The sequence below is a fragment of the Notothenia rossii genome (assembly GCF_949606895.1).
Source record: "Notothenia rossii genome assembly, chromosome: 4".
Classification (NCBI taxonomy): Eukaryota; Metazoa; Chordata; class Actinopteri; order Perciformes; family Nototheniidae; genus Notothenia; species Notothenia rossii.
In genome coordinates, this window is record NC_136902.1 from 5,257,443 (window position 1) to 5,320,177 (window position 62,735).

Here is a 62,735-nt window from a genome sequence, read left to right on the forward strand (position 1 = left end):
TCATTGTTCAGCCATAATATTCTTTGGACAATTACTGAGTTTAGCCTTAACCTGCTTGAAGAATACAGAATTAACAGTTAATGCTTATCATGTAAGTATTTTTAGAGTTCTTGTTTGGAAATTTGAACAAAAATTTGAACGTGATCATATTGCTTTCAAAGATTTAGTGTGATCAATATTTCTGGGACATTGACACAGGAAAAAAGTTCTTGACATTGAACAGAGCTGGAAATGTTCCCAGAAATAAGACCAGGTCATCAAGATTCAGTAATACAGCTCAGTTTAAACCATTTCACACAAAAGGCAAGTCAAACCCAATAATTTGAGAACTTCAATGAAGTGGTTCGGAAACTTTTTTTTAATTTTTATTGGCCACATACAATCTGAAATGCAAAGAGAACCAATAATAAAAACCAAATTCAGATTGAAGAAACCAGTCAGCGAAATGGATCCATTCCTGTTGGGAGAACAAAGTTTAATATAGCCGTTCAGGATAAATGTATATTGCAATACGAAACCCTTACCTTCAGGAATTCATATCTGTGATGGTAAATGGCCCAATGACTGCTTTTTGTACCATTCCATGGTTCTCTGCAAAAATATATATTTTAGTACAAGTCAACCAAACAAGTGTAAAACAGCAGAAGTTGTGTACATACCTGACGCAACACTCCTCTGCCTCCTTGACTTGCATTTCGATTCACAGCAGTCACAAAGATTGCTCTGGGCCAAGTTGTCCAGCAACTCCCAACTGAGTTCATGAAGATTGGATGAAAAGATCATTAAAATGCATCTCAACTCTTTCAAATAAAGTCTCCACCAAGTTTGAATAGTTATGAACGGGATCCATCTGTATCTTCAGTAGACTGGGCTCAAGCTGAATAAGTCATCTCATGTAAAACAAATGAACCTACAAGTCAAAATTCTGATATATTAAAGTACTATTTTTACCCATGCCCTTGGACAAAGTGGCAGGCTTTCTTAGTGCTGTCAAGACCATTGGGATCCCAAGCCAAAAGTTTGCAGTGGATAAAGACCTGTTGAGTAGAGGGGAAATATAGGCGTCATGGCATCAATTAATCTCAGTATCCACAATAAAACCTTGAATCTGAAAAAAATGTAAAGTTCAATTTACCTCTTCTCCCATAGCAAACTTAAAGGTCTGAAGTGATAGGCGGATCTCCGATGACTTTTGCCTTGGTTCGAATTTTGATCGTGACGACACACTTTCCAAAAGACATCTGTTGGGTTAAAGAAAATGTATTAGCATTACTACCAAGGTTTCCACCCAAATCAATGCTCATTGCCGAGAGTACCCTTTATTGGAGATGATGGGGTACATGGTGTTTTCAGGGTACAGCTCTGGTGTGGTAGCTGCTACACATTCCTCAAGAAGCAGCAGCAAGGGCTGATGGGTGTTCTGCACCACACTAGCCATGATGGGGATGATGGAGCCCAGAGGAAAGCGTGTAGATTCAGCAGGGCCTGAGAAGTCGTCTAGGGCAGTAAACAGAGGAAGAGTCATTAAGTTACAAAAGTCAGGGAGAGCTGCCGTTCGTAGAGAGTTTCTCATGTTGTTTACCCACCATTCATAAGGCCAATGTTAAACTGCAGATCTCCTAGACTGTAGGTTTTAAACACCGGGTCATAGATCGTAGCATACCAGTCTTTGGGCCTGCACAAAATAAAGCAGAAGGGTAAAGAAAATGCTGCAAAGTGAAACTTTTGAACTTATTAGTGCAAGCTTGTTTACTCCTACGGACAAATTCTTTATTCTTATTCCGCCGGGTTATTTTGTCCTTCTCCCACATCGCAGAAACTCCGTTCAAATATTACTTCTCATTCATAACTTTCATAATTCCCGAGATACATCCCATTTTTAACGTGGAAGTCAATGGAGAAACTCTTCAGACTTGAAAAATCGTCATGCAACTTCAACTGCAAACTGTTCCTTCACACTTTCACTTAGAAACATCATTCCAACTTTAAAATGTTACACATCTGTTACACAGAGGCCTTCTTCAGATTTTAACATTAGTGTGTATTGCGCAGCTCGTTAAGGCTAGAGTGCTTGAGTCACAGCTAGAGTGGAGGACCGCTTGAAATTCGCCTATATATATATATTTTTAAACCTGCCATAATTCCTATATATATATGGCAGGTTTAAAAATATATATATATTTTTAAACCTGTCATAATTCCCAAACCCTACACTCCTGAGACATAATTTCTCATGAGAAACCTAGAAAAACATCTCCTAGCTCCATTAAAGCCCGTTGTACATTCAGGCTCATGGTTCCTCACAGCAGCAGCCGCACACTTTTAGTTAGTCTTCCAAAAAAGCCACATTATTGACCCAAAACTACAACAAAAAAAGCACACTTCAGATGCCAAGGGTTCTTGAGATGCTTCACACGTTGAAATTTCACCGATACATGTTACGGTTCTTCAACAAAACGTTCACATGCGACACGTTTATCTCTCATTCAGAACAATGGAAAGGATCTCCTCTCACTGATAACTGCACATCACCATGGAAACCTTTGATCTCTGGGCTCAAGGACAGGTGTTTCATAACGTTGTTAGCTCAAACACCTGTGTGATGGAACATGATGATGTCATAACTCCAACTGACATGCTCAGAACGCCACGAATCATCACATGATGGTTAACACTGTGGCCCTGAACAGCTCTACATCAAATCTGATGTTACGTAATGTGGTGTTACTATGGCAACGCATCCCTCGCCTTAAAACACGATGTCGCTGTAACTCCAATGGACACGGTACAATCTTCCCCCAATCTTCACTTGTATATCACCGGTCCATACCTCAACAGCTGTACGCCAAATCTGAGATCTCACCATATGCCGTTTCCATGGAAACGCATCCCTCGCTTTAAAACACGATGTCGTGATACCTAAGCAAATGGTCTGAAACAGCACCATACTTCAGATAATGGTTAATGATCTGGCCCTCAACAGCTCTATGTCAATTATGGGGTTTCATCCTATGCCGTTTCCATGGAAACGCATCCCTCGCCATGAAACACGATGTTACTGTAACACCAATGGAGACAGTCCGATCGTCCCTCAAACTTCGCTTGTATATCATCGGTCCATGCCTTAACAGCTCTACGCAAAATCTGAGATCTCACCATAGGCTGTTTCCATGAAAACGCATCCCTCGCCATAAAACACGATGTTGTCGTAACTGATATGAAAATGGTCAAAACACCACCAGACTTCAGATGACAGTTAATGGTCCAGCCCTCAACATATCTGTGCCATTAGTGAATTTTCCTCAAAGCAGTTGCCATGGGAACGCATCCCTTGCAATAAAACGATATTGCTATAACTCCTATGGAAATGGTCAAAAAGTGCTAAAACTTCACATGTGTGCAAACAGTCCAGCCGTGAAGACATCTACGGGACAGTTGCGATTTCTTCAAATTCCGTTGCCATGGTAACACGATGCTCGCCGTGAAACATGGTTCTCTTCAGTGAAAACACGCCAAACTGCCCAAAATGTAACAGGTTCGATAACGATGAAGCCATCAACATATTATGGGGTTTCAAATACCGTTGCCATGGCGACAGATTATTCGTCATCAAGTTAGTGCAATAGTTTGCAGTTCAAATATTCTGCCGCTATTCCACTTTATTTTCTTCTAACACATTCAAGCCCCCAGTGTTCATGTATCATTTCAATTTAAAAACTTCACTTTCTTCTTACACATTACATTTCAGCATCAGCATAAAGTATTGCCACTAGCAATTTCTTCAGGAATTGCGTTCTCTAGTTATGAACTGTTACGCCTAAGCTAAAAGACTTCCTCCAAAATGCAAAAAACTAGAGTGAACTTAAATGTGTGATGTTCAATTAAAACTATGGGAAAAACTCAATTGACAATGAATTGGGAACACAGTGTACCTTAGGGATTGTTCTCAGTAAATGTACATTTTTTTGTTGAGAATACTTCAATAGATAAAGCTAATTTGGGAATAAAACAGAAACAGGCTGTAGATTCTCTAAATCAGTCTCCCATTCATTGTCTATATAGCAGCTTCAGACTTTATACCTGATGACATCACAAGTTTGGGACGTACTTCCATGCTTGGTGGCTTTGAGAGGGAGAAGCTTATTAACAAATTGAACTTTCCCAGGCCATGAAAATTCCACATTGGAATTGTTAGTTAAGGGTAGTGTCACCCTTTAGCACCTTATGTTGGTATGAACACTAACCTCTCATATGCACAGACAACTGGGTGGGTGAAGGCCAAATTGTAAGAATCTGCAGAAGCAACGTAGGTCAGATCATTGCTGTACACCAGTGCATCCCCGGTGACCTGTTAGAGAGACAAAGATCCCCCTGAGAGAGCTGTAGGAAATATAGCAGACTCACAGCTTGCAGGTTTAAAATATATATACACATACCAGTCTCCTAAAGTTACAGTCAGTGAGATCCACATAGAAGTAGGCCTCTCCTGCTGAGAAGCTTGTTGGGAAACAGTTACCCAGGCGGAGAAGCGACGTGTCGGCCTGGGGTCGGCTTTCTTTCCACATCAGCGTCACAAAATCTGGCCCACAGTCCACTTTCATGTCTGCAACACAAAGAAATTAAGTTCAGACTCAAATATTTGAGTCAAGGTTAATCACATGGCTTTAATTGTTTCCAGTCTTACCTGCATATACTGCCATGGCAGCTGCCAGGCTCAGAAGCAGTGCACCTTGACAAAATGAAACCATCATGACCGAATGCTTGTTACTGACACAGTGCATGTTCTTATACCTTGTTCCTGAGAGGCATTCATCAAGATAACGTATTTCACCTGGTGCCTGTCAACAGTCCCAGCTGCAGCAGATAGCACACTGATTACAGCATGGGGAGCATCCCATCACATTAGTCCTTACACCCAATTCATTTTTATTCAGCTTCATCAGCAGCACAAAATCACCATATGTTCAAGTCAATTTATTATCCTGTGTGACTACCTTACATCATTATTTAAAACACTTTAAGGATGATAGTGAGTGGGTTGTCTTACCGTTTTGATTTAGTTTTGCTGTTATATATATTAACATTAATATATGTATACGTTGGGATTCTTTGTTCAACTTCAAGTCATGCAAGAAAAAGTTTTCTTTGAGAATTAAAAGGCGAGTCATTTCTAAACAAATGATCATTTGGGGGAAGGTAGTATTCCTTTATCAGATGTCCTGACCTATTCAAATGTGTTATTTTTGATATCTTTGACCAAATGGTAACTTAAGGTAAGGGAAAAAGGTACATTTAAGTTGTATTCAGTGAGAAAATATCCACACATCTGAATATTAGCTGTGTTGCTATGATGTCCTCTTTTAACTGCATAAACACGTGCCATGCAGGCCATCCCCATTGATTTTATATTCATGGCCAGAAAGTAAACTATGCTACATTCAACTGCAGGCATGAGTGCCCAGAAAATACATTCAGATCAGAATTGTCTTTTCAAATGAGGCTCAACATAAATAATTGCCATAGTTGTAATACCAGACAGATCACCATAGCTTTTCAATCTGCTGGTGTATGTAATGTCAGAATGTATATCATGTACAGAGCTCAATGTAAAATGGAAAGTGAAAGAAATTCAGGGGCTATACTCCAACTCACATGGCCATTAAAGGTTACATTATAATTGACGGTATCTTTCAATGACAAAACTCACACATAATTAGTAAAGTTCTACTGATGGGACAGATGGACACAGTTGAGGACAGTAGGACCTTCATATGAAGTAAAGATACTCGTTTTATACTCAACAGGAGTTAACAGTTTTATTTATACAGAGATTATAGACTACTTTAATCTGCATATGGATGTCGTCCACCTGGGCCCTCTGTTCAGTCTCCCCATTCTTCGACTGGACTTCCTGTTGAGAAAATGTTTAGCAACGTTAGTCTTATGGCAAGTTTTTAACAAAACTTCAAGACAAATACCATAAATAAATACTCATTAACCTTGGTCAGCAATGGAAACTTCTGATGCATTGTGGGCATTTTGTTGCGATGGATCCATTATGATCAGGGGTCCCAACACAGAAGTGTGCATGAAGCCGTTGGATTCTGAGGTGGAAAAACAAAAACAATAACTTCATAATGAAAAAGACTATATTAAAAAAGCACACAAGTTAGCATGAAAGAGATACCCCATTCGTCTCCTCTCTTGGAGCGAGTGTTGCAGGTCCTAGAACAGCAGTCACACATGGAGCTCTGCATGGGGTCATCCAGGAGTTCCCATCTGAGGAGGCAGCAATCGTTAAGGCTCAAATAAATCAGCATGGCTTTAAAACATTTTGTATACACAGAAGAAAAAAGCCGTTATAAAAAAGGTGTGATGTTTCTATAAAAAACAAAAACTGGTAAAATTATAAATATCAAGTTAATGACCAAAAGATATATTTCCATCTACAGTGCAGAAAAATGTGAACATTTTACAAAAGCTCAGGGCTTTTTTTATTTTATAAATCTCAATAGGTTGGCTAATCATTTGAGTGCCCCTCCTTTTAAAACAAATATATTGTTATTCTCAAATATTTTACAATTATCATTCGTCACAATTGTTGTCTATACTTTGTTAGTTAGCAGGATATCATTTATTATAGATATATAAAAGCACAATACTGATCAAAGTACATGCATTGATCTACTTCATGTTGGATATGTTTTGCTAACATAAGCTAGCATCCTTGGCTAATGGTGCATACTTGTTGCTCATGGCATCAGTTGCATTCATCATATTAAACTGCTGGCCAGAACATTTTCACGTACTTCCAACAAATCAAACTTTTCCCTTACCGCTCATTTTCCTTTACGTAGTGGCAAGCTTTCTTGCTCTCACTTAGAACTTCAGGATCCCATGCGAGCAGTTTGCAGTGAATGTACACCTGAGGAGCACATGAAACATACATGTTTGCTAGGAACCAAATATCCTTTAGAGCACTTTACATTTACCCCCTCACCTCCTCGCCGAGACCAAACTTGAAGGACTGCAGGTAGAGGATGATTGCAGACGAGTGGTACCGAGGGAGAAACCTGGAGTTTCCCTTCACACTGTCCAGGAGACACCTGAAGAAATTCAGATAAGCTATAAGGACTAAACTCCAGAAAACAATGAAAGAAATCAGAGACTGGATCTCACCCCTTATTTCTAATGATGGGGTACACATTGCTGTTAGCCTGCAGCTCAGGCGTAGTGGCTGCCACACATTCCTCCATGAGCAGCAGCAATGGCTGATGGGACTTCTGCTCCACTGTTGCCCATATTGGCATGAAGGAGCCCAGGGGGATGACATTTGTCTCCGCTACCGCTGTCATTTGTTCTGTGAGGGGAAAAGTAAAAACGGCTCAGTGTGCATTTTTTGAGTGTTTTGCCTTTGGGAGCATGAGCCCTCACCATTTAGGAGCAGCATGTGGAACTCCAGCCCTCCTCGGCCTTCGGCAACACCTGACCCCGGGTTCAGGAAAGGAGGAACCCACCCCTTAGGTCTGAAATATATTAACAACATTTATCCCATATATCAGCTTTAAACTTGAATTTAAATAAGAAAGAAGCTCCTACCTTGGATAAACGCACTCGATGGGATACACATAAGCTGCAGGACTCGACCTTGGTTGGGGCCTGAAAGTCAGCTCATTTTTGTAGATGAGATTCTTCCCTTTCACCTGAAGAAAAAAAAAGAAGCTCATTATGACATTGAAAAGGCTGAGAGGTATTTTGGTGAAACATGGCAGTTACATTACCAGTCTTTTAAAATTGCAGTCATCTAGTTTGTAGTTAAACTCAGCTTTCCCCTCTCCCCTGGGCAGAACATGAAACCCAGATGGCATGCAGGTTCCGAGGAAGTGACGAGCTGCATATTGCCGCAGCCTCGAGGGGATCGTCCATGTGATGCTTATGGAGTCTTTTTCACACTGTACTTTGATTTCTGCAAACAAATCATTATTATATATTTCCCTACATCCCCCAACAAAAGCAGATGTTTACATACATGTGCTAAGCATACCTGCATTGGCAACAGTCGTTGCAAAAAGAGTCACGACTATCACACCTAGGTAGAGTTGAGTCCCCATGACTGAATGATCTCTAGATCACACAGGAAGTGGCACCATTTGTAGACTCCCTGCCAAATGAGCTGAACGAGCAACACCTGTGTGAGAGCCGGGCAGCACCTGTCTACTTATACTGGGGTGTCATTTCACATTCAATTTCATTGTAGAGTTTTCATTTGGATCATTTCTAGTAAACTTATTCAAGTACATTTTTATTTATCTGCCTAATTGCTTCTTTTTTTTATTCTACTGAATTTATTTTTCTAATATTACCTGATTATTTTACATACAAAACTATTTATAAAACAATTCAACAATTCAGATGAAACTACTTAAAGGCAATTTTCTAAAATCAGCCAAACCATAACAAGCTTCCAAGTCAATATACCTACAGGTTAGTAAGTCAGAGATGTGAAACTACATTTAACCTTTTGTTTTACATTAATTAATAAATGATTATGGGAAGTGCCCTTTTTCTCACTCGAGCTCCCGCCCCCCAAAATGTCTGTGCACGTCCCTGGCCCCCTCCGTCGGTAAATGGAAGTACTACAAAGAACCCTGTGAATTATGTGCAGTTATTTCACGACTTGTATTACATGGTTTAGTTGAATACTCGATTGTGATTGGTCAATTCAGAACACGTGACACGTTGTTAATCCAGAACAGACAGACGACTGTCATGGACTGAAATGAATAGAGCAGCGTCCTCTGGTGGCCTCTGTATAGATCAGTCAGTCCAAAAAGAAACAAAAAGATAATTACCAACATTAAAGTGTAAGAGACATTTATTTAAAGTTAGCTTTAGCCTTTTTGATTGAGTTGGTGCAGATGCCCAAAGTGCATTAAGTAGAGAAAGATGTACAGACTTTCACATCAGAGACCGAGGCCTGGATCCAACTTGAAAAGGAGTTCTCGAGTTTGGTTCAAATTTACAAAAGTACTTTTCGCTTTAGGTGAGAAAACGACTGCTGTGTCTCAAGTATTTTTTTCCAATACATAAATCTTTGTATCACTTTTAACAGCTCATACAGACTGCATTATAAGCCTATTAAAAGTGATACTAGGCGAAAAAGGACTCTATAAAAAAGGTGCATGAGGAGACTACCTACATTTCCACGTTCGTAAGGTGTCATGTGTTACGTTAAGCTAATTCCATTGGATGTGGTCATATAATGACTCCTACTGTCCTGAGCTTTAGTAAAACCTCCAGTATGTGAGTGTTGAAGATATGCATAGCATACAGTGTTCTTCCAGTTATGCACTTTGGCGGTGGTGGTGTTCGAGGGAATTTGGGGATCTTTGCACAGATGAGAAAATAAACGTTTTTATTTTATGTACAGTATGTTATTAAACAACTGGGATTGGAACTGGCTCAGATTTAGTTTTGATTGTTGGTGTTTTGTCATATTCTGTGTTTTTAAAAAGGCTCTTTTTAGTCGGAGCCGTTCACCGTCATTGTGAGTGACTCCGTGCTGTGTGCCGTCATGGATCACTCTGGAAATGTTCCAACAAATATATAAAACATTTCAGAATCATCCTAAACTTCTTTTCTTTTGCTTTCACCTCATAAATATTGACTCACCTCACGTCATGTTTCAGTATTATCAGAAATGATTTATCCTGAAAACATGCATGAAAATATCCTGCTCCATCTATTAAAAATGTTTTTGATTTATTTTGATTTGGGTTTTAATAAAGAAAAAGAAATTCACAAAGGACACAAAAACAAAATGTTCAAATAGAAAGTTTACTGAACTCAATCAAAACATATATTTATTATTTAATTAAAACCAGATTTGTTTTGTATCAGATCATTATCAAGCAAGTTTTTGTATAACATTCTTAATTCCTTAATATGCAGTATCTCTAAGTAAAAGCTAAATAAATGTTGTCATATTGACAAAAAATGTCTTTAATTGCAATAATTTTAAGCCGCTGCAACCTATCCACTATACAGTTTATACAGAAATCAAATAAGGGGGGGGCAAAGACCAATAAACCTAAATAAAGCTGAACTACGTGAGGAAGAGATGTACCACCTAAAGTCCTAAACCTCGTATAACACATTTTACAGTTGACATTTTAAACAAGGTACACTTCAGCTCTGCAGTCATCATCAGATCATGATCCATGGAGAGATAGATCTCTTCAGGGTGTGCCTCCTCAATTATCAGCCGGTGTAGATACAGAGCCCACGGGTATATTCTGGACTGCATCTTCCTCGAGTGCAACATCACCCTGGACGTCACCACCCTGGACAGAGAAAAGAGAGCAGGAGGTGAAAAAACACACTAGCAGCCTGTCTGGCTCAAATGCTTGGTGCATTGAGCACAGAACATATACATTTACTGTATTCAAATACAAGTGATGATGATTTTTAACATAAAAATGACATTCTATTATCAAAATAGGCTTAAAAATCCTACCATGAACACTAAGATAAAGTGACTTGCTCATGACCAGACGTTTCGCAGTTGCTTATTTAATAGAAAAATGTTCATCATGTGGCCTGTTGCAAGTTATTAAAAACATTTGTTTTCATTCTTCATAATCAATAAACCTGTATATTTTTAACTTTAGAGGTTTTAATCTGATGTATCCCCTAACCCTGACCCGAACACCAGTTTTGAAAAAACACAAATATTACCACACGACTAAGATTGTGCATTCTTGTTGCTCGAACACAGAATAAAGCCAAGTAATGCAATTTTTGGAAAATGCTCATAAAATTACACCTACTTATCTTCCTACAAACAATATGTTGCTGCAGGCCTTGAGGCCGACTGAATGAAAACATCTCTCGTTATTTTTGTATTCTCTACCTTTATTAGCGGTTTTAGTCGGTCAGGGTTGATTGGTTTCGATTGGTCGGGCGGTGCACGGTTGGGCTGTACCTTCCCTGGCGGGTCTTTGTCAATCAGCTGTCTGGCAAAATCGAAACACTTTTCCCAATCGTTCACACAGATTTTTTTCATTCTTTCAGTCAACCTGTCTTTTGCTGATTCCCTCAGAACCTCTTTCAGCAGTTTGCCCTCCTCTATCATCATCAGTTTGTCATACAGAAATTCTTTCCCACAGCATTTCAATCTTACAAGCAATGGCAAGACGAAAGCCCCTAAAACAATTACAAATAGAATACAGCCACCGATTTGCTAAGGAAAAAAAGAAAGAAAGAAAGAAAGAAAGATGGTTATAGCATTACTTCAGATAGAACTGATGCTGATAAAGTAGATCCAGAGTGGAAGCACTCACCCGGGATGTGTTCTTCAGCTCAGCTTTAAGAGCTTTCTCGTTGAGCGTGATATTCATCTTATCTATGCAGGCTAACTTTGCCTGTTGTTCAGAGCCGTCATTCAGACAGCAAACATACCAGTCTCCATCGAGGAACAAAAAAGCAACCCACAGCAAGCCGACTAATAATGCCCTTAAAAAATGATTGACATAAAAACAGCAAGGACCGCAGGAGGGGTATTCACAATGAGAGGAATAGTATCTACAGACGATTTGGAAAGAACTGTCCGCCAACAGTATTAAGAAAAGTATGATAAAGGGTGGCAGAGCAATGTACAGGTCGCAGGTCAGTACTTGTGGTTTGCAGGTGCAGGAAAAATCCCTGTCGAGCAAAATATTGTAGGTAAACATAAATATGATCACAACGTAGGTGCTCATCTTCCCGGTGGCGATTTTTGTCATGAGGCTCTCCATCTCTGATGTGCAGCTGGCATTAGTTGGCAATGATCAAAGTTCTGCATCTGCACATATTATATATATAACATTTCATGTTTTTTTTTCGTGGTATCGTGTCAGGACGAGACTCTGGCATTGCAAATACATTTTTCACAGCGATAGCATCACAACTGTCACGATCCGTCTATGTTTTATTTTGTCCTGTCTAGATCTGTCTTTGTTTACCTGTTTTAGTTTGAAAAGTGTTCACCCCGTCTTGCCTGTTGATTCCTGTCTGTGTGTTCTCTCCTGCCTGATTACCCGATTGTGTTCTTCTTCTTCTATTTAATGGCGAATCGCTTCCACTTGGAGCATATATCGCCACCCACTGTTGATTTATTAAATGTTCATATTAAATCCTTGTCCTCAGACCAGTGCTTTTGAGGAATTTGAAGATCAGCTTGTTTGCTTCATTTCTTGATTTACTTTCGTATATTGACTTGAAATCCATGTCCTTGATGTTGAGTTGTTCCAGTGCAGTTTTCAGAATGAATCTTTGTCTGTTATAATCCGGGCAGTTAAAAAATACATGATGTATTGTCTCTGGTTGTTGGCAACCATCACAATTGCCATTTGGATGTTTTCCAATCAGATGCAATGATGAGTTTAGTCCAGAGTGTCCCAATTTTATCCTGCTGTTGATGCTCTGTTCTCTTCTACTACTCCCCCAAGTGCTTCCTGTTCCTACTTCCCTTTGTATCTGATATAAATGTCTTCCTTTGGTGTTACTGTCCCATAGTTTTTGCCATTGTTGCTTGATAACCACTTTTGTAAAAGATTTGACTTCTGCTCTACTGATGGGTACCATAATATCAATCTGGTTTGCTTTCAAACCACATTTTGCCAGTTGATCCACTACTTCATTCCCTCTAATACCCACATGCGCTGGAACCCACACAAATTGAACAACAATTCCCAGATGAACTAACCTAAACATGATGTGTCAAATTTCATATAAAATATCCTGACGACAACCCGATTGTGTTCACCTGTGTTTTCTCCTCCCTCCTCACCTTTGTCTTGTCTGTGTGATTAGTCTTGTGTGCATTCAGGTTCTGCTTTTTATGTTAGTCTTTGTGAGATTCTGCTGTCACGGCTGGAGGGCAAGGCACACAGGACCCAAATGCAGAATATTTTTTGAAATCCAAAATACTTTTATTGCAGAACTAGGCCAGGCAACAAAGTAAAATAAGGCAAGGCAAAATGTAAAAATCCCTCAGAACAAAATCCTTCCATCAACATCAAGAATCTCACAAAGACTAACATAAAAAGCAGAACCTAAATGCACACAAGACTAATCACACAAACAATACACAGGTGAGGAGGGAGGAGAAAAACACAGGGGAACCAGGTGAACACAATCAGGTAATCAGGCAGGAGAGAACAGAGAGGAAATAATAGGCAGGGGGGGGGGGGGGGGGGAAGGGTGAACACTTCTCAAACTAAAACAGGAAAACAAAGACAGATCTAGACAGGACAAAATAAAAACATAGACAGATCATGACAGCAACCACCATTTCCTCAAATGTCTGTCTACTTGTGTCTTGTTTTACATCGTTGTTTTTATCAGTATCATCAGAAATAAGATTGTAGATTCTTATTTCGAAGGGGGGCCACAAGGGGGTTCAAGTCTAGGCCAATGTATTTTCTCACTGAAATTTGTTCCAGTTCTGTCCTGGGGATATTTCAGTTTGTAGTGTTGGTTCACACTAAGAACAGAATTTGTTCTCGACCGACCAGAACCTGAAAGAAGCCACATTATGACGTCCGTGTTAACACCAGTGCAAACAATGATAACAAATGGGCACATGTTAGCAAATGTATTTTAAGTATAGGGAATATTAGAGAGTACATGTGAGTGTGACTGGTTTATGTCGTGCCATTCTAGCACTTTCCAATCTCGGCACTACTAATGCTGCAACAACTTTATAGTAATGCTGTCAAAATTATCGCGTTAACGGCGGTAATACATTTTTTGAATTAATTGCGTTAAAATATTTAACGCATTTAACGCATGTGCAGAATGGCCCGCCGCCCCATATAGAGAGGCGAAGTCCCTCCCCTTCCGGGAGCCTCCATGGGACCCCGGAAGCTAAAAATTATACATTGAAGTCAATGGAGAGAGAAAAGTTATCTTTTGATCCCGTTTGAATTGTGCCACGAATGACACATGTGATGTTTGTCAATCTTAAACAATCATTTCCATGTAAAAAAAGTCACAGTTTATCGTAAAACTGTTGAAATATAAGACTATGAAAAATACGCAACTAGAAAGACTACAAATCCCAAATGCATTCTGGGTCGCGTAAGTGATGTCATAGGCGATAATGCTCCAAGACTGGTTGCGACTCGCAAAGCAAAGAAGAAGAAGAAGATCTCGCAATTAAAGCAAAAAAGAAGAAGAAGACTGATTTATTCCCTCCAATAAATATAAGAGATTGCTCCAATAAATTCACTTTTTCAAGATGCCTGTGTGCTTTGTACCAGGTTGTAATCACAAGAGATCATACCACTTGCTCGTTCTATCGCTTCCTGTCTGATGAAAGAACCAGGAGTCGTTGGACCAAACATATCAGGTAATATACATGTTTTGCATGGAACATAGTCAAGTTAGCTACCTAGCTAGTAGCGAGCATGTTAGTTAGCATTACATTACTTAGCCTTGTCATTTGTATTAGCCTTAACATGAAGTAAACCAAAATGTTAAACAGTAAGAGTAGTCATGATGGTAAGTATTTTGTGAAACATTTGAAGAGTAGCCTATCGCCCCCTCCACCAGGTGCTAAGGGGGCGGGAGGTAGGCTAATGTCACATTAGCATATTTTCTACTTAATGCTATCTGCACAAATGGTTAACATCGAACATTAAAAGATCAGGCAGTTCAGGGAGAGTCGAAGGAAGGAAGGCAGGCAGCTTTGCATAACATTCTTCTGGACGTGTTTCATTGTGATGATAGTGAGAGTGAGTCAATCTGTTTGTTGGAAAGACAGTAGTTGAGTGATTACTGAGAGAAAATTATTAAAACAGTTAATTATTCAGTGTTGTTACTTTAAAGTGTTGTTACTGACCCAGGGTGTCCGTGGGGTCTTAAAAAGTATTAAAAGTTGATAAATCAATTTAGCGAAAATTAAGGCTATTAAAAAGTAGGGATGTCCCGATCACCTTTTTTTGCTCCCGATCCGATTCCGATCATTTGATTTTGACAATTTGCCGATACCGATTTTTCCCGATCTGATCTTTATGCAATGCATTAAGAGAAAAAAAAAGAAAAAAAGCATTCAAGTTGTCCTTTAACGTTATTTTTTTATTTAAATTGGATATTCTATCCAACATGGATATAGCTTCTTTTTTTCACAGCAGCATTGGATCAGTTGCTATAAGGCTCTCCATCTCTGATGTGCACTACTAATGCTGCAACAACTTTAGAGTCTTCACCATGACCTACACAGTGACATTTTGTAAATGATTGATGTCATTGATATTTCGACTAACAATTATAGGTATACGTTTTTTTTTTTACTTTCTCAAGTAGTGGTACAATTTTGAGGTACTTGTACTTTACTTGAGTTTTTCCATGTTATGCTACTTTTGACTTCTACTCCACTACAATTCAGAGGTAAATGGTGTACTTTTGCTCCACTTTATTTATTGAAGACCTTTAGTTTTTCTTCTGCTGCGTCTACGATACTCAACGTTGCCCGTTTCTTTGTGGTTCTTGAAAGAGCTTGAACAGCACATCTTGGAACTCCAAGCCCAAGTCTGCTTTGAATTCTTAGTCTGGGAGAGACCTTGTTGATGCAGAATAACTACGTGTCTTGTCGCCCTGCTCAGTCGTGCCATAGTGTGTGGGTGACTTGGGAAATGAAACAGTCTTCCACAACCTCACTTTGGTAGCAGAGTCTGTTCCTCACCCAGTTTGACCCTCCTACAAAGCTGTTTCTGTTTCAGTTAATGACTGTTTTTCAACGTGTGAAATTGATGACCATTAGCACTTGCTTGGTATAAATGTTTGATCATACACCTGACTATAATCCTACAAAGTCCCTGATGTCGTGCAAGCATTTGACTCTGGAGCTTTCTCCGGGTCTGAAGTTTTGATCATTAAAAAAAATAAGATTTATCTGAAATGTCAAGTTTTTATCCTGAACTTTGAAAAATGCAATGATGTATTCAAACTAAAAATAAGTATTTGGAAAAAAAGATTCAGGTTGAATATTATTTTGATTCACTTCAGCAATCTTTTGGAATACAAGATTTGAATGAAATATTTTGTTTTCGCTTTCAGATCTGTTTTTCTCGCCTTCAGTCGTCCCTGGCCTCCACGCCCTTTCCCCCAGAGATCAGATTGATAAACCAGTTCTGCCAGGAAAGGCAAAGCAAGTTTATGGTAACACTTTGTATTAAGGTACACAAATTCACCATCAACTAGTTCTTAATTAACATGCATATTAACAGTATATTAGTCATTATAAAACACTTATTAAAGTGTCTGAACCTCTCTTTAGTGGTTTAATAAAACAGACAGTTCAACGTGAGCCTACTTTGTTCATATACTGTTGAGGTTCATTTCAGTAGTTGTGTGCTATAATGTATTTACAAAGCGTGAAGAGAAGGCAACTTCAGAATAGGGAACCTGTTCAGGTCAATTAGAGTCAAACTACTAGCTTATTGGTTATGAACAAGACTTCACTTTAAAATAGGGAACATGTTCTTAGATAGAAATACCTAGTTTTGAGTTATTTAAACACAATTAACACTTATAGTTGTATGTCTTTTTACATAAGAAGAGATCATATTTGTTAAGTGTTATTATGGGAGAATTACTATTCTTGTGATACTACTGCCTTATTAGGCCCATATTGAGCAGAGCATATTAAGACCAAAACTAATCTACAACAACTTCCTTACTTGCAATAAATAAGCACTAATTAGAGGGTTATTGAGCAAAAACTCTCAACTAATGGCTTATTACTTGTAGAATATGGTCATGTAGAATAAGGCATTAATAAGTGTTTAATACTTTCTAATAAAGAGCCAATAAACTGCTAATATGCATGTTAATGCACATTTCATTTCATTTCAAACCTTTATTTAACCAGATTGGTCCCATTGAGAACATAGATCGCTTTTTCAAGGGAGACCTGCAGCAAATAGGTTCCACATGAAACATAAAACAATAAAGGGCATCATACATTATATTTACAGGATACATTTACATAGTTATCGACATTTACAAGTACCCATAGTATCAACGAGCATTTCACTTAGACTTGCATTAAAAACATGCAGAGGAATGAAATTGTTCAGTTTCAATTCTTGCTGTAGATTGTTCCAAGCAAGTGGAGCTGTGCACATAAAAGCTGTCTTACCTAAGACAATCCTTCCTCTTAGCACATCTAACAAGACTGCATCATGCGATCTCAGACAATAGCTGCTTGCAACTCTCTGTGTGATCAGAGAGCAGATATAATACGGGAGTTTACTCAACATGGCTTTATAAATAAACGTGTACCAATGACTGAGCCTCCGTACAGTAAGTGATGGCTAACCTGTCTTGGTATACAGGGTACAGTCATGAGTAAGTGCTTTACAGTTAGGGACAAATCTCAGTGCGCTGTGATAGGCGGCATCTGACTTGTTCAGGCAACGGGCAGGTGCATTCATATAGACCCCCATAGTCAGGCACAGGTCAAAAGGTCACAGAGCCTTTTCCTGGCTTCAAATGAGAAACAGGACTTGTTTCTGAAAAGAAACCTAGCTGATGGTGAATTTGTGTACCTTAATATAAAGAGTTACCAAGTTTGGTAATATAGCACTTTCAACACAAAGCAATTCAAAGTCCTTTACAAAAATGAAACACATTAAAGGTCATCATTATGCAAAATCCACTTCTTCATTTCTCTTCTACATCAACATGTGTCCCCTCTTCTTCATGTCTCTTCTACATCAACATATGTCCCCTCTTCTTCATGTCTCTTCTACATCAACATATGTCCCCTCTTCTTCATGTCTCTTCTACATCAGCATGTGTCCCCTCTTCTTCATGTCTCTTCTACATCAGCATGTGTCCCCTCTTCTTCATGTCTCTTCTACATCAACATGTGTCCCCTCTTCTCCATGTCTCTTCTACATCAACATGTGTCCCCTCTTCTTCATGTCTCTTCTACATCAACATGTGTCCCCTCTTCTTCATGTCTCTTCTACATCAGCATGTGTCCCCTCTTCTTCATGTCTCTTCTACATCAACATGTGTCCCCTCTTCTTCATGTCTCTTCTACATCAACATGTGTCCCCTCTTCTTCATGTCCCTTCTTCATCAACATGTGTCCCCTCTTCTTCATGTCTCTTCTACATCAACATGTGTCCCCTCTTCTTCATGTCTCTTCTACATCAGCATGTGTCCCCTCTTCTTCATGTCTCTTCTACATCAGCATGTGTCCCCTCTTCTTCATGTCTCTTCTACATCAGCATGTGTCCCCTCTTCTTCATGTCTCTTCTACATCAACATGTGTCCCCTCTTCTTCATGTCTCTTCTACATCAACATTGGTTGTCACCTTATCACCTGAATCTCCTCCTAGAGCACCATTGAGTTCTTTGTAACCAAATGTCTCTCAGAGGGGCGTGGGGGGGGGGGCTCCTTATTTTCATCTAAAGTAACAGACAGAGAATCAGCACTTTGGAAACAGGGCTGAAACAGAGGGGATTATGGGTAATGCTGCAATGATTTGTTTGGTGTCTGGAGCCAAAAACTTCAGAGACATGTTTTGTATAATTTATTGATGAAAAACAGTATAATAGGGGACCTTTAAGAGCATTAAGAAATAATGTATTAAATGGCATTTTAAAACATTAATTTAAAAGCAAATATAATAAAACATGAATAAAAGTTACAGTGCAGTTTAAGATATGAATATATCAATTAAAAGCAGCGGCAAAAAGAAAAGTCTTCAGCCTGGATTTAAAAGTAGTAAGAGTTGCAGCAGACCTGCAGGTTTCTGAGAGTTTGTTCCAGATATTTGGAGCATAATAACTAAACTTCTCCATGTTTAGTTCTGACTCTGGGGACAGAAAGCTGACCAGTCCCTGAACACCTGAGAGATCTGGATGGTTCATAATTTAGCCGGAGGTCAGAAATGTATTTTGGGCTCAAACCATTCAGTGTTTTATAAACAGCAGCAGTATTTTGAAATCTGTTCTTTGACACACAGGAAGCCAGTGTAAAGACTTCAGAACAGGAGTGATGTGATCCACTTTCTTAGTGTTAGTGAGGACTCGAGCAGCAGCGTTCTGATTCAGCTGCAGCTTTCTAATATGCTTTTTAGTGAGACCTTTGAAGACACCATTGCAGTAGTCCAGTCTACTGAAGATAAAAGCATGGACACGTTTTTCCAAATCCTGCTGTGACATTAGTCTTTTAATTGATTTGTTCAATGCACTTACTTAGTGTTAGAATTGGAGCATAGTCTCCTGGTGAAATGGTTACGCACATTTGTGTGTCAAGCTACAGTATGGTAGCTTATTTTTTTGTTCTTCATTATCTGAGCCAGTGGTAGCATGTAGATGTTAAAGAGAAGAGGCCCCAAGATGGAGCCTTGAGGAACCCCACATGTCATATTTGTCAACTCAGATGCGTATTTACCTATAGAAACAAAGTGGTTTCTGTCCTTTAAGTAGGATTCAAACCAATTTAGAACTGTTGCTGAAAGTCCCACCCAGTTTTCTAGTCGGTCTAGTAATATGTTGTGGTCAACAGTGTCAAACGCAGCACTGAGATCTGATAATACTAACACTGAAGTTCTGCCACTGTCTGTGTTTAAGTGGATATCATTGAAGACCTTTACAAGAGCAGTCTCAGTGCTGTGGTTTGGACGAAAGCCTGACTGGAACACATCGCAACAGTTATTTAAATGCAAGAAATTACTCAACTGTTGAAAAGCTACATTTTCAATGATTTTACCTAGAAATGGCAGGTTTGATATGGGCCTGTAATTGTTCATTACTGAAGCATCTAGATTATTATTTTTTAAGAGCGGTTTAATGACTGCATTTTTCAGGGCCTGTGGAAAAACACTTGAGTGAAGAGACTTGTTTACTATGTGAAGTAGATCTGAGGCCATGCAATGAAAATGAAAATGAAACATCAAATCCTGTTGGAATAATATCAAGGCAGCAGGAGGAGGATTTCAGAAGTTGAACAATGTTCTCTAGGTTTTTACCATTAATCTGATGGAATTGTGTCATGGTGTTTGAATTTATTTTAGGTGGTTAGAGAGACAACATATTTGCTGTACCTGATGCAGAGGCACTGACTGCTTGTCTGATTCTCTGATTTTCTGTCAGTGAAGAAGGAGTTAAAGTCATTGCACGCCCTGGTGGATAGAAGTTCAGAGGCTACTGACACTGGGGGGTTAGTTAGTCTGTCGACGGTAGCAAACAAGGCACGTGCGTTGTTTTTTGGCAATGATGTCAGAGAAGAAAGACTTTCGTGCACTTTTCAATTCCAAATGATAAAAGCCAAGTCTCTCTTTATAGATTTCAAAATGAATCTGGAGATTTGTTTTTTTTCGCCACCTGCATTTAGCAGGTCATGGCCTTTCTGCATGGAGATATTTTCTTGCCAGACACTTCCTTTACCTTGGTGGGGAGCAATGGCATCTATAACATTTGCCAGCCATACTGGGAGATGTTGTCTCCACTTAAGCTCTGTATTCAGCAACAGATCATGATCCATGGAGAGACAGATCTCTTCAGGGTGTGCCTCTTCAATTATCAGCCCATGTAGATAAAGGGAGCAAGGGTATCTCATCACCATCCTGGACTTTACCCCTAATCCAAGAGAAAAGAGAGCAGGAGGTGAAGAAAACAAACACACTAGCAGACTGTCTGGCACCAACGCCTGTCACATTGAGCACAGAGCATTTACATTCATTTAAATAAATGTTATGATGATTTTTAACATAAAAAGCACATTCTAATATCAAAATAGGTTTAAAAATCCATAAACACTACGATAAAGCAACTTGATCATGACCAGACGTTTTGGAGTTGCTGATTTAATAGAAACATTTTAAGCATGTGACCTGTTGCAAGTTATTAAAACAAATGTTTTTCATTCTTCATAATCAGTAAACCTGCAGATAGGGTTAAATACAAACACCAAATTCTTTTTTCTGTTTGTTCCACCTGCTGGTAGGAACAGAAAACATGTCCAGTTAAAACAGTTACAGTTATAAAACAAATATTCTGCACCTCATTGTTGCTTGAACCGAATTAGATGAAGTAACTTATTTATTAGAAACTGCTCATAAAAAAAAGTTACCAACCTACAAAATGTGTTTTCTGTAGGCCTTGAGACTTTCTTGTATTCTTTACCTGGTTCTCGTTATAACAGCAAAACTGCATTCCTGTTGTTTTTTTTAATATGGAAGTGATGCTGGTAAAGTAGATCAAGAGTGGAAGCACTCACCTGGGAAGAGTTTTTCAGTTCTTCAATGATGACTCTCTGGTTGTCCGTGATATTCGCCTCAGCTTTGCAGGCTAACTGTACCTGTTTCTCAGAGCCGTCATTCTTACAGCAAACATACCAGTCTCCATCGAGGAGCACAAAAGCAACCCACAGCAGACCAACTAAGAAAGCCTTGAGAATGTGAAGGAAATAAAAACACCAAGGAACTTCGTGGCATTTAGTGCATGAGCACCAGTTTCTACAGGCACTTTGAAAATAACTGTTTGTCCACAGTGTGAAGAAAGTCATTATTAAGACTGGCAGAACCATGAACGAGTCGCAGCCTGAGTGTTGTGGTTCGCAATCGCACGCAAAGTCCTTTTCAAGCAGAATATTGTAGGTCAGGGGTGCCCACACTGTTTTGGCTGGTGAGCTACTTTTGAAATGACCAGCTCTACCAACCAAAAATAAAATCCCACATTGCAAGGGGGCTGAATAACATGTTTTATTTATAACATCTCTATTCGGGTTCTTGAACAGAAACAAATACATGAATACATAAAACTAAAAACACATGTCAATCAATCAATGTTTATTTATATAGCCCAATATCACAAATGTTACATTTGTCTCAGTGGACAGAATATCAGTATGACAATACGACACCCTCTGTCCTTAGACCCTCACATCGTACAAGGAAAAACTTCCAGAGAAACCCCACAGTTTAAAGGGAGAAATGGGAGAAACCTCAGGGAGAGCAACAGAGGAGGGATCCCTCTCCCAGGACGGACAGACGTGCAATAGATGCCGTGTGTAAATTGAAAAGATAATAAATGTGCAACATAGGTAGTCCAAATGTTTGGAAATGCATGTGTGTATAATAGGAAGATGAATCCACGAGTATATCCATCCAGGACTTATGATCCAGGACCACAGCCACGACTCAAGATCCAGGACTCGCGATCCATGACACCGGACCGCAGGATCATCCATGACTCCGGACAGAGATAGATAGAGAGAAGGAAGAAGTAAGATGTCCCCCGACAAACTAAGCCTATATCAGCAAAACTAGGGGCTGAATCTAATCAGCCCTAACTATAAGCTTTATCAAAAAGGAAGGTCTTAAGCGCACTCTTAAAAACGGATAGGGTGTCTGCCGCCCGAACACAAACTGGAAGCTGATTCCACAAAAGTGGAGCTTGATAAGAAAAGGCTCTGGCTCCCATTGTACTTTTAGAGACTCTAGGAACAACCAACAACCCTGCATTCTTGGAACGCAATGCCCTAGTAGGACAGTAGGGTATAATGAGTTCTTTAAGGTAAGATGGCGCCTGCCCATTAAGGGCTTTGTAGGCCAGAAGACATTTTTTAAATTCTATGCTGTGTTCTATAGGGAGCCAGTGTAAGGCAGCCAGAACAGGAGTAATGTGGTCCCTTTTCCTAACTCTGGTTAGTACACGAGCTGCAGCATTTTGAATCAGCTGAAGCGACTTGACTGACTTCTTGGTACACCCTGATTATAAGGAGTTACAATAGTCCAGCCTTGAAGTAATAAATGCATGGACTAGTTTCTCTGCATCGTTTTGAGGCAAGATATGCCTAATTTTTGCAATGTTACGTAGATGGAAGTAGGCGGTCCTTGAAATTGATTTTATGTGGGTGTTAAAGGATAAATCCTGATCAAATATAACACCAAGATTCCTTACAGTCTCACTGGAGGCCAAATTAATGCCATCCATAGTTAATATATCTTTAGATAATTTGTTTCGTAGATTCTTCGGGCCAAGTACAATAACTACAGTTTTGGTCGTGTTTAACATCAAAATATTTAAGGTCATCCACGTTTTTAAGTTCTTGAGGCAGTCTTGAATTTTATTTAGATGATTAATTTCATCAGGCTTGATTGATAAATATAGTTGAGTATCATCCGTATAACAATGAAAGTTTACAGAATGATTCCTTATAATATTGCCTAACGGAAGCATATATAGTGTGAACAAAATAGGTCCAAGCACTGAGCCCTGTGGCACTCCATGGCTAACTTTGGTTTGCATGGAAGATTCATCGTTGACACGTACAAACAGAGCGTTCAGATAGATAGGACCTAAACCAGCCTAAAGCAGTTCCCTGTATGCCAACTAAGTGCTCTAGTCTTTGCAATAGGATATCATGGTCGATAGTATCAAATGCAGCACTAAGATCGAGCAAGACAAGAATAGAGACAAGTCCCTTGTCAGAGGCTATTAGAATGTCATTTGTGACTTTAACCAGAGCTGTCTCTGTGCTATGTTGTGTTCTAAAGCCAGACTGAAAATCTTCAAATAAAGCCTAGTTTTAAGTAATCACACAGCTGTTTTGCGACTGCTTTCTCAAGAATTGTTGACGTGTTAACCTCTCTCCCTCTCTCTCTGTTAAGAAACACATAACAAGCAGGCTAAGAAACCACTCTCCAATAAGCAAGTGGAATGGATTTGATAGTGAAGCACTGACACAGCTCTCTACAAAGTGCGGCGAGTGGATAGACCAATTCACGGACTTTCTAGATGGTAGAAGTGGGGGGGTCAAAACTAATCATTTCAAAAAGTGTCATATAATGGCTGCGACGCCCATGATGCAAAAAAGACAGTTCCTCTCCTAGTTCAATAAATATTAGGCTAAATCCTCGTCTCTTTAGTCATGAACCAAAACAGCAACATATTTCAGCTAAGGTGAATAGGAGCGATAGAGTGCATTATGTACCAAGAATCAGTCTGCAATTGACAGAGTTTGACAATTAAATGTTGAACCTTATGGAACAAGTCCATAAAACAACAAAAGGGCCAATTGAGTACAGTGCTGAAAAGCTTTGAATCCATTCTCTTCATTGTTCAGCCATAATATTCTTTGGACAATTACTGAGTTTAGCCTTGACCTGCTTGAAGAATACAGAATTAACAGTTAATGCTTATCATGTAAGTATTTTTAGAATTCTTGTTTGGAAATTTGAACAAAAAGTTGAACGTGATCATATTGCTTTCAAAGATTTAGTGTGATCAATATTTCTCGGACATTGACACAGGAAAAAAGTTCTTGACATTGAACAGAGCTGGAAATGTTCCCAGAAATAAGACCAGGTCATCAAGATTCAGTAATACAGCTCAGTTTAAACCATTTCACACAAAAGGCAAGTCAAACCCAATAACTTGAGAACTTCAACTTTTTTTTTTAATTGGCCAAATACAATCTGAAATGCAAAGAGAACCAAGAATAAAAACCAAATTCAGATTGAAGAAACCAGTCAGCGAAATGGATCCATTCCTGTTGGGAGAACAAAGTTTAATATAGCCGTTCAGGATAAATGTATATTGCAATACGAAACCCTTACCTTCAGGAATTCATATCTATGATGGTAAATGGCCCAATGACTGCTTTTTGTACCATTCCATGGTTCTCTGCAAAAATATATATTTTAGTACAAGTCAACCAAACAAGTGTAATACAGCAGAAGTTGTGTACATACCTGACGCAACACTCCTCTGCCTCCTTGACTTGCATTTCGATTCACAGCAGTCACAAAGATTGCTCTGGGCCAAGTTGTCCAGCAACTCCCAACTGAGTTCATGAAGATTGGATGAAAAGATAATTAAAATGCATCTCAACTCTTTCAAATAAAGTCTCCACAAAGTTTGAATAGTTATGAACGGGATCCATCTGCATCTTCAGTAGACTGGGTTTAAGCTGAATAAGTCATCTCATGTAAAACAAATTAACCTACAAGTCAAATTCTGATATATTAAAGTACTATTTTTACCCATGCCCTTCGACAAAGTGGCAGGCTTTCTTAGTGCTGTCAAGACCATTGGGATCCCAAGCCAAAAGTTTGCAGTGGATAAAGACCTGTTGAGTAGAGGGGAAATATAGGCGTCATGGCATAAATTAATCTCAGTTTCCACAATAAAACCTTGAATCTGAAAAAAATGTAAAGTTCAATGTACCTCTTCTCCCATAGCAAACGTAAAGGTCTGAAGTGATAGGCGGATCTCCGATGACTTTTGCCTTGGTTCGAATTTTGATCGTGACGACACACTTTCCAAAAGACATCTGTTGGGTTAAAGAAAATGTATTAGCATTACTACCAAGGTTTCCACCAAAATACGTTTTTTTTGTTTTAAATCAATGCTCATTGCCGAGAGTACCCTTTATTGGAGATGATAGGGTACATGGTGCTTTCAGGGTACAGCTCTGGTGTGGTAGCTGCTACACATTCCTCAAGAAGCAGCAGCAAGGGCTGATGGGTGTTCTGCACCACACTAGCCATGATGGGGATGATGGAGCCCAGAGGAAAGCGTGTAGATTCAGCAGGGCCTGAGAAGTCGTCTAGGGCAGTAAACAGAGGAAGAGTCATTAAGTTACAAAAGTCAGGGAGAGCTGCCGTTCGTAGAGAGTTTCTCATGTTGTTTACCCACCATTCATCAGGCCAATGTTAAACTGCAGATCTCCTAGACTGTAGGTTTTAAACACCGGGTCATAGATCGTAGCATACCAGTCTTTGGGCCTGCACAAAATAAAGCAGAAGGGTACAGAAAATGCTGCAAAGTGAAACTATTGAACTTTTTAGTGCAAGCTTGTTTACTCCTACGGACAAATTCTTTATTCTTATTCCGCCGGGTTATTTTGTCCATCTTCTTCTCCCACATGGCAGAAACTCCGTTCAAATATTACTTCTCATTCATAACTTTCATAATTCCCGCGATACATCCCAGAATTTCCCATTTTTAACATGGAAGTCAATGGAGAAACTCTTCAGAATTGAAAAATCGTCATGCAACTTCAACTGCAAACTGTTCCTTCACACTTCCACTCCGAAACATCATTCTACCTTTAACACTAGAACCGCCATCGGGTAAATTTTACCTGCAGCTGTTTGATTGTATGCAACTTGTTTTCAATAACATATTAAAGTCTCCCAGTCCGTGACATTTCCTGAAAGTGTGTTATGTAGCACCCTCTGTTGTTAACAATTGTCAATATGAAGTCAGATTGAAAAAAATCGCCCCAAAAAATGCCATTTATACCTATATCCGCCAGCGGGTAATATTTACCTCATTGAAAATGCAGCGTAAACATGAAGTGTTGCTATAGCAACGCCTTTTGTCTACTGCGGTTCCTTATGATAGAGAGATTGAGAGAGAGAGAGAGAGAGAGTTATAGATAGTGTAACATCTTGGAGAATACAAGATTTTGGATGACTGAGCTCACGTTGAGGACGTAATGCATGTGTGCAGGTTACGTGTCAGTTGAATAAAGATGGACACTCGGAATGAGAGAAGTAGTCCGCGTCGTCTGTTTATGTACTGTAGACAATTATATGTCCATTGAACAGAACATTACAGATAGATCGATATATAGTTATAGATAGAGAGATTTGTACCTAAACAAAACACAAGTCTAACACCAAACGTTTAAATCAGCACTCTTAGCGATATTTTATACTTCATGTAATCTGCACAAACTATATCATATGAAAAGCTGAGAGTCCACATATTCTATTGGTATAAGTTTCATCCCTGTGCGATCAAAACTCACTGTTCTGTATGATAAATAAAAGAACATTGGACCTTGAAAATCAATAGTGGGTACATTTTACCCGTTGGCGGTTTTAGGTATTCAGCGACCTCTGGCGGTTCTAGTGTTAAAATGTTACACATCTTTCTGACATTATTCATATTAAACAACTTTTAAATCAGATTTATACTTTTAGAAATATTAAACATTGCTCAGACCTTGGTAAATAGGCCTTCTTCAGATTTTAACATTAGTGTGTATTGCGCAGCTCGTTAATGCTGGAGTGCTTAAGTCACAGCTAGAGTGGAGGACTGCTTGAAATTCGCCTTCATATATATATATATTTTTAAACCTGCCATAATTCCCAAACCCTACACTCCTGAGACATCCTTTCTCATGAGAAACGTAGAAAAACATGTCGTAGCTCCATTAAAGCCCGTTGTACATTCAGGCTCATCTTTCCTCACAGCAGCAGCCGCACACCTTTAGTTAGTCTGCCAAAAATGCCACATTATTGACCCAAAACTACAACAAAAAAAGCACACTTCAGATTCCAAGGGTTCTTGAGATGCTTCACACGTTGAAATTTCACCGATAACTGTTACGGTTCTTCAACAAAACGTGCACATACAAGAGGTTTATCTCTCATTCAGAACAATGGAAAGTCTCTCCTCTCACTGATGACTGCACATCACCATGGAAACCTTTGATCTCTGGGCTCAAGGACAGGTGCTTCATAACGTTGTTAGCTCAAATATAAACACCTGTGTGATGGATCATGATGTCATAACTCCAATTGGCATGCTCAGAACGCCACCAAACACATGATGGTTAACACTGTGGCCCTGAACAGCTCTACATCAAATCTGATTTGCAGTAATCTGGTGTTACTATGGCAACGAATCCCTCACCATAAAACATGATATCTCTGTAACTCCAATGGACACGGTCCAATCGTGCCCCAATCTTCACTTGTATATCACCGGTCAATGGCTCTACGCCAAATCTGAGATTTCAGTATATGCCGTTTCCATGGAAATGCATCCCTCGCCTTAAAACACAATGAGGTTGTGATACCTAAGCAAATCGTCTAAAACAGCACCTGACTTCAGATAATGGTCTGGCCCTCAACAGCTCTATGTAAATTATGGAGTTTCATCATGTGCCGTTTCCATGGAAATGCATCCCTCGCCATAAAACACGATGTTGCTGTAACTCCAATGGTCACGGTCCGATCGTCCCCAAAACTTTGCTTGTACATCACCTGTCCATGCCTAAACAACTCTATGCAAAATCTGAGGTCTCACCAAAGGCTGTTTCCATGGAAACGCACCCCTTGCCATAAAACACGATGTTGTCGTAACTGATATGAAAATGGTCAAAACACCACCAGACTTCAGATGACAGTTAATTGTCCAGCCCTCAATATGTCAATGTGCAATTAGTGAATTTTCCTCAAAAGCTTGCAATAAAACACAGTATTGCTATAACTCCAATGAAAAGTGTCAAAAAGTGCTAAAACTTCACATGTGTGCTAACAGTACTGCCGTGAAGACACCTAAGGGACAGCTTTGAGATTTCTTCAAATTCCGTTGCCATGGCAACACAATGCTTGCCATGAAACATGGTTCTCATAACTTCAGTGAAAATGAAACGGCCCAAAACTTCGCAGGTTTGGTAATGATGAAGCCATCCACATATCTAAGCGTATTATGGGGAGTCATCAAATACCATTGCCATGGTGACAGATAATTCGCCATCAAGTTAGTTCAATTGTTTGTAGTTCAAATATTCTGCTGCTTTTCCAAGCTTTTTTACTTTCTTTTCTTCTCAGACATTCCAGGCCCCCCCAGTGTTCATGTATGATTTCAATCTAAAATTCTTCACTTTCTTCTTACACATTACATTTCAGCATAGCAATTCAGCATCAGCATAAAGTTTTCCCACTAGCAATTTCTTCAGGAATTGCATTCTCTAAAGTTATGAACTGTTACTCCTATGCTAAAAGATAGACCAAAAATAAGTAGACATTAACTACTTCCTCCAAAATGCAAAACACTAGAGTGAATTTAAATGTATGATGTTCAATTAAAACTATGGGAAAAACTCAATTGACAATGAATTGGGGAAAACACAGTGTACCTTAGGGATTGTTCTCAGTAAATGGGTATATGTTTTGTTAATACATCAATAGATAAAGCTAATTTGGGAATAGAACAGAAACAGGCTGGAGATTCTCTAAATCAGTCTCCCATTCATTGTCGATAAAGCAGCTTCAGACTTTATACCTGATGACATCACAAGTTTGGGATGTACTTCCATGCTTGGTGGCATTGAGAGGGAGAAGCTTATTAACAAATTGAACTTTCCCAGGCCATGAAAATGCCACAATGGAATTGTTAGTTAAGGGTAGTGTCACCCTTTAGCACCTTACAGTATGTTGGTACGGAAACTAACCTCTCATATGCACAGACAACTGGGTGGGTGAAGGCCAAATTGTAAGAATCTGCAGAAGCAACGTAGGTCAGATCATTGCTGTACACCAGTGCATCCCCGGTGACCTGTTAGAGAGACAAAGATCCCCCTGAGAGAGCTGTAGGAAATATAGCAGACTCACAGCTTGCAGGTTTAAAATATATATACACATACCAGTCTCCTAAAGTTACAGTCAGTGAGATCCACATAGAAGTAGGCCTCTCCTGCTGAGAAGCTAGTTGGGAAACAGTTACCCAGACGGAGAAGCGACGTATCGGCCTGGGGTCGGCTTTCTGTCCACATCAGCGTCACAACATCTGGCCCACAGTCCACTTTCATGTCTGCAACACAAATAAATTAAGTTCAGACTCAAATATTTGAGTCAAGGTTAATAACAAGACTTTAATTGTTTCCAGTCTTACCTGCATATACCGCCATGGCAGCTGCCAGGCTCAGAAGCAGTGCACCTTGACAAAATGAAACCATCATGACCGAATGCTTGCTACTGACACAGTGCATGTTCTTATACCTTGTTCCTGAGAGGCATTCATCAAGATAACGTATTTCACCTGGTGCCTGTCAACAGTCCCAGCTGCAGCAGATAGCACACTGATTACAGCATGGGGAGCATCCAATCACATTAGCCCTTACACCCAATTCATTTTTATTCAGCTTCATCAGCAGCACAAAATCACCATTTGTTAATCAATTTATTATCCTGTGTGACTACCTTACATTCTTATTTAAAACACTTTAATGATGATAGTGCATGGGTTGTCTTAATGTTTTGATTTAGTTTTGCTGTTATTTATATTAACATTAATATATTTATACGTTGGGATTCTTTGTTCAACTTCAAGTCATGCAAGAAAAGGTTTTCTTTGAGAATTAAAAGGAGTCATTTCTAAACAAATGATCATTTGGGGGAAGGTAGTATTCCTTCATCAGATGTCCTCCCCTATTCAAATGTGTCATTTTTATATCTTTGACCTAATGGAAACTCAAGGTAAGGGAAAAAGGTACATTTAAGTTGTAATTGAGAAAATATCCACACTCACACATCTGAATATTAGCTGTGTTGCTATGATGTCCTCTTTTAACTGCATAAACACGTGCCATGCAGGCCATCCCTATTGGTTTTATAATCATGGCCAGAAAGTAAACTATGCTACATTCAACTGCAGGCATGAGTGCCCAGAAAATAAATTCAGATCAGAATTGCCTTTTCAAATGAGGCTCAACATAAATAATTGCCATAGTTGTAATACCAGACAGATCACCATAGCTTTTCAATCTGGTGGTGTATGTAATGTCAGAATGTATATCATGTGCAGAGCTCAATGTAAAATGGAAAGTGAAAGAAATTCAGGGGCTATACTCCAACTCACATGGCCATTAAAGGTTACATTATAATTGACAGTATCTTTCAATGACAAAAGTCACACATAATTAGTAAAGTTCTACTGATGGGACAGATGGAGAGTTGAGGACAGTAGGACCTTCATATGAAGTAAAGATACTCGTTTTATACTCAACAGTTTTATTTATACAGAGATTATAGACAACTTTAATCTGCATATGGATGTCGTCCACCTGGGCCCTCTGTTCAGTCTCCAATCTTAGACTGGACTTCCTGTTGAGAAAATGTTTAGCAACGTTAGTCTTATGGCAAGTTTTGAACAAAACTTCAAGACAAACACCATAAATAAATACTCATTAACCTTGGTCAGCAATAGAAACTTCTGATGCATTGTGGGCATTTTGTTGCGTTGGATCCATTATGATCAGGGGTCCCAACACAGAAGTGTGCATGAAGCCGTTGGATTCTGAGGTGGAAAAAAAAACAATAACTTCATAATGAAAAAGACTAAACTAGATTAAAAAAGCATACAAGTTAGCATGAGAGAGATACCCCATTCGTCTCCTCTCTTTTTTATAGATATATAAAAGCACAATACTGATCAAAGTACATGCATTGATCTACTTCAAGTTGGATATGTTATGCTAAAATAAGCTAGCATCCTTGGCTAATGGTGCATACTTGTTGCTCATGGCATCAGTTGCATTCATCATATTAAACTGCTGGCCAGAACATTTTCACGTACTTCCAACAAATCAAACTCTTCCCTTACCGCTCATTTTCCTTTACATAGTGGCAAGCTTTCTTGCTCTCACTTAGAACTTCAGGATCCCATGCGAGCAGTTTGCAGTGAATGTACACCTGAGGAGCCAACCCAGTCTCATGTAATTTCGTGTTCACCAACACGATTTTCTCATTTTTTTCGTGTTGCACAGCACGATTTTAAAAGCTATGTATTTCTACTGGTAATGTGTTTCGTGCCTACGGGCACGTCTTTTTCTCCGGTCGGGTCGTGGAAGACCGGAAGCTGTGTGGTTCATAAAAACATGTTCTTACTCAATATCAAGCCACAATTATTGCTTTTATTTTAAATCGTATAATTTCGGACTTTTGTTGCCGCCTGTGAGGAAAATAAATGGGGCTCAGAGCCTCAGAATACTGAAATCTGTATTTTTAAATCTTTTTTTCCTTCTAATTTGTTATTCTTTTCAAAATAACACACTGTTATTTACTCACCAATAACACACAATTATCCTTGCTTTTATTTATTGGTTTAATTCCATAATCTCTGGCTTTTTTGGCGTCCGTCAGGAACTGAATTTCAAAATAAAAATAACCGGAAACAGACGTAGGCCTCTAGGAGTTTAGGATGGCCGAAGACACTACACTACCCATAATCCCCAGCTATCGTTTAGGACTACAGTCCCCGTGATTAATCTTCAAGCGCTGGGATTGGATGTTGGAGTGGCAGTGCGCCAAGGCTACGCCGAGCTTCAAACAGCTGTTTGAAATGGAACAAAACCACGCCAGACTATCCAAAACTGGAATCGAACGCCCCCCCCCAGAACTACACATGCTGGCTATTGTGTTTCGCAAAATGTTCCATGGGACGTCTCGACTGAACGTTTTCGTTTTTCCCACAATTAGAAGTTGCCATTATTAAACACATTGGTGTTATCAAATGTAAAACATATAATTAATAAATGGGTGAAAATCGCTTGTGTCCATAATGCGCAGCATTAATATATACCCACGTGACAGCTAATTGTTACTTTGTAATTCTACTCCACAATTCAGAGGTTTAAACCTGATTGCCAAGTGCCAAAAATCAGGAGAGATATTTGATAGTTGGTGCTTGAGAAGACTAAACATTTATCTACAATTGACATGAATGGAAACGAGTAATAAAGTATATTCCTTACTTGTTATTCTCTACTAATAGTTAATTAAAGACTGTATAATGGCTATTTTGCACATCCCTTTCAAGATTTCAAGATTTTCAAAGGTTATTAACATATCATATACACAACTACGGTGTATGCAATGAATGAAAATCTTGGGTCACAGGTTCCTCAACAGCACATTACAAGACATCTATCAATATGTGTTTGTACCTCCACCATTAAACTGTCATATTCTGCACATTTCTTATACTATCTACATACATAAGAGTATAATTCATATGTATAATATCAGTTAAAATAAGTGTTTCAACATAGTTAACATTGCAGGAAAGCAATATATTAGACGTTAAGTACTTTGTCAGGCTAAATATTTATCTGGAGATACCCCCAAAGTTTTTTTCTTATTCAAAAGAGGACCTTAATCTAAAGTATTATTTAATGTTTAAATAAAGGTTAATTCGTTTTTCTGTTTTGCACCTCCTCCTATTAATATCTTTGTACATCCTGCTCGAAACTGTTTTATTGTAGAGATCACTTACAGTATCTTCTTGATTTTTTATATTCTATATTTCTATCACAGACCTTCTACTTTCCCCCTATGAAAGTATGTACTCTTAATATTTTTTTAATCAAATATAACACATAAAAACAATAATTCAATAACGTGCTTTAACCACTAGGCGGTGCACACAAGGTACACGCAGCCATAATGACTTTGTATTATTAGTGTAGGACACTTATGTATGTACAACATCTGAAGATGTGTAGTTTTATTCATGTTTTCACATAATTTTATAGCATATTGCTATACTATTTCAGACTCAGTATTTACATTCTTATATTCAAAGAAAATCAAAGTCCTTTTATATCAGCTGTGCACCGTTATGGTGTAAATATAACCTATCTACGAATTAGATCAAATATAAAAGTAGGCCGAATTAAGGTCGATACTGCAAGGAGACGTATTGTGTGAAGAGAAATTGAAGATGTTGTTTAATTGTTGATATATTTATGATCCACGTTAAGTATTCAGTTTCGGCGGCATTTCTTCCAGTTTTTCCAAAGGTCTTCTCATCAGGGCTCTATAAATAAAGAACTACGGCAGATCTGTAATATTTAATGCAGCCGAACCGTGTATTACAATGCCGTTATGTGATGACTTTCAAAGAGAAAAGCAAAAACACTCGGAATTAAGTATTATTTTATTCTTTTAAAATGTTTTCCGGATTTCTTATCATATAAACACCAAATCCCAGCATGCATTGCGGCTAAAACATCCAATCAGCGAGCTTAAACCACAGCTGAGGATCTTGGGTAATCGCTCGAAATGCCTACGTCTGTTTCCGGTTATTTTTATTTTGAAATTCAGTTCCTGACGGACACCAAAAAAGCCCGAGATTATAGAATCAAACCAATAAATAAAAGCAAGGATAATTGTGTGTTATTGGTGAGTAAATAACTGTTATTTAGAAAAGAATAACAAATTAGAAGGAAAAAAAGATTTAAAAAAATACAGATTTCAATGTTCTGAGGCTCTGGGCCCCATTTATTTTCCTCAGACGGAAACAAAAGTCCGAAATTATACGATTTAAAATAAAAGCAATAATTGTGGCTTGATATTGGGTAAGAACATGTTTTTATGAACCACACAGCTTCCGGTCTTCCACAACCCGACCGGAGAGAAAGACGTGCTGTAGGCACGAAACACATTACCAGTAGAAATACATTGCTTTTAAAATCGTGCTGTGCAACACGAAAAAAAGGGGAAAATCGTGTTGGTGAACACAAACTGCCATGAGACTGGGTTGGAGGAGCACATGAAACATACATGTTTGCTAGGAACCAAGTATTCTTTAGAGCAGTGGTTCCCAACCTTTTATCCCAAATGACTCCTGTTAGGCTAAATTATAGTCTCTTTAGTCATGAAGCAAAACAGCAACATATTTCAGCTAAGGTGAATAGGAGCGATAGAGTGTATTATGTACCAAGAATCTGTCTGCAATTGACAGAGTTTGACAATTACATGTTGAACCTTATGGAACAAGTCCATACAACAACAACGCCAATTGAGTATAGTGCTGAAAAGCTTTGAATCCATTCTTTTTATTGTTCAGCCATAATATTCTTTGGAAAATTACTGAGTTTAGCCTTGACCTGCTTGAAGAATACAGAATTAACAGTTAATGCTTATCATGTAAGTATTTTTAGAGTTCTTGTTTGGAAATTTGAACAAAAAGTTGAATGTAATCATATTGCTTTCAAAGATTTAGTGTGATCAATATTTCTGGGAAATTGACATACAGGAAAAAAGTTCATGACATTGAAGAGAGCTGGAAATGTTCCCAGAAATAAGACAAGGTCATCAAGCTTCAGTAATACAGCTCAGTTTAAACCATTTCACACAAAAGGCAAGTCAAACCCAATAATTTCAGAACTTCAATTAAGTGGTTCGGAAACCTTTTTTTAATTTTTATTGGCCACATACAATCTGAAATACAAAGAGAACCAAGAATAAAAACCAAATTCAGATTGAAGAAACCAGTCAGCGAAATGGATCCATTCCTGTTGGGAGAACAAAGTTTAATATAGCCGTTCAAAATAAATGTATATTGCAATACGAAACCCTTACCTTCAGGAATTCATATCTGTGATGGTAAATGGCCCAATGACTGCTTTTTGTACCATTCCATGGTTCTCTGCAAAAATAGATATTTTAGTAACAGTCAACCAAACAAGTGTAATACAGCAGAAGTTGTGTACATACCTGACGCAACACTCCTCTGCCTCCTTGACTTGCATTTCGATTCACAGCAGTCACAAAGATTGCTCTGGGCCAAGTTGTCCAGCAACTCCCAACTGAGTTCATGAAGATTGGATGAAAAGATCATTAAAATGCATCTCAACTCTTTCAAATAAAGTCTCCACAAAGTTTGAATAGTTATGAACGGGATCCATCTGTATCTTCAGTAGACTGGGCTTAAGCTGAATAAGTCATCTCATGTAAAACAAATTAACCTACAAGTCAAATTCTGATATATTAAAGTATTATTTTTACCCATGCCCTTCGACAAAGTGGCAGGCTTTCTTAGTGCTGTCAAGACCATTGGGATCCCAAGCCAAAAGTTTGCAGTGGATAAAGACCTGTTGAGTAGAGGGGAAATATAGGCGTCATGGCATAAATTAATCTCAGTTTCCACAATAAAACGTTGAATCTTAAAAAATGTAAAGTTCAATTTACCTCTTCTCCCATAGCAAACGTAAAGGTCTGAAGTGATAGGCGGATCTCCGATGATTTTTGCCTTGGTTCGAATTTTGATCGTGACGACACACTTTCCAAAAGACATCTGTTGGGTTAAAGAAAATGTATTAGCATTACTACCAAGGTTTCCACCAAAATACTTTATTTTATTTTTTTTAAATCAATGCTCATTGCCATGAGAGTACCCTTTATTGGAGATGATGGGGTACATGGTGCTTTCAGGGTACAGCTCTGGTGTGGTAGCTGCTACACATTCCTCAAGAAGCAGCAGCAAGGGCTGATGGGTGTTCTGCACCACACTAGCCATGATGGGGATGATGGAGCCCAGAGGAAAGCGTGTAGATTCAGCAGGGCCTGAGAAGTCGTCTAGGGCAGTAAACAGAGGAAGAGTCATTAAGTTACAAAAGTCAGGGAGAGCTGCCGTTCGTAGAGAGTTTCTCATGTTGTTTACCCACCATTCATAAGGCCAATGTTAAACTGCAGATCTCCTAGACTGTAGGTTTTAAACACCGGGTCATAGATCGTAGCATACCAGTCTTTGGGCCTGCACAAAATAAAGCAGAAGGGTACAGAAAATGCTGCAAAGTGAAACTATTGAACTTTTTAGTGCAAGCTTGTTTATTCCTACGGATAAATTCTTTATTCTTATTCCGCCGGGTTATTTTGTCCGTCTTCTTCTCCCACATCGCAGAAACCCCGTTCAAATATTACTTCTCATTCATAATTCCGAGATACATCCCATTTTTAACATGGAAGTCAAAGGAGAAACTCTTCAGACTTGAAAAATCGTCATGCAACTTCAACTGCAAACTGTTCCTTCACACTTTCACTTAGAAACATCATTCCAACTTTAAAATGTTACACATCATTCTGACATTATTCATATTAAACAACTTTTAAATCAGATTCATACTTTTAGAAATATTAACCATTGCTCAGACCTTGGTAAAGAGGCCTTCTTCAGATTCTAACATTAGTGTGTATTGCGCAGCTCGTTAATGCTAGAGTGCTTGAGTCACAGCTAGAGTGGAGGACTGCTTGAAATTCGCCTTCATATATATATTTTAAACCTGCCATAATTCCCAAACCCTACACTCCTGAGACATCATTTCTCATGAGAAACGTAGAAAAAGATCTCGTAGCTCCACTAAAGCCCGTTGTACATTCAGGCTCATCTTTCCTCACAGCAGCAGCCGCACACCTTTAGTTATTCTGCCAAAAATGCCACATTATTGACCCAAAACTACAACAAAAAAAAGGCACACTTCAGATGCTTCACACGTTGAAATTTCACCGAAATATGTTACGGTTCTTCAACAAAACGTTCACATGCAACACGTTTATCTCTCATTCAGAACAATGGAAAGGCTCTCCTCTCACTGATAACTGCACATCACCATGGAAACCTTTGATCTCTGGGCTCAAGGACAGGTGTTTCATAATGTCGTTAGCGCAAACACCTGTGTGATGGAACATGATGATGTCATAACTCCAACTGACATGCTCAGAACTCCACCAATCACCACATGATGGTTAACACTGTGGCCCTGAACAGCTCTACATCAAATCTGATGTTACGTAATGTGGTGTTACTATGGCAACGCATCCCTCGCCTTAAAACACGATGTTGTCGTGATACCTAAGCAAATGGTCTGAAACAGCACCATACTTCAGATAATGGTCAATGATCTGGCCCTCAACAGCTCTATGTCAATTATGGGGTTTCATCCTATGCCGTTTCCATGGAAACGCATCCCTCGCCATGAAACATGATTTTGCTGTAACGCCAATGGACACATTCCGATCGTCCCCCAAACTTCGCTTGTATATCACCGGTCCATGCCTTAACAGCTCTACGCAAAATCTGAGATCTCACCTTAGGCTGTTTCCATGAAAACGCATCCCTCGCCATGAAACATGATGTTGCTGTAACGCCAATGGACACATTCCGATCGTCCCCCAAACTTCGCTTGTATATCACTGGTCCATGCCTTAACAGCTCTACGCAAAATCTGAGATCTCACCATAGGCCGTTTCCATGAAAACGTATCCCTCGCCATAAAACACGATGTTGTCGTAACTGATTTGAAAATGGTCAAAACACCACCAGACTTCAGATGACAGTTAATGGTCCAGCCCTCAACATATCTGTGCCATTAGTGAATTGTCCTCAAAAAGCTGTTGCCATGGGAACGCATCCCTTGCAATAACACAATATTGATATAACTCCTATGGAAATGGTCAAAAAGTGCTAAAACTTCCAGCCGTGAAGACATCTACGGGACAGTTGAGATTTCTTCAAATTCCGTTGCCATGGTAACACGATGCTCGTCGTGAAACATGGTTCTCTTCAGTGAAAACGCTCCAAACTGCCCAAAATGTAACAGGTTCGATAACGATAACCATCCACATATCTAAGCATATTATGGGGTGTCAAATACCGTTGCCATGGCGACGATCATTCGTCATCAAGTTAGTGCAATAGTTTGCAGTTCAAATATTCTGCTGCTTTTCCACTTTATTTTCTTCGAACACATTCAAGCCCCCAGTGTTCATGTATCATTTCAATCTAAATTCTTCACTTTCTTCTTACATTTCAGCATAAAGTATTGCCACTAGCAATTTCTTCAGGAATTGCATTCTCTAGTTATGAACTGTTACGCCCAAGCTAAAAGACTTCCTCCAAAATGCAAAAAACTAGAGTGAACTTAAATTTGTGATGTTCAATTAAAACTATGGGAAAAACTCAATTGACAATGAATTGGGAACACAGTGTACCTTAGGGATTGTGGTCAGTAAATGTACATTTTTTTGTTGAGAATACTTCAATAGATAAAGCTAATTTGGGAATAGAACAGAAACAGGCTGTAGATTCCCTAAATCAGTCTCCCATTCATTGTCTATATAGCAGCTTCAGACTTTATACCTGATGACATCACAAGTTTGGGACGTACTTCAATGCTTGGTGGTTTTGAGAGGGAGAAGCTTATTAACAAATTTAACTTTCCCAGGCCATGAAAATGCCACATTGGAATTGTTAGTTAAGGGTAGTGTCACCCTTTAGCACCTTATGTTGGTACGAAAACTAACCTCTCATATGCACAGACTACTGGGTGGGTGAAAGCCAAATTGTAAGAATCCGCAGAAGCAACGTAGGTCAGATCATTGCTGTACACCAGTGCATCCCCGGTGACCTGTTAGAGAGACAAAGATCCCCCTGAGAGAGCTGTAGGAAATATAGCAGACTCACAGCTTGCAGGTTTAAAATATATATACACATACCAGTCTCCTAAAGTTACAGTCAGTGAGATCCACATAGAAGTAGGCCTCTCCTGCTGAGAAGCTAGTTGGGAAACAGTTACCCAGACGGAGAAGCGACGTATCGGCCTGGGGTCGGCTTTCTGTCCACATCAGCGTCACAACATCTGGCCCACAGTCCACTTTCATGTCTGCAACACAAAGAAATTAAGTTCAGACTCAAATATTTGAGTCAAGGATAATAATAAGACTTTAATTGTTTCCATTCTTACCTGCATATACCGCCATGGCAGCAGCCAGGCTCAGAAGCAGTGCACCTTGACAAAATGAAACCATCATGACCGAATGCTTGCTACTGACACAGTGCATGTTCTTATACCTTGTTCCTGAGAGGCATTCATCAAGATAACGTATTTCACCTGGTGCCTGTCAACAGTCCCAGCTGCAGCAGCTAGCATACTGATTACAGCATGGGGAGCATCCAATCACATTAGCCCTTACACCCAATTCATTTTTATTCAGCTTCATCAGCAGCACAAAATCACCATTTGTTAATCAATTTATTATCCTGTGGTACTACCTTACATTCTTATTTAAAACACTTTAAGGATGATAGTGCATGGGTTGTCTTACCGTTTTGATTTAGTTTTGCTGTTATTTATATTAACATTAATATATGTATACGTTGGGATTCTTTGTTCAACTTCAAGTCATGCAAGAAAAAGTTTTCTTTGAGAATTAAAAGGCGAGTCATTTCTAAACAAATGATCATTTGGGGGAAGGTAGTATTCCTTTATCAGATGTCCTGACATAGTCAAATGGGTCATTTTTATATCGTTGACCTAATGGAAACTCAAGGTAAGGGAAAAAGGTACATTTAAGTTGTAATTGAGAAAATATCCACACATCTGAATATTAGCTTTGTTGCTATGATGTCCTCTTTTAACTGCATAAACACGTGCCATGCAGGCCATCCCTATTGGTTTTATAATCATGGCCAGAAAGTAAAATAAGCTACATTCAACAGAAGGCATGAGTGCCCAGAAAATAAATTCAGATCAGAATTGTCTTTTCAAATGAGGCTCAACATAAATAATTGCCATAGTTGTAATACCACACAGATCACCAATAGCTTTTCAATCTGCTGGTGTATGTAATGTCAGAATGTATATCATGTGCAGAGCTCAATGTAAAATGGAAAGTGAAAGAAATTCAGGGGCTATACTCCAACTCACATGGCCATTAAAGGTTACATTATAATTGACGGTATCTTTCAATGACAAAAGTCACACATAATTAGTAAAGTTCTACTGATGGGACAGATGGACACAGTAGGACCTTCATATGAAGTAAAGACACTCAACAGGAGTTAACAACAGTTTTATTTATACAGAGATTATGACAACTTTAATCTGCATATGGATGTCGTCCACCTGGGCCCTCTGTTCAGTCTCCAATCTTAGACTGGACTTCCTGTTGAGAAAATGTTTAGCAACGTTAGTCTTAAGGCAAGTTTTTAACAAAACTTCAAGACAAATACTATAAATAAATACTCATTAACCTTGGTCAGCAATGGAAACTTCTGATGCATTGTGGGCATTTTGTTGCGATGGATCCATTATGATCAGGGGTCCCAACACAGAAGTGTGCATGAAGCCGTTGGATTCTGAGGTGGAAAAAAAAAAACAATAACTTCATAATGAAAAAGACTAGATTAAAAAAGCATACAAGTTAGCATGAAAGAGATACCCCATTCGTCTCCTCTCTTGGAGCGAGTGTTGCAGGTCCTAGAACAGCAGTCACACATGGAGCTCTGCATGGGGTCATCCAGGAGTTCCCATCTGAGGAGGCAGCAATCGTTAAGGCTCAAATACATCAGCATGGCTTTAAAACATTTTGTATACACAGAAGAAAGAAGCCGTTATAAAATGGTGTGATGTTTCTATAAAAAACAAAAACTGGTAAAATTATAAATATCAAGTTAATGACCAAAAGATATATTTCCATCTACAGTGCAGAAAAAGGTTAGCATTTTACAAAAGCTCAGGGCTTTTTTTTTCTTTTCTCATAAATCTCAAAGGTTGGCTAATTATTTGAGTGCCCCTCCTTTTAAAACAAATATATTGTTATTCTCAAATATTTTCCAATCATCATTCGTCACAATTGTTGTCTATACTTTGTTAGTTAGCAGGAGATCATTTATTATAGATATATAAAAGCACAATACTGATCAAAGTACATGCATTGATCTACTTCAAGTTGGATATGTTATGCTAAAATAAGCTAGCATCCTTGGCTAATGGTGCATACTTGTTACTCATGGCATCAGATGCATTCATCATATTAAACTGCTGGCCAGAACATTTTCACGTACTTCCAACAAATCAAACTCTTCCCTTACCGCTCCTTTTCCTTTACATAGTGGCAAGCTTTCTTGCTCTCACTTAGAACTTCAGGATCCCATGCGAGCAGTTTGCAGTGAATGTACACCTGAGGAGCACATGAAACATACATGTTTGCTAGGAACCAAATATTCTTTAGAGCACTTTACATTTACCCCCTCACCTCCTCGCCGAGACCAAACTTGAAGGACTGCAGGTAGAGGATGATTGCAGACGAGTGGTACCGAGGGAGAAACCTGGAGTTTCCCTTCACACTGTCCAGGAGACACCTGAAGAAATTCAGATCAGCGATAAGGACTAAACTCCAGAAAACAATGAAAGAAATCAGAGACTGGATCTCACCCCTTATTTCTAATGATGGGGTACACATTGCTGTTAGCCTGCAGCTCAGGCGTAGTGGCTGCCACACATTCCTCCATGAGCAGCAGCAATGGCTGATGGGACTTCTGCTCTACTGTTGCCCATATTGGCATGAAGGAGCCCAGGGGGATCGCATTTGTCTCCGCTACCGCTGTCATTTGTTCTGTGAGGGGAAAAGTAAAAACGGCTTAGTGTGCATTTTTTGAGTGTTTGGCCTTTGGGAGCATGAGCCCTCACCATTTAGGAGCAGCATGTGGAACTCCAGCCCTCCTCGGCCTTCGGCAACACCTGACCCCGGGTTCAGGAAAGGAGGAACCCACCCCTTAGGTCTGAAATATATTAACAACATTTATCCATCAGCTTTAAACTTGAATTTAAATAAGAAAGCAACTCCTACCTTGGATAAACGCACTCGATGGGATACACATAAGCTGCAGGACTCGACCTTGGTTGGGGCCTGAAAGTCAGCTCATTTTTGTAGATGAGATTCTTCCCTTTCACCTGAAGAAAAAAAAAGAAGCTCATTATGACATTGAAAAGGCTGAGAGGTATTTTGGTGAAACATGGCGGTTACATTACCAGTCTTTTAAAATTGCAGTCATCTAGTTTGTAGTTAAACTCAGCTTTCCCCTCTCCCCTGGGCAGAACATGAAACCCAGATGGCATGCAGGTTCCGAGGAAGTGACGAGCTGCATATTGCCGCAGCCTCGAGGGGATCGTCCATGTGATGCTTATGGAGTCTTTTTCACACTGTACTTTGATTTCTGCAAACAAATCATTATTATATATTTCCCTACATTCCCCAACAAAAGCAGATGTTTACATACATGTGCTAAGCATACCTGCATTGGCAACAGTCGTTGCAAAAAGAGCCACGACGATCACACCTAGGTAGAGTTGAGTCCCCATGACTGAATGATCTAGATCACACAGGAAGTGGCACCATTTGTAGACTCCCTGCCAAATGAGCTGAACGAGCAACACCTGTGTGAGAGCAGGGCAGCACCTGTCTACTTATACTGGGGTGTCCTTTCACATTCAATTTCATTGTAGAGTTTTCATTTGGATCATTTATATTACACTTATTCAAGTACATTTTTATTTATCTGCCTAATTGCTTCTTTTTTTTATTCTACTGAATTTATTTTTCAAAAACTACCTGATTATTTTACATACAACACTATTTATAAAACAATACAACAATTCAGATGAAACTACTTAAAGGCAATTTTCTAAAATCAGCCCAACCATAACAAGCGTCCAAGTCAATATACCTACAGGTTAGTAAGTCAGAGATGTGCAACTACATTTAACCTTTTGTTTTAAAACTTTTTTTTATAAATGATTATAGGAAGTGCCCTTTCTCTCTCTTGAGCTCCCGCCCCCCAAAATGTCTATGCACGTCCCTGGCCCCCACCGTCGGTAAATGGAAGTACTACAAAGAACCCTGTTAATTATGTTCAGTTATTTCACGACTTGTATTACATGGTTTAGTTGAATACTCGATTCTGATTGGTCAATTCAGAACACGTGACACGTTGTTAATCCAGAACAGACAGACCGCTGTCATGGACTGAAATGAATAGAGCAGCGTCCTCTGGTGGCCTCTGTCTAGATCAGTCAGTCCAAAAAGAAACAAAAAGATAATTACCAACATTAAAGTGTAAGAGACATTTATTTAAAGTTAGCTTTAGCCTTTTTGATTGAGTTGGTGCAGATGCCCAAAGTGCATTAAGTAGGGAAAGATGTACAGACTTTCACATCAGAGACCGAGGCCTGGATCCAACTTGAAAAGGAGTTCTCGAGTTTGGTTCAAATTTACAAAAGTACTTTTCGCTTTAGGAGAGAAAACGACTGCTGTGTCTCAAGTATTTTTTTCCAATACATAAATCTTAGTATCACTTTTAACAGCTCATACAGACTGCATTATAAGCCTATTAAAAGTGATACTAGAAGAAAAAGGACTATAAAAAAGGTGCATGAGGAGACTACCTACATTTCCACGTTTGTAAGGTGTCATGTGTTACGTTAAGCTAATTCCATTGGATGTTGTCATATAATGACTCCTACTGTCCTGTGCTTTAGTAAAACCTCCAGGATGTGAGTGTTGAAGATATGCATAGCATACAGTGTTCTTCCAGTTATGCACTTTGGCGGTGGTGGTGTTCGAGGGAATTTGGGGATCTTTGCACAGATGTATGAGAAAATAAACGTTTTTATTTTATGTACAGTATGTTATTAAACAACTGGGATTGGAACTGGCTCAGATTTAGTTTTGATTGTTGGTGTTTTGTCATATTCTGTGTTTTTAAAAAGGCTCTTTTTAGTCGGAGCCGTTCACCGTCATTGTGAGTGACTCCGTGCTGTGTGCCGTCATGGATCACTCTGGAAATGTTCCAAGAAATATATAAAACATTTCAGAATCATCCTAAACTTGTTTTCTTTCGCTTTCACCTCATAAATATTGACTCACCTCACGTCATGTTTCAGTATTATCAGAAATGATTCATCCTGAAAACATGCATGAAAATATCCTGCTCCATCTATTAAAAATGTTTTTGATTTAATAACATTTGAATTACACGTAAAAAAAGACAATTCACAAAGGACACAAAAACAAAATGTTCAAATAGAAAGTTTACTGAACTCAATCAAAACATATATTTATTATTTAATTAAAACCAGATTTTTGCATTAGATCATTATCAAGCAAGTTTTTGTACAACATTCTTAATTCTTTAATATGCAGTATCTCTAAGTAAAAGCTAAATAAATGTTGTCATATTGACAACAAATGTCTTTAATTACAATAATGTTAAGCCATATTTATTCATGAAGGTGTAGTAAAACGGCGCCCCTCCGTTACAAAGCACCGTCTGTACAGACTGAGCTACTGCAGCCTAGATCCACTATACACAGGGCCGGCCCGCAGCACTGGCGTTATAGATGTTCGCCTCGGGCGCCAGATCTGGGGAGGCGCTGCGCTGGCAGTTCTGGGAGGGAAACTTTTTTTTTGAGCGTTGGTGCTCATCCTAATTTTCGGCCTTGATGTAACAATATTCATAATTAAATAAATGTAACACCCTTTTCACCCAGGTTACACGTTTCATTTGCCCTGTACGATGGGCGCTGTAAGTGATGAAAATGGCGAATGTTGGTTTATCTGGCGCCCGCAGCTCACAGCCAAAGTGCGAGTGAGCGAGGGAGAGAGGGAGGGTGCACCAGTACCGGCCTGTTATTATTAGAATCTGGTGCTAGCTGCTCTAACGGATATAAGAAGAAGATGTTTCTACAATAATATGGAGGGAGAGTCCTCTCCTGTCAGACTGAGCCAGCTGAAATCTCGCCTAGGCAAAGACCAATAAACCTAAATAAAGCTGAACTACGTGAGGAAGAGATGTACCACCTAAAGTCCTAAACCTCGTATAACACATTTTACAGTTGACATTTTAAACAAGGTACACTTCAGCTCTGCAGTCAGCATCAGATCATGATCCATGGAGAGACAGAACTCTAAAGGCTGTGCTTTCTAGATTATCAGCCGGTGTAGACAAGGCCGGCCCTTGGCATAGGCAGTATAGGCGAATGCTAAGGGAGCATCAATCAATGGGGGACGCCAAAAATAAAAATCAAAATTTTTAAAAAAAAGTTAGAAATTAATTTTTTTATTTTTTATTTAATTTCATAACAACACAATTTCCCGATTTTGGATCAACACAGTACATCTTATTATCTTATACTAACAGAACTACGCCTATATTGCGTACAGCGCCCATAAACGATGGCGCATCCCCCCCCCCCCCCCCCCCGCCCAAATCAAGTTGAACTGCCCCAGCCCCAGTAAAAACCAGAGGTTTATGTGAAATAGTTCTTTTTTGAAATAATGGTTTTAGTGTGCAATTATAGGTTTTAAATGTTGTATTTGTGTTCATTTAAAATAAATCAAACTCCCAAAAAACGTATACAGCTTTTATTAACATTGGAATTTACTGTGTAAGCGGCCACGGGGGGGAGAGCTTTAGAGAGCTCTCTCCTGAAAGACTGAGCGGCTCTGATAACCTCAGCTCAGTGAGGTAAAGGCACACCTTTATATGATCATTATAGTTATACAAAAATAAGTTAACTTATAGTATAAAATACTATATGACAGTAAAAAAAGTTGTTATTAACAAACAAGAATACAGTTTGTGTCTCTTCTACATCAACATGTGTCCCCTCTTCTTCATGTCTCTTCTACATCAACATGTGTCCCCTCTTCTTCATGTCTCTTCTACATCAACATGTGTCCCCTCTTCTCCATGTCTCTTCTACATCAACATGTGTCCCCTCTTCTTCATGTCTTCTACATCAACATGTGCCCCCTCTTCTTCATGTCTCTTCTACATCAACATGTGTCCCCTCTTCTTCATGTCTCTTCTACATCAACATGTGTCCCCTCTTCTTCATGTCTCTTCTACATCAACATGTGCCCCCTCTTCTTCATGTCTCTTCTACATCAACATGTGTCCCCTCTTCTTCATGTCTCTTCTACATCAACATGTGTCCCCTCTTCTTCATGTCTCTTCTACATCAACATGTGTCCCCTCTTCTCCATGTCTCTTCTACATCAACATGTGTCCCCTCTTCTTCATGTCTCTTCTACATCAACATGTGTCCCCTCTTCTTCATGTCTCTTCTACATCAACATGTGTCCCCTCTGTGGAAAGAGAATCTGAAAGTTTCAGGAACAAAGATTCTCTCTCTTTTTGATCCATTTCTATAAAAACCTGTCTGAAAATGAGCTGATCAGATTTTGGCCACTTTATGATGTCATAACAATGTTTTGGCTTGAGTAACCATTAGCCAATCAGCAACCAAGGTAACCCCCCCCCCCCCCCCCCTTATCACCTGAATCTCCTCTTAGAGCAGCATTGTGTTCTTTGTAACCAAATGTCTCTCAGAGGGGCATAGCCGTGGGAACATGTTTCAAATGGGGGGTGCTGTGGGGATGACACCAGGGCTGGTTCTGACCAATGTGCTGCCCTATAGGCAAGATTTTAGCTGGCAATGAAAAACCTCTGCAAAAGTTACAAACAGAGAAACATATTGACATGGTGGACAGCTTATATAACAAGGCTTCAAATGTATTTAGTATTATAACATGTTTTAATTGGGGGGTGGACTTCACATCCTCTAGGGGGGTCCGGGGGTGCCCCCCCGGGAAGATATTTTTAACATTTTAAAGTAAAATGCTTCAATCTGGTGCACTTTGAGCGCCCAATTACTAGAGACTGATCTCAGGGATACAACTCTAAACACCCATATGAAAAAGATCGGTTTGCATTTTATTAATCAAATCAGCAGGTATGTGAACATTTCCAATAACCTACCATAGCCAATAACAAATAAATGTAACTTATTTTATTTTTGTTGTTCATTTATATCTTATTTTATCAGTTAACATTTATTTTTTTTGCATATTTTTAAATCTCTCCAGTTTTAAACGATATTTTTGGTTTACTGTCCTATAGTAGGCTATACATTGGAATGATTTCAAAACTGTTTTTATTGATCCTAATAATTATAAAGGAGTGCCTTGGAAATATTTGTTTACATAATTGTGATCAATACGTTTGAGACTCACTGAGATAACTTAGACTAAAGTGAAATATCTAAGCCCTCAGAGTCCTTTACCTCACTGAGCCTCTCAGTCTGACAGGAGAGGACTCTCCCTCCACATTATTGTAGAAACAGCTTCTTATATCCGTTAGCGCAGCAGAAGCTAACAACAATCCCCGCCGGCACCAGTGCACCCCCTCTCTCTATCTCTCTCACTTTGGCTGTGAGCTGCGGGCGCCTGAAGCCAACATCCCTCACTTTCATCACTACAGCGCCCATCGTACAGGGCAAATGGAAAATGTAACCGGGGTGAAAAGGTTGTTATCTTTACTTAATTATGAATGTTGTTACATCAAGGCTGAAAATTCGTTTTTTAAAAATGATATCTTGTGGAAGTGCAGATCCCCTGTCCTCCACCAGGGGGTGCTGCAGCACCCTCAGCACCCCTACTTCCCACGGCCCTGCAGAGGGGCGTGGGGAGAGGCTCCTTATTTTCATCTAAAGTAACAGACAGAGAATCAGCACTTTGGAAACAGGGCTGAAACAGAGGGGATTATGGGTAATGCTGCAATGATCTGTTTGGTGTCTGGAGCCAAAAACTTCAGAGACATGTTTTGTATAATTTATTGATGAAAAACAGTATAATAGGGGACCTTTAAGAGAATTAAGAAATAATGTATTAAATGGCATTTTAAGACATTAATTTAAAAGCAAATATTATAAAACATGAATAAAAGTTACAGTGCAGTTTAAGATATGAATATATCAATTAAAAGCAGTGACAAAAAGAAAAGTCTTCAGCCTGGATTTCAAAGTAGTAAGAGTTGCAGCGGACCTGCAGGTTTCTGGTTTGTTCCAGATATTTGGAGCATGATAACTAAACTTCTCCATGTTTAGTTCTGACTCTGGGGACAGAAAGCTGACCAGTCCCTGAAGACCTGAGAGATCTGGATGGTTCATCATTTAGCAGGAGGTCAGAAATGTATTTTGGGCCTAAACCATTCAAAGCTTTATAAACCAGCAGCAGTATTTTGAAATCTGTTCTTTGACACACAGGAATCCAGTGTAAAGACTTCAGAACTGGAGTGATGTGATCCACTTTCTTAATGTTAGTGAGGACTCAAGCAGCAGCGTTCTGAATCAGCTGCAGCTTTCTAATATATTTTTTAGTGAGACCTGTGAAGACACCATTGCAGTAGTCCAGTCTACTGAAGATAAAAGCATGGACAAGTTTTTCCAAATCCTGCTGTGATATCAGTCTTTAAATCCTAGATATGTTCTTTAGGTGATAGTAAGCTGATTTAGTAACTGTTTTAATGTAACTGTTGAAACTCAGGTCAGAGTCCATGACTACACCTAGACTTCTGGCTTTATCTGTTGTTTTGAACATTGCAGACTGAAGCTCAGCGCTAACTTTTATACGTTCTGCCTTGGCTCCAAAAACCATTACCGCAGTTTTTTCTTTGTTTAATTGGAGAAAGTTCTGACACATCCAGCCATTGATTTGTTCAATGCACTTACTCAGTGTTAGAATTGGAGCATAGTCTCCTGGTGAAATGGTTATGTAAATGTGTGTGTCAAGCTACAGTATGGTAGCTTATTTTGTTGTTCTTCATTATCTGAGCCAGAGGTAGCATGTAGATGTTAAAGAGAAGAGGCCCCAAGATGGAGCCTTGAGGAACCCCACATGTCATATTTGTCAACTCAGATGTGTATTTACCTATAGAAACAAAGTGGTTTCTGTCCTTTAAGTAGGATTCAAACCCATTTAGAACTGTTTCCGAAAGTCCCACCCAGTTTTCCAGTCGGTCTAGTAATATGTTGTGGTCAACAGTGTCAAACGCAGCACTGAGATCTAATACTAACACTGAAGTTCTGCCACTGTCTGTGTTTAAGTGGATGTCATTGAAGACCTTTACAAGAGCAGTCTCAGTGATGTGGTTTGGTCTGACTGGAACACATCGCAACAGTTATTTGAATGCAAGAAATTACTCAACTGTTGAAAAGCTACGTTTTCAATGATTTTACCTAGAAATGGCAGGTTTGATATGGGCCTGTAATTGTTCATTACTGAAGCATCTAGATTATTATTTTTTAAGAGCGGTTTGATGACTGCATTTTTCAGGGCCTGTGGAGAAACACCTGAGTGAAGAGACTTGTTTACTATATGAAGTAGATCTGAGGCCATGCAATGAAAATGAAAATGAAACATCAAATCATTTTGGAATAATATCAAGGCAGCTGGAGGAGGATTTCAGAAGTTGAATAATGTCCTCTAGGTTTTTACCATTAATCTGATGGAATTGTGTCATGGTGTTTGAATTTATTTTAGGTGGTTAGAGAGACAACACATTTGCTGTACCTGATGCAGAGGCACTGACTGCTTGTCTGATTCTCTGATTTTCTGTCAGTGAAGAAGGAGTTAAAATCATTGCACGCCCTGGTGGATAGAAGTTCAGAGGCTACTGACACTGGGGGGTTAGTTAGTCTGTCGACGGTAGCAAACAAGGCACGTGCGTTGTTTTTTGGCAATGATGTCAGAGAAGAAAGACTTTCGTGCACTTTTCAATTCCAAATGATAAAAGCCAAGTCTCTCTTTATAGATTTCAAAATGAATCTGGAGATTTGTTTTTTTTCGCCACCTGCATTTAGCAGGTCATGGCCTTTCTGCATGGAGATATTTTCTTGCCAGACACTTCCTTTACCTTGGTGGGGAGAAATGGCATCTATAACATTTGCCAGCCATACTGGGAGATGTTGTCTACACTTAAGCTCTGTATTCAGCAACAGATCATGATCCATGGAGAGACAGATCTCTTCAGGGTGTGCCTCTTCAATTATCAGCCCGTGTAGATAAAGGGAGCAAGGGTATCTCATCACCATCCTGGACTTTACCCCTAATCCAAGAGAAAAGAGAGCAGGAGGTGAAGAAAACAAACACACTAGCAGACTGTCTGGCACCAACGCCTGTCACATTGAGCACAGAGCATTTACATTTATTTAAATAAATGTGATGATGATTTTTAACATAAAAAGCACATTCTAATATCAAAATAGGTTTAAAAATCCATAAACACTAAGATAAAGCAACTTGTTCATGACCAGACGTTTTGGAGTTGCTGATTTAATAGAAACATTTTAAGCATGTGACCTGTTGCAAGTTATTAAAACAAATGTTTTTCATTCTTCATAATCAGTAAACCTGCAGATAGGGTTAAATACAAACACCAAATTCGTTTTTCTGTTTGATCCACCTGCTGGTAGGAACAGAAAATATGTCCAGTTAAAACAGTTACAGTTATAAAACAAATATTCTGCACCTCATTGTTGCTTGAACCGAATTAGATGAAGTAACTGAGTTATTAGAAACTGCTCATAAAAAAAAGTTACCAACCTACAAAATGTGTTTTCTGTAGGCCTTGAGACTTTCTTGTATTCTTTACCTGGTTCTCGTTATAACAGCAAAACTGCATTCCTGTTGTTTTTTTTAATATGGAAGTGATGCTGGTAAAGTAGATCAAGAGTGGAAGCACTCACCTGGGAAGAGTTTTTCAGTTCTTCAATGATGACTCTCTGGTTGTCCGTGATATTCGCCTCAGCTTTGCAGGCTAACTGTACCTGTTTCTCAGAGCCGTCATTCTTACAGCAAACATACCAGTCTCCATCGAGGAGCACAAAAGCAACCCACAGCAGACCAACTAAGAAAGCCTTGAGAATGTGAAGGAAATAAAAACACCAAGGAACTTCGTGGCATTTAGTGCATGAGCACAAGTTTCTACAGGCACTTTGAAAATAACTGTTTGTCCACAGTGTGAAGAAAGTCATTATTAAGACTGGCAGAACCATGAACGAGTCGCAGCCTGAGTGTTGTGGTTCGCAATCGCACGCAAAGTCCTTTTCAAGCAGAATATTGTAGGTCAGGGGTGCCCACACTGTTTTGGCTGGTGAGCTACTTTTGAAATGACCAGCTCTACCAACCAAAAATAAAATCCCACATTGCAAGGGGGCTGAATAACATGTTTTATTTATAACATCTCTATTCGGGTTCTTGAACAGAAACAAATACATGAATACATAAAACTAAAAACACATGTCAATCAATCAATGTTTATTTATATAGCCCAATATCACAAATGTTACATTTGTCTCAGTGGACTTCACAGTTTGTACAGAATATCAGTATGACAATACGACACCCTCTGTCCTTAGACCCTCACATCGTACAAGGAAAAACTTCCAGAGAAAACCCACAGTTTAAAGGGAGAAATGGGAGAAACCTCAGGGAGAGCAACAGAGGAGGGATCCCTCTCCCAGGACGGACAGACGTGCAATAGATGCCGTGTGTAAATTGAAAAGATAATAAATGTGCAACATAGGTAGTCCAAATGTTTGGAAATGCATGTGTGTATAATAGGAAGATGAATCCACGAGGATATCCATCCAGGACTTATGATCCAGGACCACAGCCACGACTCAAGATCCAGGACTCGCGATCCATGACACCGGACCGCAGGATCATCCATGACTCCGGACAGAGATAGACAGAGAGAAGGAAGAAGTAAGATGTCCCCCGACAAACTAAGCCTATATCAGCAAAACTAGGGGCTGAATCTAATCAGCCCTAACTATAAGCTTTATCAAAAAGGAAGGTCTTAAGCGCACTCTTAAAAACGGATAGGGTGTCTGCCGCCCGAACACAAACTGGAAGCTGATTCCACAAAAGTGGAGCTTGATAAGAAAAGGCTCTGGCTCCCATTGTACTTTTAGAGACTCTAGGAACAACCAACAACCCTGCATTCTTGGAACGCAATGCCCTAGTAGGACAATAGGGTATAATGAGTTCTTTAAGGTAAGATGGCGCCTGCCCATTAAGGGCTTTGTAGGCCAGAAGAAATTTTTTAAATTCTATGCTGTGTTCTATAGGGAGCCAGTGTAAGGCAGCCAGAACAGGAGTAATGTGGTCCCTTTTCCTAACTCTGGTTAGTACACGAGCTGCAGCATTTTGAATCAGCTGAAGCGACTTGACTGACTTCTTGGTACACCCTGATAATAAGGAGTTACAATAGTCCAGCCTTGAAGTAACAAATGCATGGACTAGTTTCTCTGCATCGTTTTGAGGCAAGATATGCCTAATTTTTGCAATGTTACGTAGATGGAAGTAGGCGGTCCTTGAAATTGATTTTATGTGGGTGTTAAAGGATAAATCCTGATCAAATATAACACCAAGATTCCTTACAGTCTCACTGGAGGCCAAATTAATGCCATCCATAGTTAATATATCTTTAGATAATTTGTTTCGTAGATTCTTCGGGCCAAGTACAATAACTTCAGTTTTGGTCGTGTTTAACATCAAAATATTTAAGGTCATCCACGTTTTTAAGTTCTTGAGGCAGTCTTGAATTTTATTTAGATGATTAATTTCATCAGGCTTGATTGATAAATATAGTTGAGTATCATCTGCATAACAATGAAAGTTTACAGAATGATTCCTTATAATATTGCCTAACGGAAGCATATATAGTGTGAACAAAATAGGTCCAAGCACTGAGCCCTGTGGCACTCCATGGCTAACTTTGGTTTGCATGGAAGATTCATCGTTGACACGTACAAACAGAGCGTTCAGATAGATAGGACCTAAACCAGCCTAAAGCAGTTCCCTGTATGCCAACTAAGTGCTCTAGTCTTTGCAATAGGATATCATGGTCGATAGTATCAAATGCAGCACTAAGATCGAGCAAGACAAGAATAGAGACAAGTCCCTTGTCAGAGGCTATTAGAATGTCATTTGTGACTTTAACCAGAGCTGTCTCTGTGCTATGTTGTGTTCTAAAGCCAGACTGAAAATCTTCAAATAAATCCTAGTTTTAAGTAATCACACAGCTGTTTTGCGACTGCTTTCTCAAGAATTTTTGACATGTTAACCTCTCTCCCTCTCTCTGTTAAGAAACACATAACAAGCAGGCTAAGAAACCACTCTCCAATAAGCAAGTGGAATGGATTTGATAGTGAAGCACTGACACAGCTCTCTACAAAGTGCGGCGAGTGGATAGACCGATTCACGGACTTTCTAGATGGTAGAAGTGGGGGGGTCAAAACTAATCATTTCAAAAAGTGTCATATAATGGCTGCGACGCCCATGATGCAAAAAAGACAGTTCCTCTCCTAGTTCAATAAATATTAGGCTAAATCCTCGTCTCTTTAGTCATGAACCAGAACAGCAACATATTTCAGCTAAGGTGAATAGGAGCGATAGAGTGTATTATGTACCAAGAATCAGTCTGCAATTGACAGAGTTTGACAATTAAATGTTGAATCTTATGGAACAAGTCCATAAAACAACAAAAGGGCCAATTGAGTACAGTGCTGAAAAGCTTTGAATCCATTCTTTTCATTGTTCAGCCATAATATTCTTTGGACAATTACTGAGTTTAGCCTTGACCTGCTTGAAGAATACAGAATTAACAGTTAATGCTTATCATGTAAGTATTTTAGAGTTCTTGTTTGGAAATTTGAACAAAAAGTTGAACGTAATCATATTGCTTTCAAAGATTTAGTGATCAATATTTCTGGGAAATTGACACAGGAAAAAAGTTCATGACATTGAACAGAGCTGGAAATGTTCCCAGAAATAAGACAAGGTCATCAAGATTCAGTAATACAGCTCAGTTTAAACCATTTCACACAAAAGGCAAGTCAAACCCAATAATTTCAGATCTTCAATTAAGTCGTTTGGAAACTTTTTATTATTTTTATTGGCCAAATACAATCTGAAATGCAAAGAGAACCAAGAATAAAAACCAAATTCAGATTGAAGAAACCAGTCAGCGAAATGGATCCATTCCTGTTGGGAGAACAAAGTTTAATATAGCCGTTCAGAATAAATCTATATTGCAATACGAAACCCTTACCTTCAGGAATTCATATCTATGATGGTAAATGGCCCAATGACTGCTTTTTGTACCATTCCATGGTTCTCTGCAAAAATACATATTTTAGTACAAGTCAACCAAACAAGTGTAATACAGCAGAAGTTGTGTACATACCTGACGCAACACTCCTCTGCCTCCTTGACTTGCATTTCGATTCACAGCAGTCACAAAGATTGCTCTGGGCCAAGTTGTCCAGCAACTCCCAACTGAGTTCATGAAGATTGGATGAAAAGATCATTAAAATGCATCTCAACTCTTCCAAATAAAGTCTCCACAAAGTTTGAATAGTTATGAACGGGATCCATCTGTATCTTCAGTAGACTGGGCTTAAGCTGAATAAGTCATCTCATGTAAAACAAATTAACCTACAAGTCAAATTCTGATATATTAAAGTATTATTTTTACCCATGCCCTTGGACAAAGTGGCAGGCTTTCTTAGTGCTGTCAAGACCATTGGGATCCCAAGCCAAAAGTTTGCAGTGGATAAAGACCTGTTGAGTAGAGGGGAAATATAGGCGTCATGGCATCAATTAATCTCAGTATCCACAATAAAACCTTGAATCTGAAATAAATGTAAAGGCCAATGTACCTCTTCTCCCATAGCAAACGTAAAGGTCTGAAGTGATAGGCGGATCTCCGATGACTTTTGCCTTGGTTCGAATTTTGATCGTGACGACACACTTTCCAAAAGACATCTGTTGGATTAAAGAAAATGTATTAGCATTACTACCAAGGTTTCCACCAAAATACGTTTTTTTTAATCAATGCTCGTTGCCATGAGTACCCTTTATTGGAGATTATAGGGTACATGGTGCTTTCAGGGTACAGCTCTGGTGTGGTAGCTGCTACACATTCCTCAAGAAGCAGCAGCAAGGGCTGATGGGTGTTCTGCACCACACTAGCCATGATGGGGATGATGGAGCCCAGAGGAAAGCGTGTAGATTCAGCAGGGCCTGAGAAGTCGTCTAGGGCAGTAAACAGAGGAAGAGTCATTAAGTTACAAAAGTCAGGGAGAGCTGCCGTTCGTAGAGAGTTTCTCATGTTGTTTACCCACCATTCATCAGGCCAATGTTAAACTGCAGATCTCCTAGACTGTAGGTTTTAAACACCGGGTCATAGATCGTAGCATACCAGTCTTTGGGCCTGCACAAAATAAAGCGGAATGTTACAGAAAATGCTGCAAAGTGAAACTATTGAACTTATTAGTGCAAGCTTGTTTACTCCTACGGACAAATTCTTTATTCTTATTCCGCCGGGTTATTTTGTCCGTCTTCTTCTCCCACATCGCAGAAACTCCGTTCAAATATTACTTCTCATTCATAACTTTCATAATTCCCGAGATACATCCCATAAGTCATCACATTTTTAACATGGAAGTCAATGGAGAAACTCTTCAGACTTGAAAAATCGTCATGCAACTTCAACTGCAAACTGTTCCTTCACACTTTCACTTAGAAACATCATTCCAACTTTAAAATGTTACACATCTTTCTGACATTATTCATATTAAACAACTTTTAAATCAGATTGATACTTTTAGAAATATTAAACATTGCTCAGACCTTGGTAAAGAGGCCTTCTTCAGATTTTAACATTAGTGTGTATTGCGCAGCTCGTTAAGGCTAGAGTGCTTGAGTCACAGCTAGAGTGGAGGACTGCTTGAAATTCGCCTTCATATATATATTTTTAAACCTGCCATAATTCCCAAACCCTACACTCCTAAGACATCATTTTTCATGAGAAATGTAGAAAAACATCTCGTAGCTCCATTAAAGCCCATTCAGGCTCATCGTTCCTCACAGCAGCACACAGTTGGTCTGCCAAAAATGCCACATTATTGACCCAAAACAACAAACAAAGCACACTTCAGATGCCAAGGGTTCTTGAGATGCTTCACACGTTGAAATTTCAACGATATGTTACGGTTCTTCGACAAAACGTTCACATGCAACATGTTTATCTCATTCAGAACAATGGAAAGGCTCTCCTCTCACTGATAACTGCACATCACCATGGGAACCTTTGATCTCTGGGCTCAAGGACAGGTGTTTCATAACGTCGTTAGCTCAAACACCTGTGTGATGGAACATGATGATGTCATAACGCCAACTGACATGCTCAGAACTCCACCAATCATCACATGATGGTTAACACTGTGGCCCTGAACAGCTCTACATCAAATCTGATGTTACTATGGCAACGCATCCCTCGCCTTAAAACACAATTTCGCTGTAACTCCAATGGACACGGTCCAATCGTCCCCCAATCTTCACTTGTATATCACCGTCCATGCCTCAACAGCTGTACGCCAAATCTGAGATCTCACCATATGCCGTTTCCATGGAAACGCATCCCTCGCCTTAAAACACGATGTTGTTGTGATACCTAAGCAAATTGTCTTAAACAGCACCAGACTTCAGATAATGGTTAATGATCTGGCCCTCAACAGCTCTATGTCAATTATGGGGTTTCATCCTATGCCGTTTTCATGGAAACGCATCCCTCACCATAAAACATGACGTCGCTGTAACGCCAATGGACAGTCCAATCGTCCCCCAATCTTCACTTGTATATCACTATATTGGTCCATGCCTTAACAGCTCTACGCAAAATCTGAGATCTCACCATAGGCTGTTTCCATGAAAACGCATCCCTCGCCATAAAACACGATGTTGCTATAACTCTTATGAAAATGGTAAAAAAAGTGCTAAAACTTCACATGTGTGCTAACAGTCCAGCCGTGAAGACATCTACGGGACAGTTGAGATTTCTTCAAATTCCGTTGCCATGGTAACACAATGCTCCCCATGAATCATGGTTCTCATAACTTCAGTGAAAAACGCTCCAAACTGCCCAAAATTTCACAAGTTCGATGACGATGAAGCCATCCACAGATCTAAGCATATTATGGGGTGTCAAATACCGTTGCCATGGCGATAGATCATTCATCATCAAGTTAGTTCAATAGTTTGCAGTTCAAATATTCTGCTGCTTTCCCAAGCTTTTTTACTTTCTTTTCTTCTCACACATTCAAGCCCCCAGTGTTCATGTATCATTTCAATCTAAATTCTTCACTTTCTTCTTACACATTACATTTAAGCATAGAAATTCAACGTCAGCATAAAGTATTGCCACTAGCGATTTCTTCAGGAATTGCATTCTCTAGTTATGAACTGTTACGCCCAAGCTAAAAGACTTCCTCCAAAATGCAAAAAACTGGAGTGAACTTAAATTTGTGATGTTCAATTAAAACTATGGGGAAAAACTCAATTGACAATGAATTGGGAACACAGTGTACCTTAGGGATTGTTCTCAGTAAATGTACTTTTTTGTTGTTGAGAATACTTCAATAGATAAAGCTAATTTGGGAATAGAACAGAAACAGGCTGTAGATTCCCTAAATCAGTCTCCCATTCATTGTCTATATAGCAGCTTCAGACTTTATACCTGATGACATCCCAAGTTTGGGATGTACTTCCATGCTTGGTGGCATTGAGAGGGAGAAGCTTATTAACAAATTGAATTTTCCCAGGCCATGAAAATGACACATTGGAATTGTTAGTTAAGGGTAGGGTCACCCTTTAGCACCTTATGTTGGTACGAAAACTAACCTCTCATATGCACAGACAACTGGGTGGGTAAAGGCCAAATTGTAAGAATCCGCAGAAGCAACGTAGGTCAGATCATTGCTGTACACCAGTGCATCCCCGGTGACCTGTTAGAGAGACAAAGATCCCCCTGACAGAGCTGTAGGAAATATAGCAGACGTACAGCTTGCAGGTTTAAAATATATATACACATACCAGTCTCCTAAAGTTACAGTCAGTGAGATCCACATAGAAGTAGGCCTCTCCTGCTGAGAAGCTAGTTGGGAAACAGTTACCCAGACGGAGAAGCGACGTATCGGCCTGGGGTCAGCTTTCTTTCCACATCAGCGTCACATAATCTGGCCCACAGTCCACTTTCATGTCTGCAACACAAATAAATTCAGTTCAGACTCAAATATTTGAGTCAAGGTTAATAACAAGACTTTAATTGTTTCCAGTCTTACCTGCATATACCGCCATGGCAGCTGCCAGGCTCAGAAGCAGTGCACCTTGACAAAATGAAACCATCATGACCGAATGCTTGCTACTGACACAGTGCATGTTCTTATACCTTGTTCCTGAGAGGCATTCATCAAGATAACGTCTTTCACCTGGTGCCTGTCAACAGTCCCAGCTGCAGCAGATAGCACACTGATTACAGCATGGGGATTATCCAATCACATTAGCCCTTACACCCAATTCATTTTTATTCAGCTTCATCAGCAGCACAAAATCGCCATTTGTTCATCAATTTATTATCCTGTGTGACTACCTTACATTCTTATTTAAAACACTTTAAGGATGATAGTGCATGGTCTTACTGATGTTTTGATTTAGTTTTGCTGTTATATATATTAACATTAATATATGTATACATTGGGATTCTTTGTTCAACGTCAAGTCATACAAGAAAACGTTTTCTTTGAGAATTAAAAGGCGAGTCATTTCTAAACAAATGATCATTTGGGGGAAGGTAGTATTCCTTTATCAGATGTCCTGTCCTATTCAAATGTGTTATTTTGATATCTTTGACCTAATGGAAACTCAAGGTAAGGGAAAAAGGTACATTTAAGTTGTAATTGAGAAAATATCCACACTCACACATCTGAATATTAGTTGGTGCTATGATGTCCTCTTTTAACTGCATAAACACGTGCCATGCAGGCCATCCCTATTGGTTTTATATTCATGGCCAGAAAGTAAACTATGCTACATTCAACTGAAGGCATGAGTGCCCAGAAAATAAATTCAGATCAGAATTGCCTTTTCAAATGAGGCTCAACATAAATAATTGCCATAGTTGTAATACCAGACAGATCACCAATAGCTTTTCAATCTGGTGGTGTATGTAATGTCAGAATGTATATCATGTGCAGAGCTCAATGTAAAATGGAAAGTGAAAGAAATTCAGGGGCTATACTCCAACTCACACGGCCATTAAAGGCTACATTATAATTGACGGTATCTTTCAATGACAAAAGTCACACATAATTAGTAAAGTTCTACTGATGGGACAGATGGACACAGTTGAGGACAGTAGGACCTTCATATGAAGTAAAGATACTCGTTTTATACTCAACAGTTTTATTTATACAGAGATTATAGACAACTTTAATCTGCATATGGATGTCGTCCACCTGGGCCCTCTGTTCAGTCTCCCCAATCTTAGACTGGACTTCCTGTTGAGAAAATGTTTAGCAACGTTAGTCTTATGGCAAGTTTTGAACAAAACTTCAAGACAAACACCATAAATAAATACTCATTAACCTTGGTCAGCAATGGAAACTTCTGATGCATTGTGGGCATTTTGTTGCGTTGGATCCATTATGATCAGGGGTCCCAACACAGAAGTGTGCATGAAGCCGTTGGATTCTGAGGTGGAAAAAAAAACAATAACTTCATAATGAAAAAGACTAGATTAAAAAAGCATACAAGTTAGCATGAAAGAGATACCCCATTCGTCTCCTCTCTTTTTTATAGATATATAAAAGCACAATACTGATCAAAGTACATGCATTGATCTACTTTAAGTTGTATATGTTATGCTAAAATAAGCTAGCATCCTTGGCTAATGGTGCATACTTGTTGCTCATGGCATCAGTTGCATTCATCATATTAAACTGCTGGCCAGAACATTTTCACATACTTCCAACAAATCAAACTCTTCCCTTACCGCTCATTTTCCTTTACATAGTGGCAAGCTTTCTTGCTCTCACTTAGAACTTCAGGATCCCATGCGAGCAGTTTGCAGTGAATGTACACCTGAGGAGCCAACCCAGTCTCATGTAATTTCGTGTTCACCAACACGATTTTCTCATTTTTTCCGTGTTGCACAGCACGATTTTAAAAGCTATGTATTTCTACTGGTAATGTGTTTCGTGCCTACGGGCACGTCTTTTTCTCCGGTCGGGTCATGGAAGACCGGAAGCTGTGTGGTTCATAAAAACATGTTCTTACTCAATATCAAGCCACAATTATTGCTTTTATTTTAAATCGTATAATTTCGGACTTTTGTTGCCGCCTGTGAGGAAAATAAATGGGGCTCAGAGCCTCAGAATACTGAAATCTGTATTTTTAAATCTTTTTTTCCTTCTAATTTGTTATTCTTTTCAAAATAACACACTGTTATTTACTCACCAATAACACACAATTATCCTTGCTTTTATTTATTGGTTTAATTCCATAATCTCTGGCTTTTTTGGCGTCCGTCAGGAACTGAATTTCAAAATAAAAATAACCGGAAACAGACGTAGGCCTCTAGGAGTTTAGGATGGCCGAAGACACTACACTACCCATAATCCCCAGCTATCGTTTAGGACTACAGTCCCCGTGATTAATCTTCAAGCGCTGGGATTGGATGTTGGAGTGGCAGTGCGCCAAGGCTACGCCGAGCTTCAAACAGCTGTTTGAAATGGAACAAAACCACGCCAGACTATCCAAAACTGGAATCGAACGCCCCCCCCAGAACTACACATGCTGGCTATTGTGTTTCGCAAAATGTTCCATGGGACGTCTCGACTGAACGTTTTCGTTTTTCCCACAATTAGAAGTTGCCATTATTAAACACATTGGTGTTATCAAATGTAAAACATATAATTAATAAATGGGTGAAAATCGCTTGTGTCCATAATGCGCAGCATTAATATATACCCACATGACAGCTCATTGTTACTTTGTAATTCTACTCCACAATTCAGAGGTTAACCTGATTGCCAAGTGCCAACAATCAGGAGAGATATTTGATAGTTGGTGCTTGAGAAGACTAAACATTTATCTGCAATTGACATGAATGGAAACGAGTAATAAAGTATATTCATTACTTGTTATTCTCTACTAATAGTTAATTAAAGACTGTATAATGGCTATTTTGCACATCCCTTTCAAGATTTCAAGATTTTCAAAGGTTATTGACATATCATATACACAACTACGGTGTATGCAATGAATGAAAATCTTGGGTCACAGGTTCCTCAACAGCACATTACAAGACATCTATCAATATGTGTTTGTACCTCCACCATTAAACTGTCATATTCTGCACATTTCTTATACTATCTACATACATAAGAGTATAATTTATATGTATAATATCAGTTAAAATAAGTGCTTCAACATAGTTAACATTGCAGGAAAGCAATATATTAGACGTTAAGTACTTTGTCAGGCTAAATATTTATCTGGAGATACCCCCAAAGTTTTTTTCTTATTCAAAAGAGGACCTTAATCTAAAGTATTATTTAATGTTTAAATAAAGGTTAATTCGTTTTTCTGTTTTGCACCTCCTCCTATTAATATCTTTGTACATCCTGCTCGAAACTGTTTTATTGTAGAGATCACTTACAGTATCTTCTTGATTTTTTATATTCTATATTTCTATCACAGACCTTCTACTTTCCCCCTATGAAAGTATGTACTCTTAATATTTTTTTAATCAAATATAACACATAAAAACAATAATTCAATAACGTGCTTTAACCACTAGGCGGTGCACACAAGGTACACGCAGCCATAATGACTTTGTATTATTAGTGTAGGACACTTATGTATGTACAACATCTGAAGATGTGTAGTTTTATTCATGTTTTCACATAATTTTATAGCATATTGCTATACTATTTCAGACTCAGTATTTACATTCTTATATTCAAAGAAAATCAAAGTCCTTTTATATCAGCTGTGCACCGTTATGGTGTAAATATAACCTATCTACGAATTAGATCAAATATAAAAGTAGGCCGAATTAAGGTCGATACTGCAAGGAGACGTATTGTGTGAAGAGAAATTGAAGATGTTGTTTAATTGTTGATATATTTATGATCCACGTTAAGTATTCAGTTTCGGCGGCATTTCTTCCAGTTTTTCCAAAGGTCTTCTCATCAGGGCTCTATAAATAAAGAACTACGGCAGATCTGTAATATTTATTGCAGCCGAACCGTGTATTACAATGCCGTTATGTGATGACTTTCAAAGAGAAAAGCAAAAACACTCGGAATTAAGTATTATTTTATTCTTTTAAAATGTTTTCCGGATTTCATATCATATAAACACCAAATCCCAGCATGCATTGCGGCTAAAACATCCAATCAGCGAGCTTAAACCACAGCTGAGGATCTTGGGTAATCGCTCGAAATGCCTACGTCTGTTTCCGGTTATTTTTATTTTGAAATTCAGTTCCTGACGGACACCAAAAAAGCCCGAGATTATAGAATCAAACCAATAAATAAAAGCAAGGATAATTGTGTGTTATTGGTGAGTAAATAAGTGTTATTTAGAAAAGAATAACAAATTAGAAGGAAA

The 62,735-nt window shown here is 39.0% G+C and overlaps 5 protein-coding genes and 4 long non-coding RNA genes across 9 annotated transcripts; all 9 read right to left on the reverse strand.

Annotated features, from left to right (window-relative positions):
• Positions 1-340: 340 nt before the first annotated feature.
• Positions 341-1,540, reverse strand: LOC307037870 (zona pellucida sperm-binding protein 3-like). Its single transcript, XM_079679066.1, has 5 exons — positions 1,317-1,540; positions 1,136-1,241; positions 952-1,037; positions 525-751; positions 341-457 (listed from the first exon to the last, which is right to left on the reverse strand). The coding sequence occupies exons 1-4, from the start codon at positions 1,523-1,525 to the stop codon at positions 619-621; spliced, it is 534 nt and encodes a 177-aa protein (XP_079535192.1). The 5' UTR covers positions 1,526-1,540; the 3' UTR covers positions 341-457; positions 525-618.
• Positions 1,541-5,733: 4,193 nt separating this feature from the next.
• On the reverse strand, positions 5,734-40,904 carry LOC307037878. The gene is made up of 4 exons (XR_013807799.1): positions 40,812-40,904; positions 40,624-40,728; positions 40,401-40,535; positions 5,734-5,765 (listed from the first exon to the last, which is right to left on the reverse strand). It is a non-coding gene; the product is annotated as an uncharacterized lncRNA (long non-coding RNA).
• On the reverse strand, positions 5,883-8,159 carry LOC307037183 (zona pellucida sperm-binding protein 3-like; the record flags this gene model as incomplete). Its single annotated transcript, XM_079677962.1, has 10 exons — positions 8,045-8,159; positions 7,782-7,966; positions 7,600-7,703; positions 7,435-7,526; positions 7,180-7,360; positions 7,001-7,106; positions 6,837-6,925; positions 6,188-6,279; positions 6,000-6,104; positions 5,883-5,911 (listed from the first exon to the last, which is right to left on the reverse strand). The coding sequence occupies exons 1-10, from the start codon at positions 8,109-8,111 to the stop codon at positions 5,883-5,885; spliced, it is 1,050 nt and encodes a 349-aa protein (XP_079534088.1). The 5' UTR covers positions 8,112-8,159.
• Positions 9,819-11,963, reverse strand: LOC307037879. Its single transcript, XR_013807800.1, has 2 exons — positions 10,913-11,963; positions 9,819-10,343 (listed from the first exon to the last, which is right to left on the reverse strand). It is a non-coding gene; the product is annotated as an uncharacterized lncRNA (long non-coding RNA).
• LOC307037185 (uncharacterized protein) lies at positions 31,396-36,213 on the reverse strand. Its single transcript, XM_079677963.1, has 3 exons — positions 35,990-36,213; positions 34,684-34,699; positions 31,396-31,502 (listed from the first exon to the last, which is right to left on the reverse strand). Exons 1-3 carry the CDS (start codon positions 36,196-36,198, stop codon positions 31,410-31,412), a joined length of 318 nt encoding a protein of 105 aa, XP_079534089.1. The 5' UTR covers positions 36,199-36,213; the 3' UTR covers positions 31,396-31,409.
• On the reverse strand, positions 34,959-35,244 carry LOC307037874. Its single transcript, XR_013807795.1, has 2 exons — positions 35,175-35,244; positions 34,959-35,107 (listed from the first exon to the last, which is right to left on the reverse strand). It is a non-coding gene; the product is annotated as an uncharacterized lncRNA (long non-coding RNA).
• On the reverse strand, positions 35,301-35,884 carry LOC307037873. The gene is made up of 3 exons (XR_013807794.1): positions 35,784-35,884; positions 35,601-35,686; positions 35,301-35,401 (listed from the first exon to the last, which is right to left on the reverse strand). It is a non-coding gene; the product is annotated as an uncharacterized lncRNA (long non-coding RNA).
• A 555-nt stretch (positions 40,905-41,459) lies between the features above and the next one.
• Positions 41,460-41,951, reverse strand: LOC307037746 (zona pellucida sperm-binding protein 3-like; the record flags this gene model as incomplete). Its single annotated transcript, XM_079678814.1, has 3 exons — positions 41,807-41,951; positions 41,628-41,733; positions 41,460-41,552 (listed from the first exon to the last, which is right to left on the reverse strand). Exons 1-3 carry the CDS (start codon positions 41,935-41,937, stop codon positions 41,460-41,462), a joined length of 330 nt encoding a protein of 109 aa, XP_079534940.1. The 5' UTR covers positions 41,938-41,951.
• Positions 41,952-41,978: 27 nt separating this feature from the next.
• LOC307037872 (uncharacterized protein) lies at positions 41,979-42,825 on the reverse strand (the record flags this gene model as incomplete). Its single annotated transcript, XM_079679070.1, has 4 exons — positions 42,667-42,825; positions 42,404-42,588; positions 42,222-42,325; positions 41,979-42,153 (listed from the first exon to the last, which is right to left on the reverse strand). The coding sequence occupies exons 1-4, from the start codon at positions 42,731-42,733 to the stop codon at positions 41,979-41,981; spliced, it is 531 nt and encodes a 176-aa protein (XP_079535196.1). The 5' UTR covers positions 42,734-42,825.
• Positions 42,826-62,735: the final 19,910 nt, after the last annotated feature.

Excerpts from the sequence above, each read along its gene's own strand:
- LOC307037870 (XM_079679066.1), bottom strand. The coding sequence starts at position 1,525 with ATGACTCTTCCTCTGTTTACTGCCCTAGACGACTTCTCAGGCCCTGCT. Across the intron at positions 1,242-1,316 it reads CCCATCATCTCCAATAAAGG|ATGTCTTTTGGAAAGTGTGT; the intron begins GTACTCTCGGCA and ends TTAACCCAACAG. Across the intron at positions 1,038-1,135 it reads AGTTTGCTATGGGAGAAGAG|GTCTTTATCCACTGCAAACT; the intron begins GTAAATTGAACT and ends TCTACTCAACAG.
- LOC307037185 (XM_079677963.1), bottom strand. The coding sequence starts at position 36,198 with ATGACTCTTCCTCTGTTTACTGCCCTAGACGACTTCTCAGGCCCTGCT.